Below are 72,089 nucleotides of genomic sequence, written 5' to 3' on the forward strand. Positions count from 1 at the left end.
AGCCAGGTTCAGCAGGTAGCGGGCAGCGTGGTACAGAGGGTCAGGCAGAGGAGAATGGTCAGACAGGCCAGGGATCAGAGCAGGGTCAGCAGAGAATCAGACAGGAACAGGAAACAGGGCCCAGGAGAAACACAACACCAAGGCAGAGTCTGCAGGTCTGAATGTCCCTTAAATACACCAGTATAATTAGTTCCAGGTGTTTGACTGGCTGCAAGGTTGAGTCTCTGATTGCTGGGAGCACCCGATGGCCAGCCCTGGTACTGCAGCTCATAAGGCAGGCGAGTCCCACTATTGCTGGCCAGTCCATTCCTGACAGTACCCCCCCCTCAAGGAGCGGCCTCAGGACGCTCCAAGTAGTCCTAGCTGGGCAAAATGTTCCACCGCCCGGGTCTGGTAACTGGCGAGATATCAAAGACTGGCACACCGGGCAGGACTCCGGGCAGCGGCACACCGGGCAGAGGCACATCGGGCAGGACTCTGGGCAGAGGCACATCGGGCAGGACTCTGGGCAGAGGCACGTTGGGCTGGACTCCGGGCAGAGGCACGTTGGGCTGGACTCCGGGCAGAGGCACGTTGGGCTGGACTCCGGGCAGAGGCACGTCGGGCTGGACTCCGGGCAGAGGCACGTCGGGCTGGACTCCGGGCAGAGGCACATCGGATTACCAGGCGAAGCAGCAGGCACCGGGCCCCCAGGCGGGGCGACGGGCACCGAGCCCCCAGGCGGGGCTACGGGCACCGGGCCCCCCGGCGGGGCGACAGGCATCGGGCCCCCAAGCGGAGCGACGAGCATCGGGCCCCCCGGCGGGGCGACAGGCATCGGGCCCCCCGGCGGGGCGACAGGCATCGGGCCCCCCGGTGGGGCGACAGGCATCGGGCCCCCCGGCGGGGCGACAGGCATCGGGCCCCAGGGCGGAGCGGCGGGCGCCGGGCCCCCAGGAGGGGCGACAGGTATCGGGCCCCCAGGCGGGGAGACAGACATCGGGCCCCCAGGCGGGGCGACAGGCATCGGGCTCCCAGGCGGGGCGACAGGCACCGGACCCCCAGGCGAAGCGTCAGGTCTCGGGCCCCCAGGCGGAGCGGCGGGCACCGAGTCACCAGGCACGACAGTGGGCTCCGAGTCAACTGGCAAGACTGCGGGCACCGAGTCAACTGGCAAGACTGCGGGCACCGAGCCAACTGGCGGAACAGCGGGCTTTGAGTCATCTGGCAAGACTGCGGGCACCGAGTCGTCTGGCAAGACTGCGGGCACCAAGTCAACTGGAGGAACAGTGGGCATCGAGTCAACTGGCGGAACAGCGAGCTTCGAGTCGTCTGGCAAGACTACGGGCACCGAGTCGTCTGGCAAGACTGCGGGCACCGAGTTGTCTGGCGGAACAGCGGGCATCGAGTCAACTGGCGGAACAGCGGGCACCGAGTCGTCTGGCAAGACTGCGGGCACCGAGTCGTCTGGCAAGACTGCGGGCATCAAGTCGTCTGGCAAGACTGCGGGCACCGAGTCGTCTGGCAAGACTGTGGGCACCGAGTCATCTGGCGGAACAGCGGGCATCGAGTCAACTGGCGGAACAGCGGGTACCGGGTCATCAGGTACCGGATTGTCTGGCTCGACAGCGGGCATCGGGTCACCAGGTATGACAGCGGGCACTGGGTCACCAGGCATCAGGTCATTTGGCTTGCCAGCGGGCACCGCGTCATCTGGCAAGGCAGTGGGCACCGGGTCACCAGGCATTGGATCGTCTGGCTCGACAGCGGGCATCGTGTCACCAGGTATGACAGCGTGCACTGGGTCACCAGGCATCAGGTCATTTAGCTCGCCAGCGGGCACCGCGTCATCTGGCAAGGCAGTGGGCACCGAGTCACCAGGCACGACAGCGGGCTCTGAGTCAACTGGCATGACAGTGGGCACCGGGTAATCAGGTACCGGATTGTCTGGCTCGACAGCGGGCATCGGGTCACCAGGCCTAATAGGATCGTCAGGCTGGATCAGTTAATCATGCTGGGTAGAGGCATCAGGCTGAATGCAGGCATCCGGCTGAGTAGAGGCATCAGGCTGAGTAGAGGCATCAGGCTGAGTAGAGGCTTCAGGCTGAGTAGAGGCTTCAGGCTGAGTAGAGGCTTCAGGCTGAGTAGAGGCATCAGGCTGCGTACAGGCATCAGGCTGCGTACAGGCATCAGGCTGAGTACAGGCATCAGGCTGAGTAGAGGCTTCAGGCTGAGTAGAGGCTTCAGGCTGAGTAGAGGCTTCAGGCTGAGTAGAGGCTTCAGGCTGAGTAGAGGCTTCAGGCTGAACCACGGAAGGCAGGTTCTCAGACGGCAGGCTCACCGGTTTGGATACTGGCAGGATGGTACTGGTTGGAAAGAATTTTCGCTTTTTTCTGGTTTTAACTACTGGAGCACTGCAAGTAAACGCAGGTCTGCAAACAAATGGAGCAGTTGGAGACAGAGAAGAGCTGGAGGATGGGACAGAGGAGGGAGCAGTTGCTACAGAGGGCTTTTTTACAGGGTTAAAGGCAGGATAGGTGCAGCGAGTGGGAACAGGGTACTGACATGCGGTAGATAGCCAAGTATACTGGGCTGTAACTGGAGGAGCTGTTGGGAATACAGGAGTAGAGCTTTGAGGAAATAGATTAGAAGCAGGACTAGTTCTTTGTAAGCTGACTGAGGCTGGGTGTAACAAATCTGTCCATGTCTGCAGTATGGGTTGAACAAAGCTGAGCTTACACAAAGCCTGTCTGACCAAAGACTGCACTGCGTTTATACAATCTCTTAGTACCTGTGGTGAACATGCAGAATAACGCTCCAGAAAGTAACCCACATCATCCTCTAATAACCATACCAGGGACTCTACCTGGTCTGCACTAAATGGTGGCAAAAATTCATCCCTGCATTCGGGGGTACCAGATGAAACCAACTCAGCACAAACCTGAATCAATGGCTGCACCTCAGAGAATTCTGTGCCCTGATCTACTAGAACATGAGCGAGCCGTATACATTCTAGCAGTTCATCCCGGGTATACTCCTTCAGAGTTTGATAAGCATACTCTCTGTCATCAAACACTAGCAGATATAAATACTCAACCTCATCAAGATCCATCCTTCCCATCAACAAACCAAGATGGCCTCCCTGTGCAGCCACTTCTGGTCAGGATTGGCCTTGGTGTAATGTCAGGGCTCCCGGGTGTGACCAGAGGTGTGTGACTGACGCAGGGAAACGCAGACTTCAGATATGTTATAAACAATGTAATTTATTAACACTAACAATACAAACATAAACGCAGTGCAATACTAAAACATAATGCAGTGCAAACAAACCAAACCAACCACCCACAGATAACAGTACATACAATGCAAGCGTCGTCAGGCAGGCCGGGTCAATATCAATTGGGCAGGTAGGTACAGGGGGAGCAAGCGGAGAATGGTCGGGGTCACAAGCCAGGTTCAGCAGGTAGCGGGCAGCGTGGTACAGAGGGTCAGGCAGAGGAGAATGGTCAGACAAGCCAGGGATCAGAGCAGGGTCAGCAGAGAATCAGACAGGAACAGGAACAGGAATCAGGGCCCAGGAGAAACACAACACCAAGACAGAGTCTGCAGGTCTGAATGTCCCTTAAATACACCAGTATAATTAGTTCCAGGTGTTTGACTGACTGCAAGGTTGAGTCTCTGATTGCTGGGAGCACCCGATGGCCAGCCCTGGTACTGCAGCTCATAAGGCAGGCGAGTCCCACTATTGCTGGTCAGTCCATTCCTGACAGGTCCCCTAAGGAGGGCAGAGTTAATGTGAATATAAAGTACACAACCTGTTGCATGCTTTCAAAATACATCAGGAGGCAAAACCGGTTAGTACATGTATGAAAACAAGGAATTTACATGTAGGTTGCCTTGCCCACAAGCCACGGATATTGGGATGGCCCAACTAGTTGGAGCTGCTTCCACTACGTCTACAATGGGAATGGTCGGCATGTTGTGAGTTCTTTGAGAGGTTAAGATGACTTCTTCTGACCTTTGTCTAATATGTCGTTAGTTAGTCTTTTTGGGGGGGAGCATTGTGCACTTACCCCTTTGGCCCTTTAGGCTCAGGTGTTTCAGGTACAATGGACTCTTCTTGTTCCACTATAGAAGGTTAAAAAGTTTTTGAGTCCTCTGTAGTCAGGGGTGCGTGAGAGCTTATTGAGTTGGTAGAGACTGGGTCTGAGGTATAAATTCTGCAGCCTCAGGCCTGAGGGCCTCAGTACTTGCATCTGCAAAGGAGAAGAAGTGGTAGTCTCTGACATTGTAGATGGTCACAGCCAGTCCATGCCCATTTCTTCTTCTTCACTGTCCTCTTCATCTGCACTTGATGGCAAGGATTGAGACCTGGTTACTGGGCATGATCTCTGAGTGGTGGTTGAACAGGCCGTGGATCTGGTTGTTGAGGTACACAAACTGCTTCTGATAGCAACAGTAGGTAATTTTGGTGCAGGGTCATTAGTGTGCCCATGCTTTCTTTTGGACAGATATGGTATACTGGTAGCTCTGGCAGCTGCTTACAGATGATATAAGGATGTGACTTACAGTGATCAGCCAGCTTGTGTTTTCCAGGGACATCCAAGTTTCTCAGCAACACTCTGTCACCAGGCTTCAGGTCAAAGTTTCTTTTGTTTGACTGTCCCCAAGTGTCTGAGGCAACGAGGGCCTTCCCATATGCTGTTTTCAGACTTTTCCTCAGGTGGTCCATATATCCTTTGTGTGACACCAGGTGTGGTCTAAAGAGGTGCTGAATGCTATGTCAACTGGCAGTTGATAATTTCCAGTGCTATTGTAGGCATGTACAATGGCTGCAATGTGCTTGCTTCAATGTTTTTCTTTTCTGAGGTAAGGGTCCCAAGTATATCCTGTATGGAGGTGTGTATTGCAGTTGACCAATCGGAGGATTAATGTCTCTGATTGCTGGGACTATAAAGAGTAGCTCGCCGCACCGTCACCCCTATGAGTAAGTCGGAAGTGACGAAACGCGTCAGGGCTTGACGGTGCTGTGACCGGAAGTGACGTGGCCCGTGACCAGAAGTGACACAACGGCATCCATTAACAACAAACCGGAGGTGGTGAAAGCACCTGGTCTATGTTCACTTCAGGCTTATCAGAGGATTTAATAGACGGGCTTGTTTGATTGATTTTTCTTGTGAGTAAGGTCCAATCACTTTATTAAAGAATCTGTTTGTTCATACTACACAATTGGAGCATTTTTTGTTTGTTTTATATGGTCAATTTGGATGCAGTGGAATCTTTATCTTCAGTGATTCATATTTATCTTTAAATGGGAAATATGTCTCAAGAAGCTTGGCTGCCGACCACGAGAGTGGAAGGCAAATATTTTTGGTGAATTTACATCCATGTGGGGTATTCTATGGAGCACTTTGTTATCATTTTGCTGCACATGGTGAAATAGAAGATTCATTTTCATGGACTTTTGGATTATTTTATCACACTTTTTACATGGACTTTCCATCACTTTTTAGTTTGCAATTATTTTTTACAGTAATCAGACTTTTCACATATTTGTGTTATTATTATTATTGAATTTTATGGGCATTTATGTGATTTTATTATATGGTTTTATATTTACTTATTTTTTTATTTACTTTTAACACTATTTTCATTTGGTGTTTTTTATTTCAAAATGTTTTTTGGTTTATAAATAGTGGCAGCTCTTACACATTTAAGTTGCAAATAGCGCAATATAATAGATGTTGATCACATTATCACATTTATTTTATAACTTTTTTTGATACTGAAACAGAACCCTGATAGGGTGGCAAACCACGTTTGCCCAGTGGCATCCAGCTTGGCTATGGTAAGGATATATGTGAGCGGGTTGTTGTCAGTTTTGACTTTTGGCTTATCCTACTCTTCCAAGGTCTGCACCATACAACTAGTCTTTCAGCTTGTCCAGGAGAGTGAGTAGCCTCCTGACAAGATCAATGTTGGTCCCTAATATCAGGGAACTCTTGTTGACTCCTGATGGGCAAGGGCATACAACAGCCAGGGTGTCAAATGTTACTGATTGGAAGGGTCAAAGGTCAACTCAAACAGTAATCATATGTCATATGGGAGATTCAAGGCCACATATTTATAATTCCTCCAATTTCTGCAGGGGCAAGTGTTTGAGGGGCCTGTTGTAAAAGTCTCAGTATAGCAGGGTCACTTGTGCCCGCATGTCTAGAACGGCCTTTCTATAGATGCCTTCCACTTGGTTTGGCACGATAGGAGATGGTCCCACTAGTTTGTCAGGGAATTTGCCAGGCGTTGGGTGGTTAATCTGTCCTGTTGTCTGTATTTGTGCCCCTTTCTTGATGCTCTTCCAGGCTTGTTTGTTCCTCATTTGGGCCCCAGGGGGCTGGTGTGCACTGACTTTCTGAGGTTGAGCACCCAAAATCGATGGGATCGGGTTGTCTGGTCACTCAGATCAACTGCTGAAGATGGGTGCCAGTTGGCTCCTTCTCTGGGCCCTCTGAAGTTTCCCGCTGGTTTCTGCTTTTGGCTTTTGGACTTGGTTACAAATTACATTGAAATGTGCCATTTCTCCGCAGTTGAAACAGACCCCTCGATTCACTGATTTCTTGGTGGAGGCAATAGAAGACGTTGAAGATTGGCTGGACCCCAGAGCACTTTCGCCAGACATTGTGGTGATTTTGGCTGCTATAGATTCATAATAGCCACTCTGAAATCCCATATGATAGAAATCTCTGAATTAGGCTATGTTTCCCCCACTGACCTGGCATCAATTAGAGATGCTGAGGTTGGCCTAGTTGTAGTTTTCTTTCCGTAGAAGAGGAAAAAACAGCGTACCAACCTTGCGCATTACCTCAGTAAAATGAATAATTTTGTTAAAGAAATATACTCACAAGAGTAGTGATAAAACAGGCATACAATAACCATAGTCCACACAGGGTTACAGGTCACATGCAAATTCCATCCAAAGGGGAGATAAAAGCTAACGCGTTTAGAAGGGTGATCCCTTCTTCATCAGAGCTGGGTTTGATAGATAACAAAACCTCAATTTGGCAGAGTTCCCATAGCTAGGATCATGATGTAGTTTTCTTTCCCTCACACATGGCCTCTTCCTCCCTCACTACCTTAATGAGCTTGGGATACTTTAACGACATGACGTCTGCTGAATCCAGACTGGATCGGAGTGCAGAGTATCTCACAGGATCTGCTGCATTCTAGCTTGATCTGTGGCTGAAGGCTCCAATCCCTTCTTTAATAAAATTTGATTCAGCATTTTGTTTAATAGCCAGATATATTCAGATACTGTAGGTACTCACCCTGGCATTGGAGGTCATGCTGAAATTGATAAATCAAGTCTAGGGCCTTCTCTGTTTGTCTGAACTCCTCCTGCAACATGGCGAGGTAGTCATAGGCTGTGCAGGTTGTTCGACTGAGCTTGAGTTTTCTGATAGCTTCTGCCACAGCTCCTCTCAAGCTCTCACTGTTGCGCTGTTTCTTTTGGGCTTTTGGCTTATCCTACTCTTCCAAGGCCTGCATGGCTTGCTCCATCCAGATTTCAAACTCCTCTGTCCTAGTGGGCACCTGATGTTTCCCTGAAAAGGTTCTTAGCTTCTGATGCTCGGTTCCAGTGTATATTGGGATGTCCTTCTGGCATTTTGTCACAAAATTTCCCAAGACTGCAAAGAATTCCCAACAAAATCATGGCAACTGGTGCCAGGGTGGCGGCTTCTTCTGTCAGCGCTGCTTGCCTTGAACTCTCTGGACTCATGTCTGGTATATCCAAATGGTATATGCGAGCTTTGACATCATTGATCAACGATGAACGAACTCAGCAGCATGACAACAGCACGTACAGTCCCTCCTTTCGGAGCCGTACGTGCTGACATCACGCCATCGACTCCTTGCTGGATTGGTGGCCATCTTTGTAAGTCTAGCCATAATAGTTTTTTATTCCATGTGGATTTTATGTTTTATCTGAATTTCTAATATTAATAAATGACTACACTATATACTTTATTATGGGCTCCTTGTGGTGAGTAAGTCCTTCATAGGGCTTACTTGAAGCTAACACCCGCTCTTGTTAGGCTGCATCATCTTTGTTTTCTGGTAAGTGCATATTGGTGGAGGATTTGCAGTTAAGATCTGATTTATTGCATTTGTATTTGGACTTCTTATGAACTACTATATTATTGCACTGACACTTTTTTCACCATAGTGGTGTATTAATTTTTCATATTTTATTTAATTATTTATTCGTTGATTTTTTGTATTGGTGGATTATTTATATTATTTATTGCTTTCTAGGATGCAGTAGGCGTACACTATATAATTGCTTGGCACATTTCAGTCATAGTAATTTTTGTATACACTTTTTCTTAAGCGCAACACTTTTCTGTTTTGTATTTATTATATTGGATTGGTTTACCTTTAAGTGCTATCAGCTTTCACCTCGCTGTTTTTTTGTTTTTTTTTGTGTTGTCTTGGTGGTTTGCTAGTAGAACAGAGAATCCCGGACAAGCCCCCACATGTTACGCTACTCCTGAGGGAGCAGCTTGGTAATTTTGGGCTTCCTGTTCTGCACCTTGATTCCAAGATCATCCTCAGCTCTTCAGGCACACCTGGTTGAATGCATCACTACAAACATAAGTAGCAACACCAGCAGATAGTACCTTTCACTTTGCTGTAGGACATAAATGAACACACACCTGCTTAGTGGTAGAAACTATTAGACTATAATTAACCACTTCCCTGCCACCCTAAAGCAGAACTACTGCTACAAGGCAGCAGGGCTGCGCAAAATCACATAGGGGCATGAGCGCGCCTCGCCGCCCTACCCGCACCGCCATTGGCGGATAGGTTTGGCAATGACCTGCAGCAGCTGGCGATCACCGAGTAACACTGACAGGGGAGAGACCTGTGTGTAAACAACACAGGTCTCTCTTCTGCCAACAAACACATGCTACTGTGTATTTCTCTGCACTGCAGAGAGATACACACCAGTATGTTTCCCTAGTAAAACAAACACTGCACATGATGTAAAACACAGCACAGTACACAGTTAACCCTTTGATTGCCCCAGATGTTAACCCTTCCTGCTCAGTGTTACTAGTACAGTGTCAGTGGTTTTTATTAGCACTGATCACTGTATTAGTGTCATTGGGATGTAAGTGACAGTTAGTCAGTTCCCACTCAGTGAATGCCCGCCACAGTCCAGCTATAAGTCGCTGATCGCCGCCATTACTAACATACAAACAAAATTCCAGTATATATACAGCCATTTATAGATGCTATAGCTTTCACGTAAACCAATTCATTTTCATGTATTGGGGTTTTTTTTGCAAAGACATTTAGCAGAATTAATTTTGGCCTAAAGTTATGACATTCAACGTTCCTGCTTCTCAGTCACTGAAAGTGCTACTGCAATTTGGAGCATTACACCGATCACCTTCTGATTTCATCCAGTCACAAGTTTACTGGACTATTGATTTAATAGCACTTTATCAAACTCATTATTGTATATGGTATATATTCATATTGCTGACCACTGGATTTACTTTAGTGAATTGATTTTCCTCATCCATTCACATCTTCACTTGTCACTTTGTTGATTATATTTATATTGTCTCACTAATTTGGCGCAGTCATTTTTTGCACCTTTGTACACTTGGTCACTTCATTTCATAGCGCTGCATATTTGTTTTATGGTTTATTTGAGGATTAAAGGGTCCATCCTTTTATGCTAGCAGCTCATTTTGTGATTTGTGCGCTCACCTATTTTACCCATTACTATCTGTGTTTTCAAGATTTGTTTCATTATATCCACCATGGCTCCCCCTCTAATGAAGAGGGAGAGTCCTTGGAGAGCTGAAGCTCTCATACACATCACTGAAAGCACGATGGGGCTCAAGTAAATATTAGGGGGGGGGGGCTGGGGCTATTGTTGCATACAGAGGTTTTTTACCTTCATGCATAGAATGCATGAAGGTAAAAAACCTTGAGCCTTTACAACCACTTTAAGGCATCAGGTTGGAGCAGAGGAGAAAGGGCTCCCCCAGCCACTGTCGATCCATCTCAGTTTCAGAACTGTCAGCTGGTAATAATAGGAAGTGGTGAGCTGTGAGAATCAATCCCGCTCTGTTTATTGATAAGCCTGTGTTAGACAAAAATTGTGAGTGAGTTTTTACTGTAATGGAGATGTATGAATTTTAAAACAGAAAGCACTATCAGATCCTGTTTCATTTATATGGTTTATTTATGAGAAATATGGAGTAATCTTCATCGGAACCAGTGGCAACCATGAATAGCTGATCCTGACTCTTAAAGGGGAAAAGGTGAGTGTGACCTTCTTTATTTAAAGGTCCATATTTGAAGGTGAGCGTATATCTTTTGTCTTTTTGGTGGTGGAATTGCTCTTTACTTCACATTGTGGGATTCACGAAAGTTGATGTTAAAAACTTTATAGTCATTGGCTTGTGATATTGATTCACATTTGAATGAGCTTTAAAAGACATTGTTTTTTTCATCACAGTAATTATTAACTGAACACATTTTACTTTTGGGTGGTTGGAGAGCTACTGTCACCTGCAATATATCCAAGATTGAAGGGCTGTCTTAATTCATTTTAAGTTTTGCATTGATTTAAGTGTGGCATTGTTTTTTGCACCAGATTGATTTAGTTGCATGTATTCCCTCTCTTCTTAGTTAGCTCTAAACTGTGCTACATATGACTAGCATTTACTGTCAAACTAGGATGACCATTTTAGAAAGGGGCTCTATTTGGGTTATTCCATAAAGCAAAGACCAATGTCCACTAACACATGAACATTTCTCATGTAAACTGCATGCGTTTTCAGGCCGGGTAGATTCAAACATGCCATGAGTGCCCTTCATTTTGATTTCTTGGATTCCTGTATTTGTGGACATTTACTTACCAGGAGCACTGAGACCCACTGCTGTGATTTTTTTAGAAGTCAGATGTGTTTGTTCTCTGTGAGCAATCTCTTCAATGCGCGCTAGTCTGAGCTCCCTCCAGAGTTACTAAGTAAGTGTAACACATCAATATAAGTTGCATTCACATTTGCTACAATCTGAACGCTAGCATACAGGTATAGGGGAACTGGAACCCAAAAACAGACCTTACATTTGACTTAAAGCCCAACAACTCTGGGTTCTGTCCTACAAGTCTGTTACATGAGGGTCCTATACTTCTTCTACTTCTTCTCTGGTTTGGAGAGTCTTAAATGATGCAAAGAGTGAGGCTGACCTCAGGATGTCAGCACCACACATCATTACATTGTGCATGTGCCCTGCACTTCCAGTATGCCCTCAGTCTTCCGGGTTTAGTGATGCAGGGCAACAGGCAGTCCAGAAGACTGGCATCTTGTGGTGAAAAGAAATACTGCAGGAGTCAGGGCTGGAGAGGAGGTAAGTTTTGCAGACAGCACTTTTTTTAATTTTTTTATCCAGCTTGGGCACCATTTGTAGAAAATCTAACCCGCAGTTTGGCTTGTCAAGTCAATGACCATGGTTCACAAACTTCATATTTACCTTATTTTCTCAGTATTCCATAGGCAGCTTTTTTCAATTTGTTGCTGGATGCCAGTACCACCCTAGTGCCTTCTATAAAGGTCTTTGTGGAGTATCACTGAGAGCAATGAAAACAACTGAGCAAGAATGATGACATACAACATTTTGTATGCATGATGAAAATGTGGTCTCTGAGGGGTCATTCACTGGGGTAACAATGCTGAAAAATATATTACTATAAGGTAGATAATGGCATAGGTAATGCTGCAAAAGTGTCGAAATTACAGTGTTAAAATATGAAAATAGTATTGTTAGACATATCTTTGAATATATTTCCTATCATAGTTTATTCCTGCTTCTGAATTGTAATCTATACATCTCTGAGATACCCAAAGGGTATAATTTGGAAAAAATACTCCCAAAAATAGTTTCAACTATGATCTTGGTTTAACTGTGCAGTACAGTAATACAAGCATTACAGTATGTGCTTTCGGTAAACATCTACAGTACATTAGCTTGTGCACAAAACAGTTTGTTATAAATAAACATGACACATGAAATCCCCAAATGAAAAACCACTATTAGGCAGGTAATTGGTAAGAAAATTATATCTGTCGATATATATTATAACACAGTCATTTAAAATCTCCCTGCAGTCACAGCTCATAATCTTTATTAGGTGTTAATTGATCTGCATGTTTAAGATTTAATACCCATTTAACTGTGCACATTATGAATGTTAGTCCATTAGCATTATTGAGATTGGCTAGACATCTTCCTACTCTAAGAAGGTCCACAGTAGTAACATGACTCACTAAAACTTTCAACAAGCAACCAGATGCCTTCAAAAAGAAACTATACTTTTAATGATAATTAGCTTAACATAATCACCTTTGTGGAACTCCAGCCCAAACACTTTTTTGTGGCTTTGGAATGCTAGCCAAAACTTTTTTGTTTAATCTTAGATGTAGTGAGGTTGGGTTGTTTATTGTCATCTGAGTTCCTGTTGGGGGGATGTCCTCTTGATTACTGTTGTGTTGTCCAGGTATTAAGTGAACAGAATCTCTTTGTTCCACCATCTCTGATGTAAGACACTGCTTCTATGTTATTAATTTGAAGGAGAATCCTTCAGACCTCCATATTAGAAACTTCCATGGCCTGTAATGACTTGGAAGCTGTCTTGAACTCTAAAACATTGATGTAAAAACAGTTTTTCATCATCTCATTTTAACTTTAAAAACTGTAAATCACATCATTCAATACCAAGATTCATTGTTTTTACAGTTATGTTTGGCTAGGAAGGAAATTCATATGAGGTAGAAGTTAAAAAGAACATTCACAATTCATTTTCCATTAGGCACATTAATGTACTGTGCCCAAGGCCATAAAAAATGTTTAGGGGCCATGAAAGAGGAAAACATACAATTATTTGCAAATACCAACATCTACTTCTTTCTTCTTTTTATTTTAATATTCTTCAGCACATGAAAGACTTTATTTATAATTCCTTTTAGGGCTACCAGCTGGTCACTGGTGAAGGATTGTATACTCTATTTTTTAAGGGTGAAAATACAGGGTCACAGTTAGTACTGGCTCTATTCTGAGAAAAGCAGCAGCTCTCAGTAGCTCTTTCAAAACATCCCCTGGCTGAAACTTGCTATCACTGACATTTTTTTGTCCAAGTTTCTGCTCAAATGGTTACCCATAGCAGGGCTAACATACTTATCCTCCTTTCCAGGAATAGCACTGCTTTTCACAGAGCAACAGGCTCCCCCAAAATGTTAGTAGTGTATTAGTAGGAAATGTAGTATATTGAGAGCTATTGAGGGGATCATCCTGAGCAGGACTTCAGATTGAAACAGTGTCTGGGGCTCACATCTGGTCCTGTACCAATTATGGTATTCTTCAAGAAACTCATTCCAGGCTTCCTCTTGAAGTGACCTTTCCAACACACGCTTCTTTATGGCTATAAGGACCTTATAGCTGTTTTGTTTTTATGTGAAATATGGTTTAGAATCACAAAATCACCTCCAGGCGATTTTGAAGATGTTCTCAGTTTCTGGGAGGTTGCTAGTTGTTTCACTTATCTGCTGTGAAAGTTTTTGTGAAGGGTTCAGGAGTAAGTGACACAGAGTGCAGAAGTCAGTATTATGTAACACATAGTGCAAGGATCAGTATAATGCAGAGTGTAGGTGACAGTAGTATGTAACACAGAGTTAAGAGGTCAGGATTATGTAATACAGAGTATAGACGTCAGTAGTATGTAATGCATAGTGCAGGGGTCAGTAGTATGTAAGGCAGAGTTTAAAGGACAGGAGTAAGTACCACAGAATGAAAGGGTTAGGAGAAGTAAGAAGTTCACAAGTCAGTAGTTTGTAACACAGAGGGCAGGAGTGGGGAGTAGGTAACACGGAATCCTGGGAACAGGAGTAATACAGAGTTTAGGGGTCAGTGGTATGTAGTGCAGAATTAAGAGGTAATTAATATATAATCTAGAGCATAGAATTTAGTAGTATTTAATGTACAGTGCAAAGGTCAGTAGTATGTAATGCAGAGTTCAGCGGTTAGGAGTAAATAATATATAGGGCAGGGGTTACTATCAGGTGACGTAGAGTTTATAAGTCAGTAGTCAAAAATGCAGAGCACAAGGGTCAGTTGTACATCATGCACAGTGCAGAGGTCTGTAATTTATATGATGCAGTGAAGTAAATAACACATATCTCCCCCATAAATAAAAGTACTCACCTTCAAATACAAGATAAAATTGCCCACAGCACTCCCCTTCCTCTGCAAAATTCATTCACCAGACCTCAGATGCAGTGGTGCTCAGCAGAGTGAGGGAAGTCTTGCCAGGATAGGTGGGGCCAGGAACTGGTGATTGGCATATTGGAGTTACAATCTACATATCACTCAACTGTGATGGACCTGTTGCCGACCCCCTGCACAATGTATATTGGCTGTATTTTTTCTTTTTCCTAAGTTTAAGTCCAGCCAAAATTTGTTTTGTGTATGGGGTAGGTTTTTACTGCCAGTTGAGTTTTTGTTGTTTGCATTTCATTTCATATTCTCACTCCAAACTGATGGTATACAGATGTTAAAAAGAGTTTAAAAATGATAGTATTCTGACAATTTATTTAAATGTTTACCTGCTTACTGTAAAAAAGATATAGAGCAATTTATGCTGGATGGATAGAATTAATGCTGTTAAAAAGAAGTTACTCCCAAAATGTATATATTACTTTAGATCTCTTGCATTTTCATTATTGATGGGAACTCTAAAAAATTTCAATCCACAAACTGTATTTATAAGAGGTGCATGTGGATGTAAGATTTCCCACATTTCTTACACTCTAGGAAACAAGAATTTGGACTTGGAGTCATACACATAATCTTTTAGTACTGAGTGGCACAAATAGCACAGCTTTCTGTACATACATGCTGGATTGCATACAATTTGAGGCTAGAGCTTGTGGTGCATGTCCCATAGATGTTTTGATGTGGATAGCTTAAAAACAGAGACTGGCTACTTTGTACCCAGCTCTGTAGCACTCACCAAAACTATGGGATTACCTGTGTAAACCAATTCCCCTGAAATCTCCGTGTAATGCTTGAGCGCAATAGGGACATGGAAGCTGTAGGTGACAGCCATCTTGTTAGGGCCCTAGCCATTTTGTTTTCAGGAGCAGTGATCTTACTCCATCCTTCCTCCTGCAAACTATAAAATTTGTTACCATAACTTTTAAAAAATTCAAAAGAGCCTCTTATCTCAATCAGGGACAACAGAACACAGCAAACAGACCTGGTCAGAGCTGTAAAACAATAAATGAGGTCTGCAGAATGTCTGTTTCCATGAACCATGAAAAAGTCTTTCCTCTGACCTATTGTAAAACAATAATAATTCAGTCAAGCCTATCACACATGACATGTAAGCCCATTAAAGCTCTAGGAATGCAGAATTTCTATTCCACAACTTAACAATCCATACATAATTCCTAAAAATCCAACAGGAACAGGACACATTAATATTAGGTATATGTAGGGAATTTAATGCAAACTAAAGAATCCCTGTCACTTCAAGAGTGCTACTGTATATAATAATCCTCTGCATATACCTGTCTGTGGTGGCAGTGTTTTTTACAGACGTTTATTGTTCACATTTGTTCTTGCTAACATTGTGAAGGGTTGATTGGCCCAAAGCTAACTGGTGGCAGTTTGGAGTTTGAAGGGTTAATTGCTAATTAACCTGACCCAGTGACAATCGCTCTCAGGCTGCTGGCACCTAGACTAATAGCTGGAAAATCTTTGTGCAGGGTGCAATGGAGAGTGGCATTGTTACGCAAGCGACAGCAGGTGTGAGATTGGCTGGTCCTTTGTCACGAGTTGGTGAGAAGGCAGCGGTCAAGGATTGCATTCGTCACACTCCCCACTCTTCTTTTTTCCCTGTTTTTAACAATCTGCTTTTCCCACCAAGCAAACCACTTCAGCAATTTGCAATGTGGAATAACAAAGGACTTTGCATGGTGCACCATTATATCATGGGAAAGGGGCTCATAGATGCTACATACCTGTGACATGCTGAAATGCCCTTCACTAGCACCAACTCTCAAACTATCTGTATAACTAAGCAAAGAAAAGTCAGACTTAGGGAACACCCCTAACATGCTACCACACCTCTTGCTATGAGAAAAGAATTTGGATACTGCACTAGAAACAAAGGACTGGTCCACATTGAATATTCCAATATATGAAAGGGTCCTAAACGTCTTGCTGGTGGAAGCAAATTATAAAGTTTTCTCAAGATGGTACTTGGCACTAACAAAACTTGTAATTGTATTTTTCCTCCTCTCCCCATTGCTTTTGAAGGTGTGGTCAAACAGGGAATATGTTATCATGTATGGTGGAAATGCCTAAAGGTGAAAATGATTCTGGAACTTACACTTTTATATACACAGTAACTGGAATAAATGCGTCAAATACAGTCTAGGATGCCCTATTAAATAAACCTATCCGGGGGGGTCCCAGAGACTTATATCCATCTTTTTCCTAGTAATCGTTAATACATAGAACACTTCTATGGTAAGCTTTAAACTGCCCTGGATCATGATCCATGAAAAGCTAGGTGTCATAGTTAATGATAGATAAGGACTCTGAACAAACGAAGGAACCCTGGATCAAGTATATACAACATAAGGGTTGATGAGCTCTGTGGAACAGAATATCTTTCTTTATGGTACATCACTGTGGGGTTGTGGTCCTGGATCGAGGAGGTGAGGGGGGGGGGGGGGGTTGGACGTTGGTGTATTCTCTTTTTCTTTTTTTTCTTCTCTCCCTTTTCTTCTTCCTAGTTTAGTTTGTAGGAGGTGAATTTGGGTAGGTTGGAGTTCTCACCCTTCATAACCTCAGCAAGACCAGTCTTTTATTCTATACCATTTTCTGTTTTTCTTATCTCTTAACTCAGTATTGGTTCAGCTATCCTGGAGTAACATTTTCAGGCTTAGAACACTATAAGTAACCTATATTGTTAAGTATTTCTGTAAATTCAAACCTCAGTCATCATTCAGTCTCTCATTGGGGTTGATTTAATAAAACTGGAGGGTGCAAAATCTGATGCAACTGTGCATGGTAGCCAATCAGCTTCTAACTTATGCTTGTTCAATTAAGCTTTGACAAAAAAAAAACCTGAAAGCTGATTGGTTTCTTAGTTCTTAGTACCATTAGTTCTTAACTGTGGTATAGTTTTATCGTATGAGCTAGTTTGCTGTTGGTTTGTTGATACAAAGCTTTGAATGACTATATTGTAAAATGTGTAATGTACAATTTGAAATACAGTAACCCTAAAACCTAAAAGTATATAAAGAGTAATCACCCTTGCATGGCTGCTGTTAGGATTCACCTTGCTGTGTATTAGATTCTGCCATACTGCTTATATGCTCAGCTTCTATGTTGACCACCTGGTAAAATAAAAGGTGCCTTCATCTCTGATGATGTAATATAAAAAATACGTCATGTGTGCACATTTAATGCGAGGAATGCATCAGTTACAGTATTTATATTCAGTAGCAGCTTTTTAAAAATGTCATAGCAACATTGTTTTATGAATTAGACAACATTTTTCCATTTCTGTTTTTTACATACTTAAAGACAAGTCTGTGCTATCACAAAAGAAAGCAGTAGAAATAACAGAACAATCAGTAAGGGTCTGTGTGACTTAGGGAGAGATGGGAAAGAAAAAGTCACAGGATGGGGAATTATGGCTATAGGTAGGAGGAAAAGAGGAAAGAGTAGAATGAGTTGTTTGGGGGTGTAACTACTATTTTTTTTTTTTTAAATGCATGCCACTTAACATATTTTATGTTTATTTAAAGATACACTTCAGCCAAAACTGAAAAGTAAACCTTGAGATGGATGCAGGAAGCACACCCTACCCAGTAAGTTTTTATTCTGTTGCTTTGTGTGATCTCCCCATCCCTTCGCTTTAATAACCTTGTGATCTGCAAATCCCTCTTTGCCATACAGGAGAGATATCTTAAAACATGCAACTTTGATGCGATATACATTGCGATTATGTGATGCAACTTTGCATATTCTATGGGATTGGGTTTGTGAATCTCACCAAAGTAGTGCAGAAACCTTTTCCAAAGTCGCACCATTCTGAGTCGCATTGATTAGAATGGGCACCATTGAGATTTCCCTTGTCATGCGATTCTGTGCAATTGAAGTGGCATCAGAAGTCGCACTAGTGTGAACCAGGCCTTAAGTATATAGGAAGCACCCTTCTTTGCTTCCTTCTATTCAGCAGTAGCAGTTGAAAGTAAAAAAAAAAAAATATTGTCATAGGAAATACAAACCATTTGGAGGATTTTTTTGCAAATGTTATCTTTTATATTTCATATATTATTGTTTTTGTGGTGTGGAAGGTAATGCTTGTTTAAAATTAGCCACAACTAATTGCATCATTTTGAAACTTTCCAATTAAATTACATGGACATTATTGCTGCCTCTGCATTTTACACATTTTCCAAATCAATCAAAATGTCACCTATGAAAAAAATATTTGCAATGTAAATTGCATTACCTGGAACCAAAATGTGCTTTTTCCTGTATGATTTGTGTGAGCGCTACCTTAAAACAAGCACATGTGAATGTTTCATTCTGGCTGCAACAGAGTATTATTTTTATGGACATATGCAATTTATTTCATATATAAACCTTTCCATACTGCTACCTAATTGGTCTCATTTACCCATATGTTTTTGATCTCCGCTAAACAGTAAGGGGGAAGTAAGATGTCAAGCTGTTTATTTCATCACTAATATGTTATCTTATAATAAAGAGTTAGCATAACTTAATCTGTCATCCATAGCAATCTGGGGAATGTTATTGCTGGCAGTTCCTTCCTTTTAAACCAACTGTATGTCTATGCTATTTTGTAATAAAAAAATATAACATACATTTCTAGTTTGCTCCTGAAAAAACTGTAAGAGTTACACTCGCTGTTTGTCTTTCATGCAAGTTGCACAGATGGCTAGTATTGAGACGTAGTAGATCCATGAGATCCAGGCAGCACTGAACCCCAGCTGGTGCTTACAATGACATGAACACAGATTGCAGAAATATGAACAGGGAAATTTATCTCTATTGGGACTTTTCATCAGCAGCTTAGAGGGCAGTGTGTGACCATGTTGTTGGCTACAAAAAAAGCAGTGAAGCCAGCGAAATATAGGAATTGTCTGCATCTGTCAGTTACATGTGCAGTAAAGGCTTTGGTGCTTGACTTGTTAATAACATAATGAATGTGAAATTGGCAAACAAGGTTTATTGGTAAACAAATTTTCCCGAACTAAGCACATGTCCAAATGATTCTTGGTAACTTATTTGTCACCTCGTAGGCCAAACTTTAATGATTCAGTGCCACACTCGTTTATGAATCAGGAGTTTTTTTTAAACCTAAAAAAGGTTATGCAGTATTGTTTGCAAATACAAAATGTGACAAGACCTGGTGGACTACATACAAATTAGTCTAAAAGTAGAAAAACAGTCACTGGCCACTTTATTAGGTACACCTGTTCAATTGCTTGGTAACACAAATTGCTAATCAGCCAATCACATGGCAGCAACTCAATGCATTTAGGCATCTAGATGTGGTGAAGATGACTTGGTGAAGTTCAAACTGAGCATCAGAATGGGAAGAAAGGGGATTTAAGTGACTTTGAATGTGGCATGGTTGTTGGTGCCAGATGGGGTGGTCTGAGTATTTCAAAAACTGCTGATCTGCTGGGATTTTCACACACAACCATCTCTAGGGTTTACAGGCAATGGTCCGAAAAAAGGAAAATATCAAGTGAGCTGCAGTTGTGTGGACGAAAATGCCTTGTTCATGTCAGAGGTCAGAGGAGAAGCAGCAGACTGGTTGCTGCGACATTCAGATGGAAGGGTCAGAATTTTACGTAAACAATATGAAAGCATGGATCAATCCTGCCTTGTATCAATGGTTCAGGCTGTGGTGGTGGTGTAATGGTGTGGGGGATATTTTCTTGGCACTAGCAAGGTGTACCTAATAAAGTGGCTGGTGTGTGTATATGTATATATATATATATATATATATATATATATATATATATATATTGTTTACAGTATATAGGTATCCTTTGACCCTTGTCAAAAGTTCCCAAGTTGCTAGTGGTTCCTTGAGCAATGACCAATTTCTGTCTCTCAGATGAGTTCCCACTGACACCAAGGATCTTTTTACTATTATTGTAAATTTTTATTAAAGGCCGAGGCCTAGTTTATACAGAACAAGGAAAACAAAAAGAGAATACAGTGACACCTTAGGTGTGAACGTTGCAAATTACATAAACAACAATCAAAACAATAAACAGAAACATAAATGGACAGCATGGCATATTGTATAATGCAGCAACACAAAATGACATAAAACTGCAAACTAATGGAATACAGTATGTGCTAGGAGGTTTGACGAGCAAAGGGGTGTCTAGGCTACACAAAGGGGAGGAGGGAGGGGGAGGGAATACAACTAATGAAAGAATGATCACATGGCTCCCAAATGTACCGAAAATTACCTTGATATATACCCACTAAAGCTGTAAGATATTCCATTTCTCTCACTTCAGAAATCACTTGTAATAGATGATTCAGTGAAGGAACGTCAACTGATTTCCATAATCTAGGTATTGTTTGTCTAGCAGCAGTCAGAATATCCATTCCTAGTTTTTTAGAGTGTTTAGGAATACCCCTACAGGGAAGACCCAGAAGATAATGTAGCAGATCTAAGGGGAGAGCTACATTCAGTATTTACTCCAAGACCTTTCTAACTATTTCCCAGTAACTCTGTAATCTGTGGACAAAACCAAACAATATGTGCCATAGAGCCCACTCCACCTAAACACCTCCAGCAGCGGTCAGACAGATTCGGGTTAATCGCCTGTAGCACTACAGGGGTCATGTACCAATGCATCATTAGTTTATATATGTTCTCTCTATACACAACACATAGAGAAGTCTTAGTAGCTGAATCCCATATCATCTGCCAACATTTCAGAGAGATTGGGCAATGAAGTTCTTCCTCCCACGTCCTCATATAGCAATGAGAGTCTTCAGCAGGAGAATCAGTACCAAGAGGTAGTAGTAGAAGGAAGTGATAAGATGCTGTTGAGAGGGCCTCTAATGACAATCCTCTCAAAGTCCGTAGGATGGTCTAATATTAAAGAGGGATTAGGGTATGGAAAAAATGATGAAACTGTAAGTAAGTATACTGAGCTGATAAAGGTATGGTGGATTTCCACTCCCTGATCTCCTCAAATGACCTAATCCTGTGTGACCGAGTTAGTCAAATGGTGGAATTGGAATATCCCATTAACTGCCCAAGAGTCCATCCGTAGATAAGATAAACTATCTGGAAGTTCTGGAATGTCTAAAATATTCAACATAGGAGAGCACTCAGACAACAGCTGCCAAACAGTCACACAACTTGACCATATTCTAAGGGTAAATTTCATAGAGTTGAGTATGGGGGGAGGGGAGGATGGGGAAAATGCATAACTAGAAGGGCGCAACAATGAACAAGCATGGACTGGGTATATATAGCTTATTTTGATCTCTGACCATCAGGTATGGGGAATTTGAGTAAACCAGGACAGCGTTTGTCTTAAACGAGTAGCTAGGTAGTATTTGGTAAGGTCCAGAACCCCCAGACCTCCGCTATTTTTGGAGAATAGAAGAACTATTTTCCCTATTCTGGGCCTCCTAGCATGCCAGATAAATCTAAGGAATGCTAGCTGCAAAGTCCGCAGTTGATACTGCGGTACTGCCACAGGGAGAGTCTCAAAGAGGTAGAGGAGCTTTGGCAAAATCAACATCTTCAGCACATTCACCCTGCCCAAAAAAGAGATATTTTAAGCATCCCATTGATTCAAGAGGGCATAAATTTCCTGAAACAAGGGGGGGGGGGGGAATTAGCTTCATATAAATGGGAATAAGTCAGAGTTATATGAGTACCAAGATATTTGATAGAAGACGTACACCAATGATATGTGTAGTTTTGTTGTAGTAGTAAAAGGTCCCGGGGGGGGGGGGGATATTAAGAGATATAGCTTCTGTTTTGAAGTGTTTATTTTATAGCCTGACAGGTCACTAAAGATTTGTAAAAGTTTATGTAAGGCAGGCAAAGACAAGAGGGGCTTGGTAATCGTCAATAATACATCATCTGCAAAAAGAGAGAGCTATTACTCCCTCTCAGTTACTCCCGCTATGTCAGGGTGCTCCCTAATCACTATCGCCAAAGGCTCAAGACATAACACAAATAAAAGCTGGGACAGAGGACACCCTTGTCTTGTACCGTTAAACATGGGAAAGAGTCAGACATGGCATAGGGAAGTTTAACCTGTGCAGTAGGTTGCGAATATAGTGCTTCCATCGCTTTAAAAAAAGGTCCCTGCACCCCCACCTGTAATTCACAACCAAGGATCTTTTTATCTATCTGTAAGGGTGGGATTCTCCCCAGTGACCACATGTGGAAGGAGCATTCTTCCACATCATGATGTACCATGAGCTGTAGATATAGTGTATATTAGCAGGGGTTCCTTGGGAATGGCACGTTATTTCAAGTGTTCCTCCATGTTAAAAAGGTTGAGAAAGGTTAGTTTAGAGTATCTGCTGGGCTTTTATTGTCATTTCTGATCCTATTTGGAAGATTTTCCTCCAGTTCCTAGTATGAAAGTAATTTAAGGGCCAGCTCTCCTTTCTGGAACAATGCAAAAACTCCCCAGCACATTTTATGAACATTTCGTCAGTGCAGTCACAGAATGAAACATAGTTTAGCAGCATGGGAAGGGTTAGAACTAAATATTTTCAATACTGTCTTTACCCTACTGTCCTGATTACACTTATTTCTTGCACAGATGTCACTGGTACAGAAAGTGAGGGAGAAATTCCCCAATGAGGTAAAAGACAGAAATAAAATATCTGACAAAACATTTTAACTCTTTTTCCAAATTATTCAAAACAACATTTTTTGCAGAATCTCGGTTTCTACAAGTATTCTTCGTGTTCTTGTAGGCCTTGAATTACAAGTAACTGAAAGATACCAGGTTCTACATATACAAGCCAAATGGCTTAGTACAGACAGGCAATACGCCAAACAAAATGAAGTCAAGCTTCTGATGGCAGCTTACCTGGATACAGTATGCCCACCAGATAACAAGCAAATTTAAGATAATGTCAGATTGCAGGACAATATTTTTAGAAATGCTGGTTAGGCATTAGAAGAGAACATTGGTGCATTTATTTTCCTTAGCCTAAACAGGGGAAACTCATTTTCATTTCACTCTCCATGCCATCTGCACTAATCACTCTTCTCCTATCCTATTGCCAGAAAACTTGAAAAACTTAACTTTTGGTTTATGAAATATTTTTAACCTCATAAAGTAAACTGAAGAAGTCAAAAACAGCCCACTGACTATACTGCTATTTCATTATGCAGGCTAAGAATTCCCATTGTGAGGTTTAATACTGAAATTTCCAATGATATACAGAAAATAGTATATAAATAGGCTAGTAAAGTACAACTAGTGAAAATTTAGCTTACTATAAACTGCAAAGACCTACTTGTTTCCAAGATTGTTGTTACCCGTTCACAATAACTTTTAAAAAGTAAAAGTAAAGTGCACACAAGAAGAAATGTTTGGCTTGTTGTTTTTGGATGTCTGGTTCCCTGATCCCTGATGTATGTTATGATGTTACTTATCAGTCCTACAGCACTACAGTACACAATATTGATATGGTGCGCTGCAAGTGATACCACAGTTTGCAGTGGTAAACCATGCATCTGCCATACCAGAAGCACATTGGAAGTTGAAGATTCTTCAATTGATTTAGGCCTCGTTCAAACCATACGTGCAGAAAAACTGATGGAAACTGACGCACACATTTCACTTACAGAGACATCAGTCCACATCAGTTTTCATGCATTCTTCAACGAGTTTTATACACATTGCAGATTCCTACGCAGAAAAATCTGTGCGTGATACTAGTGTTGTAGTGTCAACAGGGCACATAGTGAACAAATGATTTTGTTGTTGTCAGAGGAAAAGACGAGGAAATGCGCCAATATGCAATATGACCACGCCAATTTGCGCAAAGAAGTGCGCATGCGCATAGGCGTGCGAAACATAATCATGCATTCCTGTGCACGAAAAGCACCAGCACACGCAGGGTGCACTAATTGCTGACACTCAGTGGCCTTTATAAGGACTGCAGCTCTACTCAGTGATTGCTGGATTATCGCCATTCCCTCCCGTTCCTGTGTTCCTGAGCTTACTGCTGATTACCCATTACTGACCCGGCTTGATCCTGACCTTGTTCCTGTCTGCTGCTCTGTGTATGACCCCGGCTTGCTCCTGACCTTGTTCCTGTCTGCTGCTATTCTGTGTAAGACCCTGGCTTGATCCTGACCTTGTTCCTGTCTGCTGCTACTCTGTGTATGACCCTGGCTTGATCCTGACATTGCTCTTGTCTGCTGTTCCATATTGATCCTGGCTCTGGCTACTGACTACTCTACCCAACCTTTCGGGATCCACGTGTTCTCTGGAGAAACTCATCCTGCAACTGGAGCACCCACGGGTTCCATCTCATCAGGCATTTCCAAGCAGTAACACCACTGGCAACCCTTGCTTCTTTGGGCACTGTACCTCCAGGGGCGTACTGCCCTTAGCCGTAAGGGGGGCCCTCTCTCTATTGAAGCCTCCGATCAGGTACGTGACAGTTGTGCCCTTGTATAATGTGTGCATAAAAAATGACATCTCTGCACCATAGTGTGAACGAACCCTAACCCTGGGAAAGAAGGCAGCTGTTACTAATCTTTTGAAATGAACCGTTTTTTTATTTTTATTTTGTTATGTGTTTTTTTTTTATGTGTAGATAGGGTCACTTTAAATAAGCCACTACTCAGTATAGGTTTACTTTATCCATAGCTCTGTTATTTCAAGATATAAGGCTTTGAAAAAAAAGTGAAGCAAATAAAACAAATATGTTGATGAATGATTAGTGGTATAAATTATCCTGTCTTCATTGGTCATCGTAGTTGTATGCTAAGAATAGGCAGGAAATGCTTATGTTCCTTTTGTAAGGGTGTCTAGAACAAAAAATAAAGAAAAAAAAATCAAAGCAGAAAGACAGATACATGATTATAAAAGAAAAAGGGCAAATTAATCTCATTCTTTCTGTGGGTACCTTAGGAAATGGAAAGTATTCAGCTAGAAAACACACAACTTTGGGCTTGATGCATCAAAAGCAGGCAAATTGAGGAGTATTCCCACTTGTAATTATCACTCAAATTTGCATGTTGATTAGTTCTTCATTCATTTAAAATCAGTAAAAGAAAAATCACACGCGATGCTGAATGATAATTAAAAGTGGTACTTAATCTGCATCCCAGTTTACTAAGATCAGGCTTGCAATGAATAATAAGCAAGGGTAAAGAATTTGTTGAGCTGTCCAGTGTGGATTCTGTATAAGCTCCACACTTATCTTCATGACCAAAAAAATGCATATATCACACCTTCCCAGAATTCCAGCTTACCACTCCAGTTATATAGGCTGGTATCACTAGGTTAAGAGAGCTGTAGGCCCCCTGCTATGGTAATGGAGTCCATATGCTCAGACATTGAGCCCCTTTTCCTTTTAGCCCTGGCTTTAACGAAAAAATTAAAGAAATATCTTCCCCAGTTCCCATTTTTTTTTATAGAGACTTACAAAATATACCCCACTGGAGGTCTATCTTGTTGCCATGTGACTGTTCACTTTGCAAAGGAAGTTGTGCTTTGCAAGGTCATTTTCTGCAGAGATTAGTCAATGAGGTGAAGCTTTGTTCACTTACATCATCCAAAAATGCTGTTTTTTTTTTTCATTTTCCATGAACACTATTGGGTATTCCTTGCAAAGAGAAATTGCATGTCATTCACTAAGCTCTGGGCCAAATGTCCTTGCAAAGTGAATAGCCTATTTGCCTTTAGAAAATCAACCACATTGTTTTCATTTAGAGTTGTGTATTAGATGGTAACATGGCAAAGAAAGCTTTCTGGATGCTACTAATGCATAGGCAAAATATTTTCATTATAAATGCTTGAAACTGATGTCTTTTTAATTTGCAACACTATTCTAGGAGTAAAGTAGAGTAGGTACAAACCTGCCCTTTGTTTTAAGTCTTTTTCCAAGCAAACATCAGTGGCAAATTCAGACAGCAAATTATGAATAGTACCCTCCGTCTCGGGGCTTGCCAGCTTTTAATTTTTTGTTTTGGATAGAGTGCAAAAGGATAATAACCTCTGCAGATGTTAATGTTTTTATCACCACAATTGTATGGCTTTGAACTGCAAGGATTTGTATATGCCTCTCCAGGATTTGTTTGGATGTCTCCTGAAAGAATGGGGACAACCACTCAAACCAAACATATCTTTATTTTACTTTCAAACTTTTTATTGGTTTCACAAGTACAAAGTTAAGAAACCGATCATTAAGTAAGAGCAAAAAAATTATACCATAATAATGATTACAAAGGTATGAGGTCGAGGCCCTGGTTCACATTCATGGGAAATAAAGGAGACAACAATGGCACATAAACATAGACAGGAAGACCAAGGAGACTGTACATTACTGTGTCAGGGTCCCCTAGCAGAAGGAGTACTACCCGTCAGGGTATAACTACGGTCAGGGCTAAAGAGCTCAGGCCATATCTCCAATACAGAGTATGACTCGGCCCCGAAGAACCAACTAAAATAACCGAAGCAGACCATAGCAAAAAGAAAAAGAAAAGAAGAAAGAGGACAAAAAAGAGAGGAAAAGGGTGGATTCCTGGCAGAAGAGGAGGAGTATAGCTCCAGTCTGAAACACCAGAAACTTTATAAATCCACATGAACATATTTTGCCCAAGGTTCCCATATTGCCTCAAATAGTTTGATAGTATCAGTGAGCACACTAGTAAGTTGTTCATTCAACATTATCCAGGAGACCTTACGTCTGTACAGCGACATAAAGATCGAAGGTTTTACCCAAGAGTGGGCTATCGTGAGCTTGGCTGCTGGGAACATAAAAAAAAAATCAGCTTTCTGTTTGGGTGGGGTAGGTCCTCCACCAGCTCATTTAAAAGTGCAATACGAGGCGACTGCGGGACCGGGGTCCCAGAGACCTTACGGATCAGAGCAAACACTCTATTCCAGAAGCCCTGTAGTTTCAGACACTCCCGCCAGATATGATACATCGAACTCAGTAACTGGCAGCCCATAAAACAGAGGAGCGAGGAAGTCGAATATAGCCTCGAAAGCCGAGCAGGGACCATATACCATCTAGTCATTACCTTTATATTTGCTTCCATGAGGGAGATATTAAGAATGCCTTTGTAGGCCAGGTGGAAAATAGAATGCCAATGATCTATATCTTTCTCAGATGTGAGATCTGAGTCCCAAGCCCTTATATAGGTGAACGTATTATTGGAAGCAAGCAGCAGCCTGTAGTTTGTCGATATCCCTACCCTTTGCTCTGCGTCAAGTGTGCACCAAGAAGCAGTAACAGTGGGATTATTTGTTACCACAGAGCCTAGAGAGTGTAAAAAGTGTGCAATTTGAAAAAGCGAAATGTCTCAGAGGGGGGGGGGGGGGGCTGTAATCTGAATCGACAGTGTTGTAAGGTAAAAGGGCCCCTAGGAGTGAGAAAATGACCTATTCAGTAAAGGCCCCTATTTAGCCACCCATATATTTATTTTAATGTTACTTAAAGTGTTACAAAACACACAACAGTAAAATCAGTCTGTATATGCCTTAACGCATGCTTGTTATACTCACTGTTGAACCTAAGAGGTTAATCCTCCACACTGTGTAAAAAGGCTGTTTGATCCTGTTTATTCTAATCCTCCCCTTATTTTGCTGTCTCCAATCCATCTGCCATAGTACAGAGCAGCAGAGGTACATGCAAGTCTGCACATGCTCTGTTTGGTGTGTATTGCTAAAGAGTATATATTTGGGGGGAGCAAGGGTGCATGTGATCGTCACAGGGCCAATCAGCACAGTCTGGGCAGATGGTCAGGGATCATGCAGCCTCATAGGATAGTCAGAGGAAAATTAAAACTCTTTCTACAAGATTAACCAGTGCTCGGACAGACACTGATACAAGACTGCTATATACTGCTGATGCGAAAAGATATTTAGCAGTTTTTTATTTACTAAAGTAATTGTACTTCCATGTTCTGTGTACTGTGAAAGACCAGATATAGTGAATGCAAGTTCATGGGTTTAGTAACGCTTTAAAATAAACTACCACACAGCTGGCTCTGTAAAAATGATCAGCGGCTATACAGCCGATGCATCACTTTCAATTTGGTGCTGACAGCCATCTGAAGAAAACCTGAAGAAGCTCATGGCTTCTTCTGCTGCAGCCATCAGCTTGTGATTAACGATTTCACTGAACTATTTATTAATTATTTATTACAGGTACTTATATAGCGCCGTCAATTTATGCAGCTCTTCACGTATACGGTATATTGTACATTCACATCAGTCCCTAACTCTCATGGGGCGTACACTTGAAACCTGTCATGAGAGAAATCATTTCTGACCTTTATTTGAAAATCCATACTTTTAAAATGACCAACTTGGAACACACATGGGCAAATGGAATTTAGACCTTTCTCTGATCTTCTGATCTGCATACTCCATCTTGGTCAGTTAATTAAGTATTGAAGCCAGAGGGTTATCCCAAAAGTCAAGGAGGTCAGTAATGGTAGCTCATGTAATGTGTTGAAATAAATCAGAAAAAGTTTAAATACAATGCATTATATAATCAAACCATGTAACTATGTGTTACTATACTATGCAATAAAATATCACCACAATAATCTGTGAAAACAGGAGTTTGATTCTGCTAAATATTTAGAATATCTCTAAAACATGAACTACAACCAAGAACAATTCGGTGTTAATTTAAGAACTTCAATCGTATTAATTTTATTGAAGCCCTACAATAAAAGCTCCCCAGTAGTGCATTGCTATTGCATTTAAAATAACTTAGTGCTATTTTAAGTTAATGTATGCATTAATTAATTCTAAATTAGGTAAGAAAAACACTTTAGTACTGCTTTTGTCCCAACAGACCTGTATACTTGGCATTTCACTAAATAGAAAAACAATGCTACTTAATCAGGTGTAAAATGCTGGCTCATTACATTTGCCTTCAGCTTTATGTGGATTTCTTGTCTGGTTGTTGTAACCAACCCATTGTATTCAGATTTCAAGAATATATTCTAATGTGATTTACCATATTAATCCATGGAAAGGAGACATTGATTTAATGTAATTTGAAACTATATGGGTACAAAAACTGTTCTGCAATGCAAGCATCGTAATTAATTCAGTCAAATGGGCACTTTACAGCGATGACTACTGTACTTCTACTTGGTTTTGGTGAAAGAATTTTAAATTTTTATTCACATTTTAAATAACTTTTTTTTACAAAGTAATATAATAGCACAAGAAGCCCAGAATAGAGAAACAAAAGCATGTTTTCTGCATACGTATTCATGATCAGTCTTTTTTGGTAAACAAGAAATGGGATACAGCATACCAAGTCATTTAAAAAGATTTTACATACATATTTAAAGTGCACTAGTGTCCCAATATTATACGATGAAGTATTAACAGGCCTTTAAAGAACATAAAATCAGCTCACTTTTCCAAATAGATCTGCCCCTCCAGCCCTCTTAGCTGCCCCTACTTGCTGCTACAGCACAGACCACCAGTCTTTAAAAGTAATGATGGCGCATGGGGAAGAGGGAATGGCAACTTGCTGATGTAACAGCAAGAAAGGGTGGCTGAGAGTGACTTTGTTAGCACAGCAACCAACTAGAAAGGCTTTCAGTGGATTACTAAAAAAATACAGAGTATCATTACAAAACAGTGGAGCTCAGCTGATTGTATCCTCTTTAAAAGGCTACTCTTAAGCCAGTCATAGATGGAGCAATTTCCCTGCGACCCATCAGCCCCATAAACACAGTCAATGTTGATGAAGGAATCCCTCCTGCGGAGCCATTGAGTTCTCCTTGGGGGTTGGGGGGTACTGTCCCTGCCTGGAGAATAGAGTGATTAATGCTAGCAGCTGTAATAGCCACCAGCAATAATCCCATGCCGATTTGGTACATTCATCCTGCCCATACATAGGTTTAAATCTTGGCTGGGGCCACTGAACTGGCCAAGATTTGAACCCTCTATGGCCAGCTTTACTTTGTTGAGCATAGGTACACTTCAAGGCAACTAAACACTAACAACTGCATTTTTTTAATACACTTCTCTATAATTATGTAAATGTTAAATTACACAAAAGAATATACAATTATGATTTAGTCATTTCGGGTAAATTAAATCATGATAAAGTTCAAAAATAATCTACACGCACAGTGCATATCCTTTTTGACACTCAAACAAAAAGCAAAAGGCATTTCTTAAAGCTAAAGTTAAGTTATATATTCAGTTATATTCATATTTTTGCAGATTTACATTGGTCTAATGTGGACCAATGTAAGTATGCATGTGTCCTGGAAGATCGCTATGGAAGCTGGAAATCACTGTGGCAGGCGCAGGTACTATAGTTAATCCTGCTGGCTTCTAGGTCCCATGCTGTAAGGCCGCCCTTCTTCTTAATGAACACAGGAGGTTACTTGCTCAGTACGGGGGCCATTCAGAGAACACTTTGCATTTTCTCAATGAATGCAAAGAGTTCTCCGATTTGATGAGGTGGAGAGGTAGGGTGATGATATCGTGATCGCCATCTCATTCTCACAGGACTGCCTCACTGATCTGTTTTTCTTTTCATTTGATGGAGAGGAAACTGTTTTTAATGTCGTGTGTGAAATTGAGTTGCATGGCCTGCATCACAGCATCTCCATTTTGTAGGCAGCAAGGAATGTGAAAGTATACCAGGGATACCACAATGTGCAGATAAGTATGTTGTTGTCATTTGGTTCTCTTCCCCATGAGCTGTGTTCCTGCCAGTCCCTCTCCCTATTTAAAACTGACCACACTAGGCAGCAGAGCACAGCGTGAGTAAGTTATCTAGTTGTGCTGGGAACTCAGCCTGCTCTCCAGTTATCAAACTTGTCATGACATCCCCCCCCCCCCCCCGTGCACAGCCATTCACTGGGAAGACCAGGGTGCTGCTGTTTCTTCACCCTCACCTCTCTATGCAGCTGAAAATAGGGGATATATAATCACTTATAAAGGGTGGGAGGGGGAATATATAATGTTTTCTTATCTCTATGCTCAAATGTTTTGCCTTTATTTTCTATTTTAAACTGAATAGGTTGTTTTACAATGTGAGGATTTACATATACTTTAAATGATTTGTTAGGACCCTGCATTCACTATATCTGGTCTCCCACAGTACACACAACATGGAAGTGCAATTATTTTAGTAAATATAAACTGCTAAATACCTTTCCTCATCAGTAGTTACAGCAGTCTTGTGACTTCTATCAGTGTTCAGTAGAGCACTGGTTAAAGCTTGTAGGAGGAGTTTTCTTTCTGCTCTAGGAGGATGTGACCTCTGTCTGGACAGTACTGAGTGGCCCTGTTCTGATCACATGTACTCTCCCAAGAATAAAAAAAAAACCTCTCTAGCAATACACACCAAACTGAGCATGTGCATGTGACTACAGATTCAGTCTGCATCAGGCGGACATTTCAACAAGAGGAGGAGAAGAAAAGAAAGGATCAAACAGCCTTTTTACACAATGCAAAGGATTAACCCCTTAGGTTCCACAGTGAACATAACAAGCATGCTTTACTGCATATACAGACTGATTTTACTGTTGTGGGTTTAGTAACACTTTAATATAAGCTGATACACTTTATGTGTAGCTATCCTTTAATAAAAAAACATCACTGAAACAAAACAATTTTAGTGAGGAAAATTTAGGGCCCAGCCTGTTCCTCAGTGACTGCTTGTAGACCTTTGGTTCCCCATTATGAGGTCCTTGGAACTTAGGGGCTGTAATTGCAGTATTCTCTAGCAGGTTCATATAGCACACCCTCATTCTCCAACTGTCTCCTGCAGCATTTTTTTTCTCCAACCATTCCTGTATCATGTCAGGCTCTGACTATCTCCTGTTTTATGCCAGCAGTTTCTGATGGTCTTCTGTAGCATTAGGTTTAGTGAATACAATTTGTGGCACCTTGATACTGTCAGGGGGTGCAGTCCAGGCTCCCTATTCCTTGTAAGTTGACAACCAAAAGTCGTGTAGAACAATATCTACAATGTTGTCCTATCTTTTGATTGATGTTCTTGCCAATTGGTTAGTTTTTCTTTTTATAGAAGAACATATTCATTAAAAACATGATATTCCAAAATCAATCTGTCCATGATGTGAAAAGCAAAAGACTAATTCATTGATACTCAGAAACAATAATAATACCCATGAGTGTGCTATTAGAATTTAATACTATATCTAAATTTTGATGAACCCATATAATTTTCATCAGCGAGTACGAGTACAGATACTTTTGGTCAAATACTTGCTGATGCCCCTTACCTATAGTAAGCTGCCTGCATAGTATACATCCCCACACGCTCACTTTCTGCTCAGCCTGGTATCCATGCAGGGAGGTTTCTTGCATCATATAAAAAATGCAGCGCTAAGTGAAAATAAAATAAAATATTGACTAGTATACATAAACATAGTCCTTATAACATGATAGGTATAAATAAAGTCCAATAATAAAACAGCAATCAGTGCATATAGTGATCAATAATCAATATTAATGCATCCCACGTTGTGATAGTGGACATCCAAAAACAGTGGTTCCCGTGCTCATAGATGTGTATATGATATGCACTAACCAGATAGCGCACAAAACTGTGCGTTTGAGTAATCAGACCACTCCTGGTACTCTAGAACTGGGAAGGGCAAGACCTGAAGATCATCTGGCAAACAAACAGCTCGGCAGGTAATCAGTATTACATCTTTACCATCTGTAGTGCCTTATCCATCCAGCAGGGGGTCACCACCCAGATATAATAGGTTCTCTGATAGCAATCATGGAATCACCCAAATAGAATACACCTCGAATTATGAGGATCCACCTTAAGAGAGGAGGCTCGTAATACACCGACCCCCAACAGAAACTCTGATAGTGTAGTAATTTGTAATTCTTTATTGATAATCTTGTAAGTAGATAAGCACTCACATTTAGTAGGTGTACAAGTTCAAAAAGATGGCCGCTGGCCTCCACGCGGCTCGGACGGCGTAACGTCACCGGCTAGGCTCCACACTAACGCGTTTCGTGCGAACGAGCACGTTATCAAAGGTTTCTTGCATTGCTCCTGTGTGAACTCGAGCTATGACAAACCTGGATTCACCCAGGAATAGTGGGGAAACCACATGCAATTTGGACAGGAATCGCATTCCTGTTCAAATCGCATGCTAATCTTTGCAGTGCACTTTGTATTGACGCAAATCGCACCACAAAGTATCAGTTTCGGAAGCATTTTTACGAGTACAAATACTTGTGAAAATACTCGATATCGGCACCAGTGCATCCCTAATTTAAATAAATACTGTCTTCAGTCTAGCCTATTGTTGGTATTACTGTATGTTGGTTGGTATTAGTGTATGTTTGTTTGCAGCTGTTTTATTGCTTAAGTTAAGTATTCTTTGTATGAGGATGTACTGTACATCAATTCATATTTAATAACAATGAAATTGTTTTCTCTTTTCAGGTCAAATAAATGTATAAAACTTTATTTTACAAAACAGCTGTTCAGTTCTGTATCTCTAACTATTTTTGATTATATGTTTCTGAATTTATTACAATGCCAGCTATGTGCAAGCTGTGGAACGTGATCGTAACAGTTTTCTGAGCTCTTTGAGTCTGCTCAGTTGGAACATGGATGTTTGGAACTGCAACTCAGCATAAAACTGAAGAAAGTGTCTTTTAGATCGTTAGATTTGATATGTGACCTATAAGTCAAAGTTCACTACACATCTTTGGTTCAGTGACCCAATAGCACCCCTTACTGATTATGCTGAATAGGAAACTTTGTGTTATGAATCATTTATTATTGTCAATTCCCCTTAGTTTTTTATAGTCTTTGTTGCATGCATCAGTGTTGTGATTTGGTACACTGCAAAGAGATATTACAAATACATGTTTGGGATTTACCCATGCAGTCTATATATTTTGCCGATTCATACAACATTGCAGCTTGCCTTTGATCCAATTAAACTTGCTGAATAAATATTACAGACTTCCAAGATGAAACATTGATATGTTTTGCTTCAGTCTGACAGAGGTTAATGTGCCTTTTCTATATTACATGTGGCTACTAATTTAGTGTACAGAGGTGCACTGCTTGAGTTTAGATCCGTTCACTACAGGTTAGTGCTTAATCTTTACTGCATAGTACACACTATAAATAATGAAACATAGCTTACTGGTATTGTATTGCCAATAGGATTATACTATTTCTATGCTGCCAACATTTTTTTTTGCTGTGCAACCAGCAAGCCATTGTAAGCCAAAAATGTACTGTGACAGCGCAAGGCTCTGTCATGGTGGAAATGGTCAGGAAAAGGACACATTTGCTGACTACAGGACTATAGAGCATAGATTTTGAGTGGAGAAAACTGCTTTTGTAGCTTTCTCTGGATTTTAGTATTTCTGAATGGGGCTGCATAGTTTGCAGATTTCAAAGTGCCTTGAGAGGGAATATACCTTTGACCCTTACCTTGACCCCAACACTAACCCTGCACTGACCTAGATCAAATCTTGATTTAGCTTCTTTTTTTTTTTAATTGCTTTAATTACTTTTTACACACTTTTGTTTGTTTAAATCTTTCTCCCCTGCGAGGAGAGAAAGATACAATGTATCTCTTTTAGCCATTCAGAAGAGAAACAAAACACATGGCTGGGCTGCACAGTGACTGATCACTGTGATAGCCAATCAGAAGCTATCACAGTGATCAAGTGACTGCAAACCTGGAGTCCTGGATCCCGATTGTTAGTATGAGACCTAGGGCTCTTGGTGATAGCTGGGAGTGCACTGTGCACCCCCAGTTGATCTTTAAAGACAAAAGAGGAACAACACAATCAACTGGAATCTATATGTAGGTCATGAGGGGCAGGCAGGTGATGCTTTCTCCATGCTTTCTTTCCTCATTGGATGCCAAGTTTGGGTGACACGGGAGGCCTACCCTCGGTGTGGGTTCTTCTGGGCTACGCTAGGCACCTTAAAAAGAGTCATGCACATGGGGTACCTTTTACGTAAATGGACGACTGAACCATAATAAAGTCTCTTGATGCTAGTATACCTCACCATGGTTACTGTTGCATTTAGGAGGGACATGCAGAGCCAATGCCCTCTTCACCTGTCCAGCATGCATCCACTACCTCACTCTCAGTAACAAAATGGGGTCCCACCATGCACCTAGGATGGACTCCATGCGTGCACTCCCTCAACTCCTCTTCTTCTGTACATGTGCACAGGCTAAGAACCTCTGCTGATCTGCTCCCATTGCTATGGGAGATGGACCTGCTCACGGAGAGAGTGCCGACAATCATTTCTCCTGCAAGATGCTATCCCACCTGCTACATGTACATGCTTCATGACAGGCTGATTGCTAGATTTTTGTTACTCTTGATAACTACCTTGATACTCCACACTGTATTAACTCTTGTACTGCTGTCTTCATATCCCAATGTGCTTTACTGACCCATGCTGTGTAGAATGTGCTGGTTACTTGCATTACACTGCTTTAGTAACTTCAGACCAAAGTTTCAAAATGCATTACTGCAAAACTCAAGCAGTACAATGTCCAAGGAGCAATACAGTTCTTCCCTAACATCCTTAGTCCCTATCTCAAACTGGTGACCTTTATCTCGAAGACTGCTTTCAAATTAAAAACTGTGGCTCCCAGTCACCCTATACCAAGGTATGCCTCTGAGAGAAATAGTTTACTTGATATGGATTTCAGCTGATTGTGTTGTTCCTTTATGTTTTTAAAGATCAACTGTGAGTTCCATTGTATTGATGTCATTCACATGTACTCCTGAGGAAGATAATTCGAAACGCATTGATGTAGATCATTTTGGATCTATACATTATGTGAACCTTTAAGCAGACAATTTTTTTATTGTGATGTTTTATTGTTAAAAATAAAAGTTTTTTAAATGATATACAGTATTCACGTTGCATCTATATTTTCCACATAAATTCCATGTCTACCTAACTGAATTCTGTGAAAGTTAGAACCCCTGTTAGATTTTAATTTCTGTGTTCCTGATTTTTACTTCTATGTCCCTGTGAAACTGTTGTCAGCAGTACAGGAGGCGAAGGGAGGTTTAATTAATGGAGCAGTAAAAACACAAAACAAGTTCTAATCCTTACCCACTCTATCCAGACTAAAAAAATCTTTGGCTTAACATGCATTTTAAAAACGTCTATGTTATTCCACACACAGAAACACAATAAACAAATAGTGAACATGTAGAACTTACCTTAAGGATGAATTTCATTAAAATAGTAAGGAACTACTAGGCAAATAGCAACTGTTCAGACAATGAACACTTTGGTCAGGAGTATGTAATTATGAAAAAGCACATAGAGTGCAGATGTCTGGCGTATAAAATATATAGAGAGTAGAGATCAAAATCTTATGTATAGGCTGTAATGGTAAAACATACTGAGCCTCCCAATTGGGCAACCATGTTGTTCAGATGTCCTCAAACAACCATGACACTCCTAGATTGTAAGCACCAAGGAGCAGGGCCCTTGCCAGATATCATAAATACCTTAGCTGGAGTCTTTAGCTATACACATTGCTGTTTCTCTCCCCTAGTAGAATCAATAACCCTAGCTTCTGAAATAATAACAGTACAGCCGGACTAAGGACAAATGTTTCCTTATCAGTTAATTAGTAGCATTATAAGCCCAAACGCTGCTACCCTAGAAGTAACAGGCCCAATTTTCTTTAGATAGATATAAAGCCTCTAAACCTCATGCTATGGGTGTACTGCATGGGTTTGTTGGGTGTACCAAGATGGCCCCCATGCCCAGAAGTGCATCACGATGTCACCAGAAGTTGCGTACCAACGCGTTGCATCATGTTGTCACGTGACTTTATCAGGGTATACAATGGCGTATACCCTAATGAAGTCATGTGACGCAACGCGTTGGTACACAACTTTCAGTGGCGTGGTGATGCACTTCCAGGCGTAGGGGCCATCTTGGTACACCCAACAAACCCATGCAGTACACCTATAGCATGAGGTTTAGAGGCTTTATATCTATGGATAAAAAGTGAGTGAGCAATTTGTTTTTATGAAAATTATTGATTAATAAAATGTTATTGCACCATGGAGGATCTGTTTTCTGTCCTATTAATATAATCCTGCGTGGGGAGTGAGCTGTATTGCAGTACCTGATCCTGGAGGGACCAGAGAGGAGTAAGTGGGATTGCTGAAGGGAGCATATGTGACATCTTTCTCCTGTGACAAAATTACATCCATAAGGATCGTAGGGTGATCCTAAAAAGCAAGCTGGCCCTTGTGGTCACAGTTTAGAGGTGAGGGGCCATTTTGGCTTTTTGAGGATTTGTTCACAAGAGTGAAGATCACGTATTTTTCACCTCATCACCTGCATGAATTGTGTGAAGATCACAGTTATGTTTATTGTGCATTGGACATCATTTATGTTTTATGAGGTTGATTTAATAGAGGGTTCATTTGACATTTATTATGAGTGGCACTCATCACTATTATTGATTTTCCCCCGGGAGGGGATTCACTTGGTACACCTTATTTTTGGTTTTGATTAGTCCCATTATTGGGGCATGGGGGGTTTATATATATTTATTTATATATGTATGTATTTAATTTGAGTCACTTTAAGTGTGTATACAAACAGGTCATTCCTGTTTCTTCACCAGTGTGCACCTGTATATTCACAGATTGGATCCAGATAGGATCAGAGCACGGTTTGTGGATTACAGTATGTTTATGGTATAATTTTTTTATGTATTTATTTCATAGCGCTTCACCATTTTCATTTTATTTATTTGCACACACCAATTGGGTCGGGATTGGCTTGGATTTAGGGACGTCCATATAAGCACAGGAGGTTTTACTAATTTTGAATTTCTGTTTACGAATAGTTACTTTTAAGCTCACCTTCTAAACAGCCACGGTTTCTATGGGTAAAGCCATATTTACTATCTTGCATTGGTTCCTATGTGAAAGGTAATCAACAGTTCTATGTTTTCTCTTTCATTGTTATAGATTGGTAGGGCTTGGCAGTTTCAGGCCTTAGGTTATTCCTTTTACTGTTCTAATTCATGGTTCCATGATGCACGCCCTCATTCGTACTGTACCAGCTCAATATTTATTACGCTCTTACCTGGCTCTCAAGAAAATATATACAAAAGGTCTCTATTATCTCCTTTTGAGACCTCTGACCACAAACATATATTTGTATATGTCAGGATGCCCTCCTGCTCTTCCTAACCGGGGATATTATAATGGATAAACAAAATGCTATTCTCTCCTGGAACATCAGAGGACTGGTTGACCCAGTAAAAAGGACTGCTATGTTCACTACTGTTTATTCCAAGTACACTCTGCTTCTAGAAAACAAACCTGACTCCAGAAAGCATTCATTATTTAAAACAAAGCCATTCAAATATGCAATATCACTCCTCCTATACACAGAGCAGTGTTGTAAATGCACACTGAGCTGCACAAGTGCGACTCAGTGTACTATAATGCTAACAGGCAGGGAGGAGCAGTTTTGACAGAAGAGACCAATAGCATATCTTGTGTCATAGAAATCTATCTTTCAGCATTTGTTGTTCATTAATTTCCAGTTTAAATATATCTGGTTAAATGCCATTTACTAAAAATGTTTTTGAAGTTAGTCTCTATGCCCCCTGGAGGCAAAATCACCCCACTGAAAAACAGTACTCTCATTTTCTCACACACACCTGATACTTTTGAAGATTAACCTGGCTCTGTTAAACCCTGCTTTACAACACATTGCACAAGTCCGTTATGCCCCTAGAAGGCTTTTGGACCACTTATTGCTGACAGTGCACCCTAGTGGCCATTCACCTACAGCCCTTTGGAATTTAAACCAATCTACTAAGCGACATATCAACATGGATGTCACATCACTACCTTAAACTCAATATTTCAAAAACTGAGCTTGTAGTATTTCCTCCTCCCCGATCCCCCACTCACGACTTTACCATTAAGATCAACAGCACAACCATTGGTCCTTCCCCTCATGCCAGGGTGCTAGGCGTAATCCTAGACTCTGACCTCTCCTTTGGGCCCCACATCCACTCACTGGCTAAATCCTGCCGCCTCAACCTCCAGAACATTTCCAAAATCCGCCCCTTCCTGACCAATGACACCACAAAACAACTTATCCACGCCTTGGTTATATCCCGCCTCGATTACTGCAACTCCATCCTCACTGGTCTATCGTTACACAGGCTATCCCCCCTTCAGTCTATTATGAATGCTGCTGCTAGACTCATACACCTTACCAACCAATCAGCGACTGCTTGCCCCTCTCTGCCAATCCCTCCACTGGTTTCCACTAATCCAGTGTTTCTCAACTCCAGTCCTCATGGACCCCCAACAGGTCATGTTTTCAGGATTTCCCTCAGATGAAACAGCTGTGGTAATTACTAAGGCAGTGAAACTGATCAAATCACCTGTGCAAAATAATGGAAATCCTGAAAACATGACCTGTTGGGGGTCCATGAGGACTGGAGTTGAGAAACACTCCACTAATCCAACGTATGAAATTCAAAATACTAACCACAGCTTACAAAGCCATCCACAACACTGCCCCTAGCTACATCACCAACCTCATCCACAGATACCGCCCAAATCACCCACTCTGCTCCTCCCATGATATCAACCTCTCTAGCTCCCTCATCACCTCCTCCAGGACTTCTCCAGAGCCTCTCCCATGCTCTGGAACTCCCTACCACAGCATGTCCGGTCAGCCCCCACCCTGTCTGCCTTTAGGCGATCTTTGAAAACTCACTTCTTCAGGGAAGCCTGCCCCACCTCCACCTAAGAACTGTACTTGAATCACCTCTGCCAGATCATCCCCCCGCAGCTATCACCTTTTGTATCACCTCCCCCTTCCTTTAGATTGTAAGCTCCACGAGCAGGGCCCTCCTATTCCTTCTGTACTGAAATGTATTGTAATTGTACTGTCTCCCTTATATTGTAAAGTGCTGCGCAAACTGTTGGCGCTATATAAATCCTGTATAACTAAATAATAATAATCCCCTTTTCGTTGAAACTCCTCACAAATTCAGTGTTTCCCCTAGGTCAACTAATACGGTAGATTTTTTGTTATAAACAGATTCTCAGAAGCCTGTTGCATCATGTAAGACAGCAGAAAAGAAGATTTTTTGCAGCCCAAAATAATTTTGAGGAAGGGGAAATTACCAGTCATCTATTAGCTGTGATAGGCAAATCGCAACTGGGACCCAACAAGTAGACTTCCTTGTCTCAGCCTCAAGCAAAGAACATACCAACACTTCCTCAATTTTACAGGAATTTAAATATATTAATTCCTTATATGATACAACATTTACATATAATCACTTAAATCTTGTCCATTTTTTACAGAGTGCCATTGTTTCCCATAGAGAGATAGAGAAGGCAGAAAGGCTGAGGTAAATGATTCTATCACCTTGAAGGAACTGCAGAGAGCATTTGAAGATTTGTCAGACACTAAAGCAAGGAATGATGATCTCCTGATGATGACATATAATACATATAGAAAAATACTGGTCCTTGGATTGCTCACTACTACGACAGACACTAAAGCATGTCAATATCCCTATTAACATCAGACCATAAAATACTTGCCAGAGTAATCTGCAACAGCCTATTGAGGATTATGCACAAACAACTGGTGAACCCGGATCAATCCACTTTATATCAAGTAGATTCAGTGCTGTAAAAAGATTGTACCTGAACTTACAAATACCAACTAATAACTCAGGTAACTGGGCTATACTGTCCTTGGATGTAGTCAAGGCATTTAATAGTGTGAAATCGAGGTACCTTGGGTATGTGCTGGAGAAGTTTAACATAGGCCCTGACTTTATACAGTTAGGTTGAATCCAGTTACTAAGTTTCCCCTGAATTAAGAAAATAATTCCAACAAAAAATTATACTTTTGGTATAATATGTAGATTTTGGGCTGCTATAATTTAACTCATCATGTACCATTTTATAGAAATCTTATGTTTTGCAGTTTCATCCTATATACATTTTAAGTTTACTAATTGTCACTTGTGTTATCAGAAGCTTTTTGTAGCTCATGCATGCCTATTTGTGGAACGGCCCATTTGGGCATTCCTTGGCAATCTTAGGCTTGAGGGATGCTACCTGGAAAGGCTATAAAAAACAGATACTACTCATGTTGTTCAAGGCATCACATATCTATGTCCATTTAATTTGCATAACAAGTAAGCAGGTTTGCTGTGGGATGATTGGTGACAGCAGAAATGTCAGAACAGCCATTATACTTTCTGCTACATTTGTGGTAAGTACTCACCATGACTGGACTTGTTAGGAAAGCTTATGAACTGCACTTTGCTTGTACGACTGGTGATCAAAACAAGACCTGGGCTTCTCACATTTGTTTGCAAGATGTGCTGTTGATCTTAGAGCTTGGCTCAGAGGAACTTGGAAATCAATGCTGTTCCTATGATAAGGTGAGAACAGAATGATCATCTGACAAACTGTTACTTCTTTCTGAATAATATCACTGGTTTCTCTGCTAAAAATAGGAAATCATTTGATTATCCCAATCTACCATCAGCCATGAGACCAGTGCCATATGACAACAATCTGCCAGTATCAAAACCACCCATGAAATGGAACTTAGATGAAACAAATCAAGATACTGCAATGCACAAGTCAGGCACAGACAGTGACACTGATCAGGATTTTGGACTGTGTGAGGTTTATTTACTAAAGCTGGAGAGTCCAAAATCAGACTCCCTTCTGCATAGAAACCAATCAGCTTCTAACCTCAGCTTGTTCAATGAAGCTTTGGCAATGAAACCTGGAAGCTGATTGGTTTCTATGCAGAAGGGAGTCTGATTTTGGACTCTCCAGCTTTAGTAAATAAACCCCTGTATGTCTGGTGAGCCTTACTCAAAACAGAAATGAATGACCTGGTCAGGGACTTACGTTGGTCAAAATCAAAAACAGAATTACTGGGTTCAAGACTGCAAGGATGGTGTTTGCTATCACCAGGTACACAAATCTCTATCTTTCAAAGCTGACAAGATTTAGCAAATTTCTTTGCACAGCCTGACAGCCTCATTTTATGTACTGTCATTTACTGTTTGTTTACAGCTTTGGGCTGTGAGTATGACCCACTAGAATACGTCATTCTTTATTAATTCATCGGTGTTAAGTCTGAAGGCTGTCTTGTTACACAATGGCAGCATACACCCTTTCATGCTGTACACATGAATGAAACATATGAAAACATAGAAATGTTGTTGAAGGACATCCAGTACACCAAGTACAACTGGAAAATCTGAAAGTAGCATGAGATCTGAATGACATCTGAAAGTAGCAGTAGCTGCTTGGAATACAGTGCAGATATACCAAGTATCAGTGCAAAATATTCAAATAGGACAACCATGCAAGAAAGTTGCATTATATTAAAAAGAAGTGGATACTCTGAAAGAAATTAGTTCCAGGACAGAAGAACATGGTGTATGAACCACTTGTTGACCCAACAAGGATATTTTTGCCTCTGCTTCACATAAAACCCGGGCTGGTGAAAAATTTCATAAATACGATGAACAAGGAAGGTAAAGGTTTTCGTTATTTGAGACAGATGCCTAAAAAAATAACTGATGCCAAGATTAAGGAAGACATTTTTGTTGGTCCACAGATCTGATCCATCATCACTGACAAGGTTCAAAGATCTGTTATTGAGGCCAGAGAAAATTGCTTAGAAAGCATTCAAGGATGTTATTGAGAACTGAGAATTGTCTTGGCAACTATAGAGCACCAAACTACATTCAGCTGGTTGACAAACATCTTACAGCATTCACTTTAATAAAGTGCAACATGTCACTAAAAAATAATTTTTTGCATGCATATTTAGACTTGTTTCCTGAAAATCTAGATGCAGTCATTGACAAATATGGTGAAAGGTTTCACCAGGCCATTAACACAATGAAAAAATGATAGCAGGGCAACTGGAATCCATCAATGCTCACTGAAAATTGTTGGACACTGCAGTAAGATGCACAGGACACTGAGTACAACTAAAAATCATCAGCCAAACACTTTTAGCCCTGTTGAATTCATGCAGCATGCCAGATCCATAATGCAATTAAATACATTATAGTTAGAGATGAGCGAATCGAACCAGGCGAACCGGAATTCGAGTCGAATTTCAGGAAATATTCGATTCGCGGCGAAACCGAAATTTTGCCTACTTCGGGTGCGCGAATCGAACATTTCCCGATCAGCCGGCAAAAGTGTCCCTGCAGTGAGCTCCGCTATTTCTGACAGTTCTCTGACAGAAGGAACACATGTTTAGCGGTTGAAACATTGTATCTATTAGTTTACATTTAGGATACAGATGTTTCAACCACTGTTCATGTGAAGAAGCTGTGAGAGAACTGTCAGAAATAGAGGAACTCTGCACATACACTTTTTGCCGGCTTGGAATTATTCTTCTTTTCATCCTACTTCTTCTTCTTCTTCATCTTCATCCTCAGAAGAAGAGGATGAGGATGAAGAAGAAGAAGAAGAAGTAGGATGAAAAGAAGAATAATTCCAAGCCGGCAAAAAGTGTATGTGCAGAGTTCCTCTATTTCTGACAGTTCTCTCACAGCTTCTTCACATGTACAGCGGTTGAAACATCTGTATCCTAAATGGAAACTAATAGATACAATTTGTATCTATTAGTTTCCATTTAGGATACAGATGTTTCAACCGCTGTACATGTGAAGAAGCTGTGAGAGAACTGTCAGAAATAGAGGAACTCTGCACATACACTTTTTGCCGGCTTGGAATTATTCTTCTTTTCATCCTACTTCTTCTTCTTCTTCTTCTTCTTCTTCTTCTTCTTCATCCTCATCCTCATCCTCTTCTTCTGAGGATGAGGATGAGGATGAAGAAGAAGAAGAAGCAGTAGGATGAAAATAAGAATAATTCCAAGCCGGCAAAAAGTGTATGTGCAGAGTTCCTCTATTCTGCAGATACACTTAGAGGAGCTCTGCACATACACTTTTTGCCTGTTTGGAATTAATCTTATTTTCATCCTACTTCTTCTTCTTCTTCTTCTTCTTCTTTATCCTCATCCTCAGAAGAAGAAGAAGAGGATGAAAAAGAAGAAGAAGAAGAAGAAGTAGGATGAAAATAAGAATAATTGCAAGCCGGCAAAAAGTGTATGTGCAGAGTTCCTCTATTCTGCAGATACACTTAGAGGAGCTCTGCAGATACACTTAGAGGAGCTCTGCACATACACTTTTTGCCGGCTTGGAATTAATCTTATTTTCATCCTACTTCTTCTTCTTCTTCTTCTTCTTCATCCTCATCCTCATCCTCAGAAGAAGAAGAAGAGGATGAGGATGAGGATGAAGAAGAAGAAGAAGAAGAAGTAGGATGAAAATAAGAATAATTCCAAGCCGGCAAAAAGTGTATGTGCAGAGCTCCTCTAAGTGTATCTGCAGAGCTCCTCTAAGTGTATCTGCAGAATAGAGGAACTCTGCACATACACTTTTTGCCGGAAACCGCTGTATGGAGGGAATGTCCCAGAACTGTCATAAATAGTCTATTTCTGACAGTTCTGGGACATTCACTCCATACAGCTGTTTCAACCGCTGTATGGAGGGAATGTCATAGAACTGTCAGAAATAGACTACTAATGACAGTTCTGGGACTGTCCTTCCATACAGCGGTTGAAACATTGTATCTATTTGTTTCCATAAATGGATCCATTTATGGAAACAAATAGATACAATGTTTCAACCGCTGTATGGAAGGACAGTCCCAGAACTGTCATTAATAGTCTATTTCTGACAGTTCTATGACATTCCCTCCATACAGCGGTTGAAACAGCTGTATGGAGTGAATGTCCCAGAACTGTCAGAAATAGACTATTTATGACAGTTCTGGGACATTCACTCCATACAGCGGTTGAAACATTGTATCTATTTTTTTCCATAAATGACATTCTGCAGATACACTTAGAGGAGCGCTGCAGATACACTTTTTGCCGGCTTGGAATTATTCTTATTTTCATCCTACTTCTTCTTTTTCTTCTTATGAGGATGAGGATGAAGAAGAAGAAGTAGGATGAAAATAAGATTAATTCCAAGCCGGCAAAAAGTGTATCTGCAGCGCTCCTCTAAGTGTATTTGCAGAATGTCATTTATGGAAAAAAATAGATACAATGTTTCAACCGCTGTATGGAAGGACAGTCCCAGAACTGTCATAAATAGTCTATTTCTGACAGTTCTGGGACATTCACTCCATACAGCTGTTTCAACCGCTGTATGGAGGGAATGTCATAGAACTGTCAGAAATAGACTATTAATGACAGTTCTGGGACTGTCCTTCCATACAGCGGTTGAAACATTGTATGTATTTGTTTCCATAAATGGATCCATTTATGGAAAGAAATACATACAATGTTTCAACCGCTGTATGGAAGGACAGTCCCAGAACTGTCATTAATAGTCTATTTCTGACAGTTCCATGACATTCCCTCCATACAGCGGTTGAAACAGCTGTATGGAGTGAATGTCCCAGAACTGTCAGAAATAGACTATTTCTGACAGTTCTGGGACAATCACTCCATACAGCTGTTTCAACCGCTGTATGGAGGGAATGTCATGGAACTGTCAGAAATAGACTATTAATGACAGTTCTGGGACTGTCCTTCCATACAGCGGTTGAAACATTGTATGTATTTGTTTCCATAAATGGATCCATTTATGGAAACAAATACATACAATGTTTCAACCGCTGTATGGAAGGACAGTCCCAGAACTGTCATAAATAGTCTATTTCTGACAGTTCTATGACATTCCCTCCATACAGCGGTTGAAACAGCTGTATGGAGTGAATGTCCCAGAACTGTCAGAAATAGTCTATTTATGACAGTTCTGGGACATTCACTCCATACAGCGGTTGAAACATTGTATCTATTTTTTTCCATAAATGACATTCTGCAGATACACTTAGAGGAGCGCTGCAGATACACTTTTTGCCGGCTTGGAATTATTCTTATTTTCATCCTACTTCTTCTTTTTCTTCTTATGAGGATGAGGATGAAGAAGAAGAAGTAGGATGAAAATAAGATTAATTCCAAGCCGGCAAAAAGTGTATCTGCAGCGCTCCTCTAAGTGTATTTGCAGAATGTCATTTATGGAAAAAAATAGATACAATGTTTCAACCGCTGTATGGAAGGACAGTCCCAGAACTGTCATAAATAGTCTATTTCTGACAGTTCTGGGACATTCACTCCATACAGCTGTTTCAACCGCTGTATGGAGTGAATGTCCCAGAACTGTCAGAAATAGACTATTTCTGACAGTTCTGGGACAATCACTCCATACAGCTGTTTCAACCGCTGTATGGAGGGAATGTCATGGAACTGTCAGAAATAGACTATTTATGACAGTTCTGGGACTGTCCTTCCATACAGCGGTTGAAACATTGTATCTATTTTTTTCCATAAATGACATTCTGCAAATACACTTAGAGGAGCGCTGCAGATACACTTTTTGCCGGCTTGGAATTAATCTTATTTTCATCCTACTTCTTCTTCTTCATCCTCATCCTCATCCTCATAAGAAGAAAAAGAAGAAGTAGGATGAAAATAAGAATAATTCCAAGCCGGCAAAAAGTGTATCTGCAGCGCTCCTCTAAGTGTATCTGCAGAATGTCATTTATGGAAAAAAATAGATACAATGTTTCAACCGCTGTATGGAGTGAATGTCCCAGAACTGTCATAAATAGTCTATTTCTGACAGTTCTGGGACATTCACTCCATACAGCTGTTTCAACCGCTGTATGGAGGGAATGTCATGGAACTGTCAGAAATAGACTATTAATGACAGTTCTGGGACTCTGACAGTTACATGACATTCCCTCCATACAGCGGTTGAAACAGCTGTATGGAGTGAATGTCCCAGAACTGTCAGAAATAGACTATTTCTGACAGTTCTGGGACAATCACTCCATACAGCTGTTTCAACCGCTGTATGGAGGGAATGTCATGGAACTGTCAGAAATAGACTATTAATGACAGTTCTGGGACTGTCCTTCCATACAGCGGTTGAAACATTGTATGTATTTGTTTCCATAAATGGATCCATTTATGGAAACAAATACATACAATGTTTCAACCGCTGTATGGAAGGACAGTCCCAGAACTGTCAGAAATAGTCTATTTCTGACAGTTCTGGGACATTCACTCCATACAGCTGTTTCAACCGCTGTATGGAGGGAATGTCATAGAACTGTCAGAAATAGACTATTAATGACAGTTCTGGGACTGTCCTTCCATACAGCGGTTGAAACATTGTATGTATTTGTTTCCATAAATGGATCCATTTATGGAAACAAATACATACAATGTTTCAACCTTCTCCTTCTCCATCTTCTCATCCTTCTCCTTTTCCTTCTTCTCATCCTTCTCCTTCTGCTTCTCCTTCTCCTTCTCCGTCTTCTCATCCTTCTCCTTCTCATCCTTCTCCTTCTTCTCATCCTTCTCCTTCTTCTCATCCTTCTCCTTCTCCTTCTTCTCATCCTTCTCCTTCTTCTCATCCTTCTCCTTCTCCTTCTTCTCATCCTTCTCCTTCTTCTCATCCTTCTCCTTCTTCTCATCCTTCTCCTTCTCCTTCTTCTCATCCTTCTCCTTCTTCTCATCCTTCTTCTCATCCTTCTCCTTCTTCTCATCCTTCTCCTTCTCCTTCTTCTCATCCTTCTCCTTCTCCTTCTTCTCATCCTTCTCCTTCTTCTCATCCTTCTCCTTCTTCTCATCCTTCTCCTTCTCCTTCTTCTCATCCTTCTCCTTCTCCTTCTTCTCATCCTTCTCCTTCTTCTCATCCTTCTTCTCATCCTTCTCCTTCTTCTCATCCTTCTCCTTCTTCTCATCCTTCTTCTCATCCTTCTCCTTCTCCTTCTCCTTCTTCTCATCCTTCTCCTTCTCCTTCTTCTCATCCTTCTCCTTCTCATCCTTCTCTTTCTTCTCATCCTTCTCCTTCTCCTTCTTCTCATCCTTCTCCTTCTCCTTCTTCTCATCCTTCTCCTTCTTCTCATCCTTCTCCTTCTCCTTCTTCTCATCCTTCTCCTTCTCCTTCTTCTCCTTCTTCTCATCCTTCTCCTTCTCCTTCTCCTTCTCTTTCCTCATCTCCAAGGGCATTTAAATTAAAGGTACAGTGTTCTGCACTAATTTAAAGGCTCTCTGAAGCCTAGAAACCCTTTTTATAAGTCATCTTCGTAGCGAAGAAATTCGCATCGAATCGAATTTCACACTGGAATTTGCCGAATCAGCCGAATCGAATTTTTGAAAAATTCGCTCATCTCTAATTATAGTCATTAAAAGTAAATGTCATATTTCTCAAAATATTCCTGGAGGTATAATTCAATATAACTGCCACGCAATAAACAATCCAATATGTGCAATTTTTAAAGTGTTGGTGCAATATTTATATAACAATCTGTAAAGTGCATATAATCATTACAGTATGTGATATGGATATCTCATCTACTAGAAACAGTCCTTCTGTATGATATCTTCAACACACAATAATTTAATTCTTGTACAAATCCGTGCATGTTTCTTTTATGTGCAAAAACACCCTTTTGTGCTCCTCTACCACTGTCATACATATTTACTCTCACCTTCTTATTTGACCTACAGATATTAGGTCAAACAGTGCTTTCCCTTTTAACCTATGTAGGTATAAATCCTTTGTAGATCCACTGTCCTCTACAGTTTGCTCCAGGTGGTGCCTCCTACTCCTTATCCATCATATCCTCTGCACATGTAGAAAGAATGCTCAACATAGTGCAGCATTTATATTCACCAATGTTTATTAAAAAATAGGAGTGCACTCACATTAAAAAGTGTCCAACTGGGAAACTGCAGTAGAAAAATGTTCAAACTGTCACATTCGGTGTATTCTGGTGGCTCACAAAATGGCAGCTCGTAAACTTCTGGTCCTGCAGCTTGACGTCCTGGCCTAGAAATCTAGGGAAAAAAAATTCTGTCTTACAGGCTGAAGAGGACTATCAGACCCTAATATGAGATAAAGCTACTTAGAGTCAGAACTACTATATATATTGGGATGGAGGTAAAGGATAACTGTGACTCATTACAAAAACATATTATTTCTATTTCCTGCAGGACATGTTGAGGGCATCTTGAGCCTGGGTGGTTTCATCCAGCATATAACTCAGTCACCCTATATATGCAATCTAAACTGAGGTCAAAATTTAAATCTATTATGCAATATGAGGGCTCTACTGATTTTTCTATGATCTGGGAGAACTACTCTTTTCCTAAGCTTTTGGAATTTAAGAATTTGGAACTATGGGAAAAGTTGGGTTTAACATATTCTTCAGCTTTGTAAGAGATAGACCCTTAAATCCTTTCATAAACTACGAGATGAATTTGGTATCCCTAAACATAGGTTCTTTCAATATTTACAGCTAAGACATGCGCTACTGCCACAGTGAAAACTGAGTACTTTGAAATGTACCAGTACCTCCCTGCTCATCAAAATAGCCATGGAAAAAGTTAAGTAAGGCTTGATCTCCACAATATTTAAAGTTTTAATACAAAATACTGCTACTTTCTGAATCATTTTCACTGCTTCCTGAAAGGTGTCACCTGCCTCGCTATTATGATAGAGTACTTTGTGAACCACTGTAAAGACAGTAAAGCTTTGTACACACTATGAGTGTGTCCTAAAACTGACAGATCTCCATACTATTTTTTGATGTGTAGAAAAAAAGATATAGCACAATGTCCCAATCAAAAGTACAAACACATAAAATGAAAAAAGCCCACAATATTTTGTCAATAGTCCTTCACCAATATATTCAATTCTTGTGTATTCTTCCTTAATCTTCCAATCCTTCTTTTCTTTTCATTCCAATCACCCGGTGCAATATAAATGCTCACCTTTATAATTGGACCCCAATATAAATAAAGGTCACACAAGTTGAATTCCTCATAAACCAGGGGATATCTCAAGCATTCCACTTCTGTCTTTACCTCCTCCTCCTGCCACAGCTTCACTTTCACAAATACAGGTACATACAAACAAAAATAAAAAAATACAGTGCTTTCCGTACAGAAATTATCAACTTATAATTATCCAAGAGACGTACTAGTCATTACTATACACACAATACTATAATATATGCATGCAAACACATCTATGTGTATCCAGGGTCACTAATGTTATATGCATATATGAATCCCCGGTGCAAGCCGGCTCCTCACCTCCTAAAGTGGACCCCAATATGTATATCAAGGTCATAGGAGCTTGTAATACCCCTCCAACGTGATATTTCTTCCACTTACCTTCAATACTCTCCTCCTCCTGCAGCAAAACAATCACATATTGGATCACATGCCAATAGTGGTCTCTGCTAAAACCACACTTTATTAAAACCAACAAAAAACACATTAAAAGAGCACCCACAGTGCTATGATATGCAAACACCATATTAGCAAGGGAAAAATTCACAGCTCATATTAGACAACCAGGACCATGTGCATCTTATGTACACATGTATCTTGGCTCCGACCCTATACACGTTACACCCTCTGGGATTCCTCAGTATATATATATTGGGGTGATTGGAGTGATAACAAAAGAAGGATTGAAAGATTTAAGATGATTGCACAAAAATGTATTATATTGTTGAAGGACTGTTGACACATTGTTGTGGACTTTTTTATTGTATTTCTTTATACTTTTGATTGGGACATTGTGCTGCATTCAGTAGCTTTTAGCAGCATTATAGTTTTTTGTTTTCTGTTTGTATTGTTTATGATACATACTGTGCTAATTGTCTATATTCACATAGATCACCATACTAATACTATATATTAATACAAAGTGATGTATTAATTGTTGTGAAACCGGCTTCTGTAGAACAGACAGCTGTACACGGGCTGAACTGACCGACTTCAGGCAATTTTCAGCCCGTGTTTACAAGGCTTAAGCATTTTAACTTTGTATTTAGATGTTTGCCTAGAGTTTCATTTTAAAATCCAATAGAACAAAACATGCCATTCCAGAGCAACAGCTAGATGTAAATCTGCTAAAAGTGAAAGTTCCTAATAATTAAAAAGAGAAAACAATAAAAATAATTAAATATCCTATTAGCTTGTCTACATGTCATCAATGATATGGTTTTCTGACATTCAGACACTTTTTTGAAGTGCATAGCTCTCTTGTTGCTTGGTAGACTTTACTATTATGTCAATGTTCTGCCTGAAAAGCATGTCTTAATTAATTTACAACTGTGACAGTGACTAGGTTTAATTAGCAGTTAAACTAGTTTACTTGGCAAAAAGAAGAGTGTGCCTTTAGTTGAATGCAAATTGTAATGAGCTCCAGGAGCGGATTCAGAAAATATATCCGCTCCATTGATATTAGTTTTCTGCAGGCTCTACTAAAATGTGGGTATCGCTACTCTTATTTCACTAGATGCAACCTGTAATTGTAATTTATGAAAATTAAAAAAAATCCCCAACAAGTTTTATTTCCTCTGGGTAAACACTTGAGGGATACACAGGTGGCATGTGTATAATGGTTGTCATTTATCCTTGAATGTTTAGAAATGTAAACAGTTTAAAACTTTAAAAAGTGACTGTATATTTCAAAATTATATATTTACATTTTAAAAATACATGCAAACAATAAAAGATCTATAAACTTTTTTGCGTTTTGCTCTCTAGTTTTTTTCCTAAACTCAAAAAAAGATCTTCAGTTATAAGTTGTACAGTTTAGTTAGGTGCATGGAGGTAGACAAAAACATAAGAGAATATGGTGTTGGAATTCAGCAATTTAGAATTCAATAAAATTAGTATTCAAAGCACATAGTACACAACTGCAGTGGGATTAAAATGAAAACATTATTAGATTAAATATATGCTGTTTTGGTTAGAAAATACACATCTAATATGAAACAAATACATGTATCTTGTCCCATCTGAAAAAAGGATGCTGCCTTTGTTTTTGTTTTTTTGTTGTTTTTTTTTTGTTTTTTTTGCTGCCTTCATGGGGCTGCATGGAACACCTGTGCATCTCACACTGGTGAAAACGGCCCTTCGCACAGGTGTACAGATTGGTTTTCCCTGTGTGAATGAAGCCATGAAATGGCTTTTTAGTCTATGAAAAGTACCCATGTTTCATTATTAGATAATTAGAAAGTAGTAGAGAAGACCCTTGGGTCATGGGCAGTAGTGTCCAAAAAAACTCCCCAATATCTGCCCCCCCCCAAATGTTTACCTGACACCTTTCAGCACTCCAGTGCTGTCCTATCTGCAGCACTGCTGGATGTGCACAGCCATCCAGAGCAGTGTGCCCGAGCCGACAGGGAGGAGGACTGTTAGTGAACAAAGCAGTCCTCCTTCCCTTTGGAGATGTTCGGTAATCACCAGCTGTGGCCCCCTACCCAGAAATGCAAAATCACGTATATATATATATATATATACGTGATTTTGAACACCCTGTCACCCTGTAGCAGTATATCTGCTATAGGGCGGCGGGGAAGCGGTTAAACAATGCTTCTTTTCTATCCTCTAGTTACATATAGGAGGGGTAGTTATATTTTTTTTAGCATACTTATTTTTGTATTTGTTACATTATAGACTAATCATAACCACTATACTGAGATCAGTTGAATTGCATTGATGGCTTGTAACCCTTTCCCTACCAGTCCTGATAAAGTTGAGCTATCTACGAAATGCATTGACTGCAATCTGTCATCAGTGAAATGGTGCATTTGGTATAATGCAAATATAATGTATAAATGGTGTTTGTAGTGTGTCAAAAAATAAATACAGTAAAACCTCGGTTCACAAACTTAATTCGTTCAACGACTCTGGTCGTGAACCGAACTGGTCGTGAACCAAGGCAAATTTTCCCATAGGGTTCAATGTAAATAAGGTTAATCTGTTCTGACCCCAATGAACATGGTCGTGATCCAAATTTGCTCACCAATCAAATCAAATTTTCCTGTAAGGTTCAATGTAAATAAGGTTAATCCATTCTTAACTTTTTTTTTGTTTTTGAACCAAAAAATATGAAACAAAGTACAGTACAGTATGAAGAGAGAGAACACTAAACTTGCTTGAGATGACTTCTGGCGTGAAGAACAGGAAGGCGGTGGGAGGCGGTTATTGTTCGGAGGGAGAGTCCCCTTCCATATGGACATTGGAGAGATCTCCTTCAGGGGTTTCCTCTCTTCTTTGTCTCTTAGCTGCAGGCTCAGTTTTGGTGAAAAAATCTGTCCAATGCCACTTGCCTTTTCCTGAGCTGCGTAACCCTCTGGAAATGAGAGACCATGTTATCATTCATCAGATTCAACATTCTGTTCGTTACAGTTATGTTGGGGTGGGGCTTCTGGTCACCTTCATTACCACTCTGCAATTTCCTTTTAACAACATGCTTGCTCTGCACATTCTTGTCACCTTCATTACCGTTCCACACTTTCTTCTTACTACCATGCTTGCTCTGAATTTTCTTTGGAGCCATACTGGATGTTTGGTACAGTATGTGCCAAAAGCACACAAAAAAGCTTTACAGCAAGTGATCACAGGGATGTACAGTACAGTACTGTACAGTATGTGCTAAAAAGCACACCAAAAAGCTTCTCAGTACTGTAAGTGTCTTCACAATACACTGTCTGTGACCGCAATCTCGCCTACAGAAAGTTAGGACCATGTGACAGAGCAGGGAAGATGGCCGTGGCTTGTGTTCATCAACTGAAGCAGAGTTCGTGAACCAAAAGCAAATTTTTGCGAATGCTTCTGTTTGCAAACCAAGTTGTTCGTGAACAGAAGCGTTCGTGAACCAAGGTATCACTGTAATAGATTGTGTATCATATGTGTGTGATTAATCCATTTGTAATTTTTTTCATGTGTTGAGTTTATATCAAAGGGTGCCATCCTAGAAAGTCCTTCTTTTTCTTTTATGGTTATTTGATGGTTTGGGATGATGGCACCCTAGAGTTTGAAGCCTGGTGTCATCTGCAAGAGTAATCACATCATATAACAAGGATACTTTTGCAATAAAGTTGTGTTCAGCATATATGCACAATTATTCAGTAGGCACAAATATCCAAGTATGTCAAAACACATTAATTATAATACAGCATAGGTATTTTCTCCACTGCTAATTCCAATCTATAACAAAAATGAATACGTGCATGTACGTAAGTAAACTGAGCACCACCTAGTTATATAGCAGCTAATGTTCAGAAAAAAAAGGAATTCAGTACACAGACTGGAATAATGAGAAGGAAAGCAGAGGCAAACCCTGGTGAAAAGAGAGAGGAGGAGGAAGAACCCAACATTTTGGGATTGTAGGAATCCCTTTTCTCAAGAAATTCCTGCCTGGCTTACCACCTGAACACATGTTCCATAAAAGCTACTCCCCTGGCTGGCCATGCGTGACATCACTCCCAGTTCATACTGCATAGGACACAGAAATGGAAAATTAACCTGTAGCAAGATAGCTTTAATTAGAGAAAATATTCTAAAACCAGGCAAGTTGTTTACTTCGAGAATTTAAAGACTGCAGATAATAGTGTAAAATTGGCCAGCAGCAGGACAATTTTAATGAGCAAGACTGGGCTCAAAATTAACAGGGGTGCAGTGAATGTGAGTGATATAATTAAGGTAGTCTACAGGGACAGAGCTTGATCTCAATCCGGAATGGCTGCTTAACCTGAGCTCTCTGCCAACACAGAGGGGACTAGAGCAACACACAGCTACATAGGCATCCACACAGCTCACCAACTGTCCCTCCAGCTACCCGAGCACCAGCGGAACATGTCCTGCAAGAAAGGAAAGGCATCGGTGCATCTCAGAATTCCTTGGGAGCTCCTGGCCTCATGAAGTCCATGATGGCCCTAGCTCCAGACACAGGGCAACAACTGGTTCCTCTCCATCAATTTTAGACCCGAACCATCCTAACTCCATGGAATATTCCAGCACCAGCAGCAAAAACAGGAACAAAGGAGCTGCAACATTTCCCTTTGCTTCATCTAGCCATGTTGCTCCAGTAAGAAAGAAGTCTCTGAACTTTCATGCCTCTGTTAATGATGATCATGATGTACAAGTCTCTCTAGAAGACCTCCCTACCTCTGACAATGCTGTCTCAGAAAATAAAGTAAAGCAGATGCTTTTATCTCTACAGAAGGGGCTTCAAAAAGATATCACTGATGCCTACAATGAATTGGTGGATGTCCACCATGAGCAAACAACCGAGATACAGCGCATCAAATTCAAACTTGCAGATTTTGAGGAACGCTCCAGACAGAACAATCTCAAAATTCCGGGTATTCACAAGGCAGTGGCCTCTCAAGATCTGTCATCTTACTAACAGCAGTTCTTTAACCACTTTCCCGCTGCCCTATAGTAGAACTACTGCTACAGGACCGCAGGGCTGCGCATAATCACGTACAGTATATATACGTGATTTGCATTTCCAGGTAGGGGGTGCACATGGACTTCTTCCCCTTCTGTTCTTTCCTTTTCCTACTTTTTCTTACTGCATCTTCACTTTGGTATGACACCCATACCATTGACAATAGACTATTAATCATGCCTCTTCCAGTTTGTTAATATGTAGGACCTCTTTTGTTGCCATCAACTCAAATTTGCATATTATATTGCCCACCATGTCAATTAAAATTGTATCCTTAAATGCTAAAGAATTTAATAGCCCCCACAAAAGATCTCTACTTTGCAAAGAGGCCCTATCATCTAAATTTGACACTATGTTTCCAGGAAACCCACTTCTCTGTCTCCAATACCCCGCAATGTAGCTAAAAGAAATTTCCTTATACCTTCCTAGTCAGTGCTGACTCCAAAAAATGCCTGATTCCTGATTCTATCTGCCTCCATAAATAATTCCCCACTGACCATAATAAATCTATATGCCCCTAATACCGCCACACCAAAATTTTACAAATCCTAAACACGGAAACTACAACCCTAATCCCCTGTGGCAGCTTTAATGAAGTCATAGACCCAGCAATGAACTCCACTAACCCTTCCCGAAAATCCTCCCAGATCTTAAACACCTTCACAACCTCTGAAGAGTTATATTATTATTATTTCAGATATTTATATAGCGCCATCAATTTACGCAGTGCTTTACATATATATTGTACATTCACAACAGTCCCCAAGCCTCAAAGGGAGTACAATCTAAGGTCCCTAACTCACATTCATGCATACACATACTAGGGCCAATTTAGACAGGAGCCAATTAACCTACCAGCATGACTTTGGAGTGTGGGGGGAAACCAGAGTACCCAGAGGAAACCCACGCAGGCACAGGGAGAACATGCAAACTGCAGGCAGGTGGTTGGGATTCGAACCAATGACCCTAGCACTGCCAGGCGGAAGTGCTAACCATTTAGCCACTGTGCTGCCCTTGTATGATGTATGGCGATGTGCACATGGCAATGAAAGGGATTTTACCTACTACTCCCCTGTGCAAAAAGTGTATTCCAGAATTGACTCCTTCTTTGTAGAAAAATTAACCTTAAAAAGAGTCACCGCATCCAGCATAGAAGTGGTCACGTGGTCTGGCCACACCCCTATTTCCATCAATTTGCTTCTTGGTAGTGCATCTGGCTCACCTTCTCCATGAAAACATAACTCATCCTTACTAACCACACTTACAAACAGCAAATCAAAAAGGAAATAATTTCTTTCAAACTAATGCGGACTCACCGATTCAAATACTTTATGGAACGCCCACAAAGGCTTTAGTAGAGGCATTCTTATTAAACTCTCAGTCCATGAAAAAAAGTGATGTATGCGACAGGTATCTGATATTATCGACAAAATTAAAGTTTTAGAATCTCACAACAAAGCCCAACATGATCCCTGCCTTGCAGATGAGATCTTCTCCCTCCACACCCAGCTCAGTTCTCTAATGCAAAAGAGATATGACTTCTACAATAAACAACTTCAGTTAAGCTCTTATGCCTTAGGCAATAAACCAGGGGCTTTCTTAGCCAAACAATTTAAAAGTTATGCGGCAGCAGCTAAAATCCCCTTTCTTTAAGACCAATCAGAACACACATTTGTTAATCTCTCAGATATAGCAGAACAGTTTCACAAATACTATTCTGCTCTTTATAACTTGAAAACATCTAGGCTCTCCCCTCCTCCAAATTCCACTGATATCCAATCCTTTTTAAATGTTGTCCATCTACCCACTCTAACTCCCAAGCAACTTCAGGATCTATCAGCTCCTTTCACTGAAGAAAAAATTAAATCCATCATAACCCAACTCCTTCTACAAAAATCTCCAGGTCCCGATGCCTTTTCAAATGAATACTATAAGTCCTTTTCAGTTCAACTATCTTTCCATCTTACTGATTCCCTAAATCACATTGCAGATCAAGGCTCCTGCCCCATTGAATTTCTAGAATCCATCATAATAACCATTCCCAAACCAGGGAAATTTATGGACCAGCCAAGTTCTGCCCAATTTCCTTACTTAACACAGATACAAAATTATACGCTAAGCTCATTTCTAATTGCCTAGCTAAACTAATTCCAACGTTGATTCACCCTGATCAGGTTGGCTTCGCATACGGTTGCCAAACCTTAGATGGTACTAGGTGTTTTGCCAACCTAATACAATGGGTGGAACATCACAAGACACCCTCAATCTAAATATCACTTCATGCAGAAAAAGCCTTTGACCAGGTTCACTGGTCATATATGCACGCAGTCCTAACCAAATTTGGCTTTTCTGGTCATATAGTCTTCCCTATACACCCATCCAAAGTCTGGACCTTGGGATTCTTATCATTCTCCTTTTTCCATCACAAACAGCTCAAGACAAGGCTGCCCGCTCTTTTCAGTCATTTTTGCATTAATAATGGAACCACTTGCAGAACATATTAGATCTCACCCCCAATTTCAGGCTTAACAATAGAATCCACACAGCATAAAATTGGCCTTTATGTCGACGACATCCTCATATTGCTCACCAACCTCTTGCATTCTCTATCTCCTTTTTGCAAACTATTCAACCATTTGTCTATACAAATTAAATCACTCTAAATCCCATATGCTACCCATAGGACTAGATCCATCTCTTAAACGCCAAATCACATTCATCACTCCATTTTCAAGGGCTCTTCTTGATATCTTAACCTATTTGGGCATACAACTCACATATCCTTAACCAAATTATGTACTAAACTTCACCCTGGAGCATCCTTCTGGGCAGGATGAATATTATTGATCAAAATTTTTTACTTCCGCATATCTTATATCAATTTAGGTCATTACCTCTTCCCTATTCTCCTACACAGCTGAAAAAGATACAGAGCATTATACAAAACTTTATCTGGAACTCTAAAAAACCAATCATAAAAGCTACAGTGATGCATATGCCAACAAAACCTGCTGGGATGGGGGCACCAAACATCATATCATATTATAAAACAACGGTCTTATCACAACTCAGACCATGGTGGAACCCAGCACTGAGACTCCGTAGGGCCCAAATTAAATCCGCCACCCTGCCTTCTGACCCCAAATTACTTCTAAGCACTACTTGGATCCAAAGGACGACTTCAGTGCACTTTTTGGATACTATTAAAGCTGCATATAAAGTATGGAGCTCAGTAATGGACCTATCCCATGGTCTATACAGGAAAATGCTTCACCACCTTCCATTACTCTCACTTGAACCATTTATACCAGACAGCTCTCTGTTCAATTGGGAATGGGACAGAATTCACTCTATAGACCATCTCTACTCTTCTAATAGCCTACGCTCCTTTTAAGAGTTAAGTACCAAATACGCAATAAAATCCTTAACATTTTTCAAATACCTTCAAATACTACACGCCCTCTGCCGTGCAACACCTTTCTCAGAATCCAACTTCCCTGAAGAAATCTTGACATTACTCAGCTCACCACCTGACCACTAAGATTGTCATCTATCTACAGGTTGCTTACATCTCTTCTCCTCCCACAAAAAAACTATTTTGATGAACATGGGGGAACGTTTGCTTCAATTCTCAGCCACCCTACAGCTATGGTGTTCTGCCACATGCCTAAATCTCAAACACTCCAGATGTCTAGTCCCCACAGTGCTGGAGAAACTGCGGTCAAACAGGATCACTTTGTCATATCTGGTGGTTTTGCCCATATATTACCAATTTTTGGTCCTCCATTTTTTCTCTATCCTTCTCCATTATAAAATCCCCACTTATACCTGACCCAAAACTGGCACTATTGGGAAGTGGCCCTCCAAATGTCATACTGTACTATCTCATCTTTTCATAGCGGCCAAACTCATGATACCAAGAACCTAGAATCAAGCAACACCCCCTGAAATCCCATACACTATGCATACCCTAAATGATCGTGTTTGTTTTTAACTTATGTTCACTAAAGCACATCTTCTCCTAGATAAACTCCTTAGAACTGGATCACTCATCCTCACTGCAACTTATCCTTAAACTAATCATATGAACCCTTCCGGAACCCTATTCCATCTCATGTCAAGGAATCCACCCCTCTTCCCATACAGCCTACTGGCATTGTAAGAGTCCTGATAACTCTCATATCCGAATAGTCTATGCACAGATTCTGAATTGTCATGTGTATTTATATACTCCCACACACACAAACCTACACAACTCTTGGGTGTCATACCTGCCTACATATTCTCTTATCCTTTACATACCTTTCTCCTTACTTTCCTTCTTGCTCTCACCCCAAACCCCTCCCCCCCTTCCACCCCCCAATTATGATCTACAGTATCTCCTGCATCTATTAATATGGTTATTACTGCTCAACTTATAACCTTGCTAATTCCAATTATTTAACATGAGTATTCATAAATGAAAATGCATTGTTATAATAACCATGTATCTGTTTTTGTAAGGCTTATTCTTCATCAAAGGTAAGGTGGTTTAGATGTACACTGGAAAATACCAAAATAAAACAAAGCAAAAATAAACCCACAAAAAAGACCACACCTGAAACAAAAGACTACTTTTCTTAAAGCCTTGCAGCAAAAAAAAAAAATGTTTTTTAGCCTAAAATAAAGACCCTATCAACCTGAAAATAAATACCCCCGACAGAAAAAGCCAGCTTAATCTGGACAAGACAGCAGCTTCCAAACTGATCCTTATCCCTACAACAGATTCCAATTCACCGCCACTATGGCTGTATGTCAGCTGGCTCTATGATTTCCAGTGCTCATAATTCAAGGGGCATGCCTTTGAATTATGGTTTTAAAAATCTTTTTGAGTGAATCTGCACATAATTTTGCATGGATTATTTCCAATAGACTTGCAAAGGAGTGACCATTATCAAAAAAAATATTTGAGCTTGAGGATATAAACAGAGGAGGATGCTGTCACAAATCACAGAAAAGTAAGTGAGCAACTGGTTTGGGACCATTTAGGTTAGATTAGTATTTTATCTTTAACGTGGTTGTAAAAGTTTACCTACACATAGTAAAGTGACTAGCCTCAGGTGATACACAGAGGTGAAACAAATCCTTCTACATAAGTTGTACTTGTTTATCTGTAGTCATGTTCCTGTCATCCTTGTAAATCTCAGAGATGAAAAGAAATTTTCACAGACTCACAAAGCAGGGGGGCTGAAAGCTGCAGTTACACAGTGTATAAGAGCTCTGAGAGCTGATTGAAAGGAAGAGATACCCCCCTGCCCCCTTCACACAGCACACAGGAACAGAGCTGAGGCTGTCAATCCGCTGGAGGCCTATCCCCTGTCACCTTTTTAACTATTAGTGTCAGGAAAACTTGCCAGAAGTGACTGATGCTCGACCGAAATGAACAGAACTGGATAGCAGAAAGAAATGACACTTGGACTGAGGCAACTAAACACTATAGAAATATGTGCTTTGTTCAGATTTCCTGCCTGAGGTTTACAATCACTTTTAACTGAAGTTATTCTTTGAAGAGGATATTTTGAATATTTCCTAATTACTGTGTAACAGTTGGCCTTAAATGGACCTAAATGAAACAACCATTTCCTGGAACAATAACTAACACCTCTCCTGGCAAAGTATTATTATTATTATTATACAGGATTTATATAGCGCCAACAGTTTGCTCAGTGCTTTACAATATAAAGGGAGACAATACAGCAACAATACAGTTCAATACAAGAGGGATAGGAGGGCCCTGCTCCTTGGAGCTTACAATCTAGGAGTAGCCTTTCCTTTGAGATTGACTTGGCTAGTCAAACTATGCACCAGATTTCAACAGTTAAAATGAAACTGAGATTAAAAATTTGGTTTGTAAAACAATAGAAAAACAGAAAGCGAGCTTATCACCCCCATGTTTGGTTCAAATTATGATAAGGATTGTTGTGACCCCACCTGGGTGACAGTTCAGAACTGTCAGCACCTGTTTGTACCTTCTTAGGTAGATGAAATAGAAAATGGTTTTGTGCATGGTTTAATACTGTGGTGGTCATCTGTAGTCCTCAAGGATTACTATCAATACATGTTTTCCCTACTATAAGACAGATAGCACAGAAAGTCAAGGGAAATCCCCCCACTGGAATACAAACAGCAAAAAAAATCTTCTGGAGGAAGTTTTACAACCTCTATCAAAAATGTTCTTGCTGTCTGTGTTTGTCAAACAAAACATGAAGTGAGGGCACATCTTCTCTATTAATTTAAAATCTAACACAGGTTCTAACCTTTCCCTGCTCTATTGACCAATGCAAGAAAGCTGAGTCTTGAGTTCAACTATCTTCATAAAGTTTTATAAACACTGTAATATAACCTGAGCATGGCTTTTAAGTGCACACAAGCTGTTTTAAATATTATTACTCAATTAAATAAATCATATAGTATTATGCATGGTGCATTCAAAGCAGAATACCTATTTTTCTATCTTAAATATCCATAACTCTACAACTAGTATAGCCCTCAGCAAATGCAAAGAAAAGGTTTTTATTCTGGCCCCCAATATAATAAATTCCTTATTATTGACTAGATTCCTTTGCGTAAGATGCATGTGATGCACTTGTCATGTATCTGGCACTCAAAGATCCATTAAGAATAGTTTCTCGAAGTTCACATGAGTGCAAAAAATAGCCAATTCCCACTAAGTGGTTTCTTTCATGTCATAAGAGGAAGGGTCATGTGTTTTAGCTTAGCTGATACAATCTAATGAAATGGCTTTCAAAGGCACAGACCAAATAAATAACTTTTTCATATAATAGTCTTGGATTGAGTTTATTTTCCTATTTACAATGAATTTCAGTTTGTAATCTTACCAAGTTATTTAGAGTGCTCTCCTTTTAATCATGTTTCAAATGTATTAAAAAAAGCTATCACAAAAAATAATTTGCATGTTTTGGGATAATGGAAGAAAAAAGTCAATTTTTGCTTTCACTGAGAAATAGTTATTTTTGAAAATATTTTCTGATTGTTACTTACATATTTTTTTTTGTTTACAAACGGTTTTATTGTACAAGAGTAGACTGTAAAGCAACAGTACATTTTCAAATGATAGTTACAGCAAAAACAAGGCACTTTTGAAAAGTACAATTTAGAAAAGTATATTAATGTAAGAAAAAGAAGAAATAGAAAAGAGTAGGTTGCAAGTGCATGAAATAACCAAATGATAAAGTAGGTTGTATGATACATCTGTCAACAATATATGCCAATCAACTTTCATTGGGAATGTTGTTAATCATACAATAAATGTCTATAATCCTTCCATGACTCCCATTTTTTATCAAATAGATGCATCTTATCCAGTAGGGTATAATGAATACGTTCCATGAGCATTACAGCATCAACTCTGTGTAAAACAGAGGCCAAAGGTATAGAATTGGATCTCCAGTGTAAGGCAATAGACCATAAAGTGGCAATAGATATAGTATGTATCAATCTCATAATAACATCAGAGATCCCCGGGATATGAGCCCCCAAGAGACAGGTCTGTGAAGACAATCGTACCGGGGTACCCACCAGTGAGGTAGCCACCTCCGATATCTTGCATCAAATCATAGATAAGGTTGGGCAATCCCAAAATATATGAACCAAAGTACCTGGGAGGCCACAGCCCCGGAAACATAAAGGGGATGTATGTGGGAACATTTCATGTAGTCTTGATGGGGTATAATACCATCTGGTTAAAACCTTAAGGGCCATCTCACAAACAGAAAGAGATCGAGAACACTTACATATGTTGTCCACCATGGAATCCCAGTCTTCATCTGAAAGAGTGATACCACTATCCTCCTCCCATTTTTGTCTATATAGGAGGGGTGTATGAAAAAGACAGACCAACGATTGGTGATACAGATCAGAAATAAGACCCCTACCCCTAGGAGAGTCTCGGCTGATACGTTCAAAAAGGGAAATCAGAGAAGATGGTATAAGGCCAAAGTGTGAGTTAAAAAAGTGTCTAATCTGTGGGTAACAATGGTATTCACGAAGGGGAACATCAAAAAGCATGCGCAGCATATCACAGGTTATATAAGATCCTCCTCTTTGAAAATAAGATAATCTGATAAAGGATTGATCATACCACCAACGAAACATTTGAGGGGAAGAAAAGGCTGCAACAAAAATAGGGTCACCGAAAAATGAGACCCCTGGGGGAATGAGAGAGACCAGATTCAATTTAAATTTGTATTTGGACCAAAGTGTCAATGAATGGGTCACTATGGAGTTATAAAAAGTAAGCGATCGAGGAGAAATTTTAGACCACAAAATACCCGGTAAATAGAATGGGCGTATAGACTGAGATTCAAACTTGATCCATGGGATCTGAGAGTTAATAGTTGCCCCTTGTGATAGTTGCGCAAAACGAGCTGAGAGATAATATAGCCAAAAATTGGGGAGTCCGAGGCCTCCCGTCCGTTGTGAGCGGTACAAAACAGATGAAGCAAGATGTGGACGCTTATTACCCCAGATAAAATTGTTGATAGTCCACTGAAAGTGGTCCAAAAACGTTTTCGAGACCAGAATTGGAAGTGCTCTAAAAAGACAAAGTAGTTTGGGCAAAATATTCATTTTAACCGCCGTGACTCTACCCAGGAAGGAGATGGGGTAACCGTGCCAAATCTTCAATAGAACAGAGAGACGTGATACACCTGGTGGATAATTAGCTGCAAACATATCTGAGTATCTAGGAGTGAGATTAATACCTAAATAGGATATCCGATCCGTGACCCAACGGAATGCAAAAGAACTACGGAGAGATGCACTTAGGGGATCAGGAACATTAAGCTGCATAATCACTGATTTGGTAAAATTAACAGTAAGACCTGATGCTATAGCAAAATTGTTTAATACGGCATATAAATTAGGCAATGAAGTTAACGGGTTAGTAAGAAAAAGCATAACATCATCAGCATACATACTTATTTTGAAATGTGAGACTAATAATGGGTAGCCAGAGATATTCGGATGTGATCTGATCGCTACTGCCAACGGTTCCAACACCAGCGCAAATAAAAGGGGTGAAAGAGGACAGCCCTGACGGGTACCTTTACCCAATGTAAAAAAATCAGAATTACAGTCAGGAAGCCTTATTCTCGTTTTAGGAGAGTCGTATAGGGCGTGTATACAAGCTAAAAACTCGTCACTGAAGCCTATTTTCTATAGCAAGGAAAACAGATAAGGCTAAAGAACACTATCAAAGGCCTTGTTTATGTCCGACTCATCAACAGAACCTCTTTAGAATGTAAATTGGCATCTTGAATAACATTTAGTGTGAGGCGAATGTTATCAGTAATGAATCTGTCAGGAATAAAACCCGATTGGTCCGGAGAGACCAAAGAGGAGATAATAGGGGCCAACCTGTCTGCCAAAATATGGCTAAATATTTTCAGATCGTTATTCATTACTGAGATTGGTCTATAGTTTTGTGGTAAACTGTGGTCTTTCTGTGGTTTGGGTATTAAAGACATATTAGCCAATAACATCTCCTCGGGGAACTTACCCCCCTGCAAAACATCATTAAATAAAGTTATCAAATAGGGAGCCAATGTAGAGGCAAAATGTTTATAATAACTAGCGGTGAATCCGTCAGGACCCGGTGCAGTAGATCTTTTTAGCGCGCTAATCGCACAGGTATTTTCCTCCAGAGTACAGGGGGCATTAAGAGAGGCAATCTGAGAAGGTGTAAGAGTAGGAAGGGGTATAGAATCCAACCATGAGTTGGATGGTGGGATGGAATCTGACTGTGGAGGAGTTACTCATATTTTGAGTTGCAAATACTTTCTGGTAAAAAAAAAGTATCTTCATTGTATTCCCATTTTCTGACATTGTAAAGTTAAAGTGGAATTTCACTCAATAGCTAACTAAGGCTAAACCCACTCCTACCCCCATTTTAAAGCTATGCTTTCCAACCCTGTAAAAAACAGATCGTTATACTTACCTAATCTGAAACTGCTCCGGTCTGGTCCCAGGCTGATCTGTGAGTGGTGGCTTCTGTGTGCAGGAGAGACAACCGACAATGGAAGCTCCACAGTACATCTATGGGTGACGTCATCTCCCAGGCATTTCCAAGCCATAGCCAGCATTCTCCTGCACACGGAAGCTGCCACTGGAGACCGGAGCAGAGCAGCTTCAGAAACAGGTAAGTATAGCAATCTTTTCTTTTCAGGGTTAAATAGATTAGCTTTAGAATGGGGGTGGAAGTAGGTTTAGCCTTAATTAGCTAATGACTGGAATTCCACTTTAACATGTTGTTTATAATTAGAGATGAGCGAAGAAATGAAAAATTCGATTCGACTGATTCGGCGAATTCGTGGACAATATTCGATTCGAGTCGAATAAATTCGCTGTGAATTTAACTTAAAAAAGGGTGTTTCTAGGCTTCAGAGAGACTTAATATTAGTGCAGAACACTGTACCTTTAATTTAAATGCCCTTGGAGTCTGCTGGGGAAGAGAAATAATACTGTCAGTCAGTATGACATGCAGATGAGTGCCGTCGATCTTAGAATCACCGCACACTTCACTCATTTGGGCAGTCACGGGGCCAAAACCAGAGTGTGGAGCCACAGTGTGGCGGTGGAGGCAGCAGCAATGGGAGGCCATACAGCACCCTATGACAAAAATGGAAACCACCAGCAGTGTGAGGAGACCTGAAAGTGGCACATGGCAGAGTGTGGCGATAGAGACAGCAGCAATGGGAGGCCGTACAGGGACCCATGACACACTCTGGACCTGGCAGCAGCATGAGGAGGCGGTACAGGGGCCCATGACAGATTACGGGCCTGGCAGCAGCATGAGGAGTCGGTACAGGGGCCCATGGCAGATTACGGGCCTGGCAGCAGCAATGGGAGGCCGTACAGGGACCCATGACACACTCTGGACCTGGCAGCAGCATGGGGAGGCGGTACAGGGGCCCATGACAGATTACGGGCCTGGCAGCAGCATGAGGAGTCGGTACGGGGGCCCATGACACACTCTGGACCTGGCAGCAGCATGAGGAGGCGGTACAGGGGCGCATGACAGATTACGAGCCTGGCAGCAGCAACTTGGACAGGAGGACGTTCAGCTTCTGCACCGTCGGGTGCGTGCTCGCAAACTGTTGTCTCTTGGAAACGGATTCCAAGAAAGACTGCTGACGGAATCCGTGAAGAGGAGTAGCAGGAGAAGGAGCATCTGAACGAGCGGAATATGCCAACAAGCGACAACAGGGGCCCATGACAGATTACGGGCCTGGCAGCAGCATGAGGAGTCGGTACGGGGGCCCATGGCAGATTACGGGCCTGGCAGCAGCTATGGGAGGCCCGTAATCTGCCAGCACCCTATGACAAAAAATGGAACCCACCAGCAGTGTGAGGAGACCTGAAAGTGGCACATGGCAGAGTGTGGCGATGGAGACAGCAGCAATGGGAGGCCGTACAGGGACCCATGAGAGACTCTGGACCTGGCAGCAGCATGAGGAGGCGGTATAGGGGCCCATGGCAGATTAGGGGCCTGGCAGCAGCTATGGGAGGCCCGTAATCTGCCAGCACCCTATGACAAAAAATGGAACACACCAGCAGTGTGAGGAGACCTGAAAGTGGCACATGGCAGAGTGTGGCGATGGAGGCAGCAGCAATGGGAGGCCGTACAGGGACCCATGAGAGACTCTGGACTTGGCAGCAGCATGAGGAGGCGGTATAGGGGCCCATGGCAGATTAGGGGCCTGGCAGCAGCTATGGGAGGCCCGTAATCTGCCAGCACCCTATGACAAAAAATGGAACACACCAGCAGTGTGAGGAGACCTGAAAGTGGCACATGTTTGGGGCATGATTCATGGCGGATTTAGTCAGTTGTGTCAGGAACTGGTGGTTTGAAATCCAGACTAATCCACGCCTGATTCATTTTCACAAACGTGAGTCTCTCCACACTTTGGGTGGACAGTCGTGTCCTCCGCGGAGTTGCAATACCTCCTGCCGCACTAAACACGCGCTCCGATGCCACGCTACTGGCCGGGCATGACAGCCTTTCAAGGGCAAATTCAGCTAGTTGGGGCCAAAGGTCAAGTTTCGTTGCCCAGTAGTCAAGGGGATTGTCTACCTCGGTTGGCAGGGTGCTGTCCAAGTAGGCCTAAGCCTGTTGTTTGAGGTCCTGCTCCAGGTCCACCTGATGCTGCTGCTGCTGCTGCGGCTGGTTAGTAGTTTCCTCACTGCGCTGGTGAAGAAAGCTACTCATCATCGACTGCAGACTGAGGCAGCCGCTGCTGGTGGAGCTGCCACTGCTCCTACCACCCCACCCCTCCCCTGCTGCCATGGCAGCGGAACACGAGCGCACAGGGCCCACAGTGTCTGAGGATGGACGTTGGCGCAGACAGGCAGAGACCAGCTGACTACATAGGTGTTTTTTATAGTACGTTATTTTGGCCTCCCTCTCAGCAGGTGTGAAAAAGGCCACCATTTTTGAACGGTAGCGAGGGTCCAACAAGGTGGACAGCCAAAAGTCATCCCTCTGTCTGATGGTTATTATTCGGCTGTCGCTACGCAAGCAACCGAGCATGCTATGGGCCATTTGTGCCAAGGAATGCGAGGGACTCCCTGCCTCCATCTCCACAGCATACTGCCACGGTGCGTCTAGGTCCTCTGTCTCCTCTTCCTCCTCCTCTACCAGATGCTCCTGCTCCTCCACTCCTGTCCGCTGAGTGGAAAAACCACCCATTTCACTCAATAATTCCTGAGCACCAATGTCCTCCTCTACCTCCTCCTCTTCTTCCAGTCCTGCCCCCACAGGGGCCATGTGGCGTTGAGATCTGTGCGCCACGTCTACCGCACCCTGACCAGCCATTGTTAACAGCATTTGTTCCAGGACGTGCAACAGAGGAATGACGTCGTTCATCCCATAGTCCTGCCGACTCACGAATAGCGTGGCCTCCTCAAAGGGCCTGAGCAAGCGCAGGTGTCACGCATGAGCTGCCAATGGCTGACATCTAAGTTACACAGGGAGTACCTTTATCTGCTTTTAACATCAGGAAATCTGTGATGGCCTTTTGCTGTTCGTAAAGGCGGTCTAACATATGTAGGGTTGAATTCCACCTTGTTGCAACGTCACAGCATGAGGAGTCGGTATAGGGGCCCATGGCAGATTAGGGGCCTGGCAGCAGTTATGGGAGGCCCATAATCTGCCAGCACCCTATGACAAAAAATGGAACACACCAGCAGTGTGAGGAGACCTGAAAGTGGCACATGGCAGAGTGTGGCGATGGAGACAGCAGCAATGGGAGGCCGTACAGGGACCCATGAGAGACTCTGGACCTGGCAGCAGCATGAGGAGGCGGTATATAGGGGCCTACGGCAGATTAGGGGCCTGGCAGCAGCTATAGGAGGCCCGTAATCTGCCAGCACCCTATGTCAAAAAATTCAACACACCAGCAGTGTGTGAGGAGACCTGAAAGTGGCACATGGCAGAGTGTGGCGATGGAGACAGCAGCAATGGGAGGCCGTACAGGGACCCATGACAGACTCTGGACTTGGCAGCAGCATGAGGAGGCGGTATATAGGGGCTTATGGCAGATTAGGGGCCTGGCAGCAGCTATAGGAGGCCCGTAATCTGCCAGCACCCTATGTCAAAAAATTCAACACACCAGCAGTGTGAGGAGACCTGAAAGTGGCACATGGCAGCAGAGTGTGGCGATGGAGACAGCAGCAATGGGAGGCCGTACAGGGACCCATGACAGACTCTGAACTTGGCAGCAGCATGAGGAGGCGGTATATAGGGGCCCATGGCAGATTAGGGGCCTGGCAGCAGCTATAGGAGGCCCGTAATCTGCCAGCACCCTATGTCAAAAAATTCAACACACCAGCAGTGTGTGAGGAGAAATGAAAGTGGCACATGGCAGAGTGTGGCGATGGAGACAGCAGCAATGGGAGGCCGTACAGGGACCCATGACAGACTCTGGACTTGGCAGCAGCATGAGGAGGCGGTATATAGGGGCCCATGGCAGATTAGGGGCCTGGCAGCAGCTATAGGAGGCCCGTAATCTGCCAGCACCCTATGTCAAAAAATTCAACACACCAGCAGTGTGAGGAGACCTGAAAGTGGCACATGGCAGAGTGTGGCGATGGAGACAGCAGCAATGGGAGGCCGTACAGGGACCCATGACAGACTCTGGACTTGGCAGCAGCATGAGGAGGCGGTATATAGGGGCCCATGGCAGATTAGGGGCCTGGCAGCAGCTATGGGAGGCCCGTAATCTGCCAGCACCCTATGTCAAAAAATTCTACACACCAGCAGTGTGTGAGGAGACCTGAAAGTGGCACATGGCAGAGTGTGGCGATGGAGACAGCAGCAATGGGAGGCCGTACAGGGACCCATGACAGACTCTGGACTTGGCAGCAGCATGAGGAGGCGGTATATAGGGGCCCATGGCAGATTAGGGGCCTGGCAGCAGCTATGGGAGGCCCGTAATCTGCCAGCACCCTATGTCAAAAAATTCAACACACCAGCAGTGTGTGAGGAGACCTGAAAGTGGCACATGGCAGAGTGTGGCGATGGAGAAAGCAGCAATGGGAGGCCGTACAGGGACCCATGAGAGACTCTGGACCTGGCAGCAGCATGAGGAGGCGGTATATAGGGGCCTATGGCAGATTAGGGGCCTGGCAGCAGCTATAGGAGGCCCGTAATCTGCCAGCACCCTATGTCAAAAAATTGAACACACCAGCAGTGTGTGAGGAGACCTGAAAGTGGCACATGGCAGAGTGTGGCGAAGGAGACAGCAGCAATGGGAGGCCGTACAGGGACCCATGAGAGACTCTGGACCTGGCAGCAGCATGAGGAGGCGGTATATAGGGGCCTATGGCAGATTAGGGGCCTGGCAGCAGCTATGGGAGGCCCGTAATCTGCCAGCACCCTATGTCAAAAAATTCAACACACCAGCAGTGTGTGAGGAGACCTGAAAGTGGCACATGGCAGAGTGTGGCGATGGAGACAGCAGCAATGGGAGGCCGTACAGGGACCCATGAGAGACTCTGGACCTGGCAGCAGCATGAGGAGGCGGTATATAGGGGCCTATGGCAGATTAGGGGCCTGGCAGCAGCTATAGGAGGCCCGTAATCTGCCAGCACCCTATGTCAAAAAATTCAACACAACAGCAGTGTGAGGAGACCTGAAAGTGGCACATGGCAGAGTGTGGCGATGGAGACAGCAGCAATGGGAGGCCGTACAGGGACCCATGACAGACTCTGAACTTGGCAGCAGCATGAGGAGGCGGTATATAGGGGCCCATGGCAGATTAGGGGCCTGGCAGCAGCTATAGGAGGCCCGTAATCTGCCAGCACCCTATGTCAAAAAATTCAACACACCAGCAGTGTGTGAGGAGAAATGAAAGTGGCACATGGCAGAGTGTGGCGATGGAGACAGCAGCAATGGGAGGCCGTACAGGGACCCATGACAGACTCTGGACTTGGCAGCAGCATGAGGAGGCGGTATATAGGGGCCCATGGCAGATTAGGGGCCTGGCAGCAGCTATGGGAGGCCCGTAATCTGCCAGCACCCTATGTCAAAAAATTCTACACACCAGCAGTGTGTGAGGAGACCTGAAAGTGGCACATGGCAGAGTGTGGCGATGGAGACAGCAGCAATGGGAGGCCGTACAGGGACCCATGACAGACTCTGGACTTGGCAGCAGCATGAGGAGGCGGTATATAGGGGCCCATGGCAGATTAGGGGCCTGGCAGCAGCTATGGGAGGCCCGTAATCTGCCTGCACCCTATGTCAAAAAATTTAACACACCAGCAGTGTGAAGAGACCTGAAAGTGGCACATGGCAGCAGAGTGTGGCGATGGAGACAGCAGCAATGGGAGGCCGTACAGGGACCATGACAGACTCTGGACTTGGCAGCAGCATGAGGAGGCGGTATATAGGGGCCCATGGCAGATTAGGGGCCTGCCAGCAGCTATGTGAGGCCCGTAATCTGCCTGCACCCTATGTCAAAAAATTTAACACACCAGCAGTGTGAAGAGACCTGAAAGTGGCACATGGCAGAGTGTGGCGATGGAGACAGCAGCAATGGGAGGCCGTACAGGGACCCATGAGAGACTCTAGACTTGGCAGCAGCATGAGGAGGCGGTATATAGGGGCCCATGGCAGATTAGGGGCCTGGCAGCAGCTATGTGAGGCCCGTAATCTGCCTGCACCCTATGTCAAAAAATTAAACACACCAGCAGTGTGAAGAGACCTGAAAGTGGCACATGGCAGAGTGTGGCGATGGAGACAGCAGCAATGGGAGGCCGTACAGGGACCATG

Source organism: Staurois parvus, unplaced genomic scaffold, assembly GCF_062004578.1.
Source record: "Staurois parvus isolate SC_StPar_1 unplaced genomic scaffold, SC_StPar_1.0 ptg000287l, whole genome shotgun sequence".
In the NCBI taxonomy this organism is placed as follows: Eukaryota; Metazoa; Chordata; class Amphibia; order Anura; family Ranidae; genus Staurois; species Staurois parvus.